A 72,089-nucleotide genomic window follows, 5' to 3' on the forward strand; every position below is an offset into this window, starting at 1 on the left:
GTCATATGGTTGATTGTATTTAGATGATCAATAAAGGCCACAATTATATAGAAGTCTAACATAATTTGGCAAGGAAAAAAAACAATAGCAAAACTGTAAATTTGAGCTGAGAGCAAAATCGTAATTTGGCTAGGAGAAGAAAAAACAAAGAGTAAATTACAAGTTTTGTCCTTTATGTTTGTATCAAATTGCAGGCAGTGTCCTTTACCTTCAAAATTAACTGGTTTTGTACTTAATCTTTCAAAATCTTACACGTTCTGTCCTTTAGGCCAAACCCAATTAGAAATATCAGTTAAATGATGTCACGTGCACCACACACGAGGGTAGAATAGTCTTTTCCCTGCCTACTTTTAAACACATAAAACCTCTCTCTCTTCTCTTCCTCTTTCTACCTCTTTGTTCTCTCTCTATCTCTACCTCTCTGTTCTCTCTATCAGTTCCAACAATACTCATAAATTACAAGTGGGGAAAATGAAAATGCTTACAGAGTTGAGGTGCTTGAGGTGGTGTTGGTGCTTAAGGTTTCAGTTTCGGTTTTGGTGTTTCAAGATTTTCCGGCAATGGTTCCACCGGCGACACCTCCGGTTGATCTTGATCGTTGATCACAGGCACGAAACTCACAGGCCTCACTAAAACCGGTGGATGAACCAATGCAGGTGTTTTCGGAATCTGAGATTCCCAGTACTTTGCTGGTGCCGGTGGCGGCGAAAGGGTTTGAAACGACACAAGCTCCGGCGACTTCGGCCCAAGGATATTCCACCCTGAATTTGAATTTTTTTCGTTCCATTTTGGGTTACTTCCCTGCACTGCATGAACTATATAAATATTTCATATAAATATTTCAGTAGAAAGAGAGTTGTAGAGAGAGAGAGAGAGAGAGAAATAATATTTTGTCTTTTGAAAAATATTTTGATTTATTTTTTAAATAATAATATTAACTATATAGGTAAAAAGATAAAAATACCCTTTGGTGAGCAAATTTAACAAAAAAATTTAACTTGGTTTGGTCTAAAAGACAGAACGTGTAAGATTTTGAAACATTAAGTACAAAACCACTCAGTTTTAAAGGTAAAGAACATCGTCTGTAATTTAATATAAAGATAAAGTCAAAACTTGTAATTAAACACACTATAAAGAAGCAAGTTATATGTGCATATATGTGTTGTAAGTTAGGATTTGGGAGTTTTTCAAAAAAAAAAAAAATAGAAAATTTTCTTTTTAACCCTAAAGTTTTAATGTTTGACAATTTAAGTTTAAACTTCTAATTTTTGTTTTCTTTTAACCCTAAAGTTTTAATTTTTGACAATTTACCCTAAAGTTTTAATATTTGACAATTTAAGTTTAAAATTTTTAATCTTTGTTTCCTTTTTAACACTAAAGTTTTAATCTTTGACAATTTAACTTTAAAGTTCTAATTTGGTAAGTTAACCCCTTTGATTAATTTGATTTTTTTACTTCTAATTCAAAAGTTTCAATCTTTTGCGATTTAACCACTTTGATTTTTTTTACTTATGTGTTGTAATCTTGACTTTGGAGGTTTCTCAAAGAAAAAATGATTATACATATGGTTGTTGTAACTTTGGCTTTGGAGGTTTTAAAAAAAAATGATTTTTTTTACTTTTCACCCAAAAGTATTTCATAAATTACTTTTAACCCAAAACTATTTGTTTTTTTTACTTTTAACACAAAACTTTTTATCTTTTGCAATCTATCCTCACAACTTTTTTTATTTTCAACTTTGGTCCTTTATAGTTTCCATTTTCCGCAAATTTTTCGCTATATGCTTCGTTCTAAATTTTGTGACTTAACACATCGCAACGTGCGTCTTTGGTTTAGCGTTTTTACGTTTCGTTCTAAATTTTGCGAGTTAACAAGACGCAACATGCGTGCGTGGGTGAACATTTTTACATCATCTACGTTTTTCCCGTTTGACGGGTTCAACATAACGTGCTTATCCTAAATCGATTTAGTTATAACTAAAGAATCCCCGTCGTATTGCGGCGGGTCGTAATTCTAGTTTACTCAAAAACAAAACAATAGCAAAATTATAAATTTAAATAGTATTTTAACTAGACCAATGGTGAAATGTCACGTAAGTATTTATTCATGATTTTTTCTTTTTGTCTCATCATACAATAGTTACCTTTTATAATCATTTTGTTTTGTACATTTTAAAATCTGGTCCACTGGTCACATACTCACATGCCCAAATCTGAATCATCGTCTCAAATTTTCAGGGATTTCTTATCCATATCACCAAATATTTGATCACCTCAATCAATATTTGGTCGGATACCCGGATGTTTCCTGCTCAATTCGTAACGAATCAAGAAAAAAATAAGTGAAGATCACAGTTATTTACCTCACCTGGGTGTTTCTTATGCACTCCAACTGTTCGACCATTTGCCCCTGTGAAGGTTTCTGATATTAATCAAAACAAAGTGTGGGAACTCATATTTTAGAGAAAAGATGACAATTGACATGATACCAGGGAGTTCTGGGCGCATAGATGCTGGTGATGACAAGAAAATAACATATTTTAGCAACAAATATGTGTTGGGTTTGACTGTTGTTGCTGGCATTGGTGGTCTGCTTTTTGGTTATGACACAGGTATTTACTTCCCTATTTGGCTATTGTTGACCCATATATATTTATTCCTGTATGTATATCAGTATAATTTGCTATGCAAATATGAAATATGCTGCTGTGGACCAGACAGTTTGGTTTAGAAGGTCATGTGATGAAAATTATACGCGATTTAATCGAACATAGCGTTTAATTATATGCGACTTTGCTGTTTCTGGTCAGCAGAATCTTATGCATAAATCATAATGACTATAATTCGCCAAATTTAATCGGGCTTACTCATTTGACAGTAAAAAACATTTGTTTCAGGAGTCATATCAGGAGCCCTTCTGTACATCCGTGATGACTTCGATGCCGTTGATCAAAGTAGCTTCTTACAGGTACAAAATCAGTTATCAGTTACTTAACTCTTGGCCTTTTGCTTCAATCTTTGACCTTTTAAATCTTGTGTGTTATATGCAGGAGACAATTGTTAGCATGGCTTTACTTGGTGCAATGATCGGAGCTGCAGGCGGTGGGTGGCTAAACGACGTGCAAGGGCGCAAAAGTGCTACACTTATCGCTGATGTGATATTTGCACTTGGATCTTTCGTAATGGCGGCTGCACCCGATCCATACGTTCTTATATTCGGTCGTTTATTAGTTGGACTAGGTGTCGGTATAGCTTCTGTTACCGCTCCAATGTATATCGCAGAAGCAGCGCCTTCGGAAATACGCGGTGGTCTTGTAAGCACCAACGTGCTTATGATCACCGGTGGTCAGTTTCTATCTTACCTTGTTAATCTTGGTTTCACACAGGTGAGACTCTTTTAAAGCTATATAATTTCATAATCTTTGTTGACCATTTTGTTGACCCGAATTCGTATCTTTGTTGATAGGTTCGTGGAACATGGCGATGGATGCTCGGAATTGCTGCTGTACCCGCTATTCTTCAGTTTGCGTTGATGCTGTTTTTGCCTGAGTCGCCACGTTGGCTTTACAAGAATGTAAAATATTTTGAATGAACCGTTTTACACTTATTTGTTTGTGTGTGTACAATTTTTTTTCTAAATTCTATTTTTCTGTTATGTAGAAAAGTAGTTCGGAGGCAATTGCCACACTTTCAAAAATTTATGATCCTGATCGGTTAAACGATGAACTCCAGCACCTTTCGGCTGCGTTAGAGGAAGAACGCAGAGGCAGGAATTCCGTAAGATACCGAGATGTTTTCAGAATTAAAGAAATCAGACTTGCATTTATGGCTGGAGCTGGTCTGCAGGTATGAATAGATGGTTGTGTAACAGGTTGGTAAAAACTATGGACCTGGACCGTTAATGGGTCAAAATGTACATGTCTGGATCTATAATGGGTCAAAATGTACAGGTCTGGAACTATAATGGGTCAAAATGGGCAATGGTACATGTTGACCCAAAATGCTTTGGTCCCAAATTTCGTTTTTTCAAATAATTAGTTTGTTGAATATGCTTACCATGTTTTATTTTTGGGGTAAAGTACACGAATGGTCCTGTGGTTTACTAAAATTTTGAATTTGGTCCTTAGCTTTCCAAAAGTACACCGGTGGTCCTTGTGGTTTGTTTGCACTCTTAACAAATTTAGCCCCTAACTTTTTCCAAAAGTACATAGATGGTCCCTGTCGTTTGCACTTTGTAACGCATTCAGTCCCTAACTTGGACATGCTAAAACCTTTAGATTTGTTAGCTGGGGACTAAATGCGTTACAAAGTGCAAACCACAGGGATCATCCGTGTACTTTTGGAAAGCTAGGTAACCACAGGGACCTCATGTACTTTACTCTTTATTTTTTAAAAGAGTAAATGTCAATTTACGTCCCTGAGGTTTACACCAAAATGCACGACCAACCCTCATTTGAAAAAACACTACAATCAAGTCCCTGTGGTTGTCGATCGCGTTCAATAACGTCCCTCCTTATATTTTCCAATTATTATCCATTTACTTAATTAATAACTTAAAGGGCATAATGGTAATTTCACCCAAAAGGGAAATCGGCCCTCCATATAACTCCCCAAGGTTCTTTGAAAAGCTCATTTTCAATCCCCCAACCTTCTTCCACACTTGTTCCTTCACCGGAGATTTCCTTCCATCACCGGAGAAAAAATTCCGACAACGATGAGGCAGTATGCGGTGATCTTGTTTACCCTACACGTGATCGGTACGACATTTATCTTAATTTTGAATTTAATCTATGATTTCGATATGCGTGACGGTCGTATAATCTGAAATGTGGGTTGGTTTTCTTCGAATTCTAGTCGGATTTCGAGTGCAGGTCACTCGAAGACTCATTAGGATCCAATACCGGGTCCTTTTGAGGGGTGGAAGAGGGTTAAGGATTGACCTCTGTTTTAACTGGCGACCATGACTCCAATGGTGGTTGGTTGGCTGTACATATTAAATATGTAATTGTTGTTGGTGTTTGAACAGATTAGACTTGCATTCACTTGCATTAGGTTATGTTATTGTTGTTGGTGTTTGAACAGGTTGTGCATAAGTTTCGGTTTCAGTTGGATTCACTTGTATTCAGTTTCACCTTCAGGTTCATTTTGAGTTCTGCATTCACTTGTTTATGAACAGGTTGTTGCATTCACTTGTTGCCTTCAGATATTGTTACATTCACTTGTTGCATTCAGATTGTAAGTTCAGATTGTTGCATTCAGGTTGTTCAGAATGTTGCATTCAGATTGTTGCGTTCAGATTGTTCATGTTGTTGTTGCAGTCTGTTCACTTAGGGTCAGTTCAGATTGTTCATGTTGTTCATGTTGTTGCTGTAGTCATGTTGTTCATGTTCATGTTGTTGCTGCAGTCATGTTCTTCATGTTGTTGCTGCAGTCAGTTCAGATTTTTCATGTTGTTGCTGTTGTTCATGTTGTTGGTACAGTCAGTTCAGATTGTTCCGATTGTTCATGGGGTGATTGGTAATTAGATTTGAAAACCATTTGAATATGGAGTGAACTTAACAAATTTTACAACAGGGACCGAAATGGTCATGAAAGTTTTGAGGGTAATTTAGTCTTTTCACAATATTTATACCGGGAAAATATAAGGAGGGACGTTATTGAACGCAATCGACAACCACAGGGACTTGATTGTAGCGTTTTTTTCAAATGAGGGCTGGTCGTGCGTTTTGGTGTAAACCTCTAAATTGACATTTACTCTTTTTAAAAACTACGAGTAATAATCAATTTTTGAATAAAGATTTAGGTATTCACTAAAACCACTATGTGGGTTATCTTTTCTTTAACCCATAGAACATAACTCAAATCGATTTGTTCATAAGTTAATGAGTCGAAATTATCACCTTTGGTGTTGCATTACAATAATACAATGTGCCAATGCATTTATTGATTGTATATTTGTATGATATCTTTTACAACATAATGTCAATTTGCAGGCATTTCAACAATTTACTGGCATCAACACCGTCATGTATTACAGCCCGACCATAGTCCAGATGGCAGGTTTCGGGTCAAACGAATTAGCTCTTCAATTATCTCTCATAGTTGCACTAATGAATGCCGCCGGAACAGTGGTCGGAATCTACCTCATCGACCACGTTGGCCGCCGGAAGTTAGCTCTCAGCAGTTTAACAGGTGTCATTCTGTCATTGGTTCTCCTGTCAGTTGCATTCTTCCTTGAATCATCTGGACATACCAACATAGGGTGGGTGGCGGTTCTCGGGTTAGTCCTTTACATTAGTTCGTTCGCCCCTGGGATGGGGCCCGTTCCATGGACGGTGAATTCTGAAATATACTCAGAATTGTATCGCGGTACCTGTGGAGGAATGGCGGCTACTGTGAACTGGGTATCGAATTTGATAGTTGCTCAAAGCTTTCTTTCAGTTGCTGATGCGGTTGGGACCGGTTTGACCTTTGCTATATTGGCGGTAATTGCGGTGGCTGCGGTTGTTTTCGTGCTCATGTTTGTACCGGAGACCAAAGGGTTGACTTTTGAGGAAGTAGAGAAATTGTGGCGTGAACGGGCTCGCGGAAGAAGTAATGGTGCTGAAAAATCTCTTCTTGAAGACGATGAGACATGAAAGTTCATATGCAGAGTTCCATGGTTTTGTATGATTATTGAGCTATATTAACAGATTTTGGTATTAGTAGTAAATAAGTGTCATGGTTCAAGGCTATATTCGTCATTACAAAAACGATACGAACAAGACACATAAATAATCAGCTTTGGGTTATCATATTTAACTCGTCTAACAAACCGGTAATGTTGTGGTTAATACCTTTAAACAACGGATTTTGTTTGGGTTGGTTTTTTTGATTTGTTTTATTAGATAGGTCGACTCGTCAATGATTCACATATTTTAACCTATTTGTTATGTCCTGTCAACCTAATTTATATATACTCTAATTTACAACACAGTTAGGCTACATATGGTTGTACTCCAAGCTTAAAGTGTGTTCTCTGCAGTTTGGTGTTGTACCATATGTTAATTTGGTTGTAACCATTATCCATTTACATACACATTTATTCCTAGCCAAACACACATGTAGAGAGAGAATGGGAGAAAAACCGAGAGGCAGCGTCGCCATCCCACCTTCTGCGGTAGCGCAGCCACGGTGGAGCTGTAGCGGAGTCACGGCGGAGATGTGGTGGTCACGGCACCGCCAAAATCCAAATCGAAAGCTCACAGCGTTATCTACTTCGTCAACAACAACCCAAACGATGGTTTTCGTCCGAGATTAGGGCTCCAACAGGTACCTTTAACAAACTGGGTTTCTAATTTCAGTTAACTTTAGGTTTATGTTATTGTTTTCAGATTTGAGTGGTCTTCTTCGGCTCCTATTTGGGTGGAGCAACTTTAATGTGTTCATATAATTCAATTCGAAAGTTGTTGCGAATGTGTACCATTTGTAAAACTGATGCAGAATCAATAGAAATTAATATATTCAAACTAGGTATGTAAAAGAATTTGATAATGTTATTATTTTGCTGAAGATGAACTCCAAGAACTAATTGGAGTTTGGTCCATATTCATCAAAACGAATAACCCACCTGCTTAAAAGCCTAACTTTTTTACTTTTGAGCTCTTTTTTTAAGTATATGTTTTATGATAAGGTTAATGAGGTGTACCCTACAATATTTCATGTGACAAACGATGGTATAACTTTATGGTGTACTCTCAGATTCTACAAGATAACCCAATTAAGAGGCTATATGCTTTAGCAATACAATTTGGGCAACTTTCAACCCGTTTAACCGATTTCTTTTGTGAGCTATTTCTTTTTAAACTTTCTGATTAGTCATATACCTTTAAAATGAAGACAAGAGCGGAGCTGGAGGAGATTGCTATTTCTGAAGCAGATGTTGCTCGGTTGAAGCAAAAAGTTGCGAAATTGCATCAACAACTTCATCAACAATGCCACCATCATCTCCATGGCTACCTTTCTGATGCTTCTGATGGACACCAACATCTCCATAACTATAATTCTCATCAGTGAGTTATTTTTCTTAATAGAATGCTTAGTTTTACGATGGAACATATCAACTTTTTGGAGGCGTTTTAGCGTTTGGATGTGCTTTAAGAGAGTGATTATGTCATTTAATTAATCATAACCGGAAAATCAACTGCAGTAAATCTGTTATAAGATAGAGTGTTTTGACCTTTATTTGATGTTTTTTTGGATTTCAACTTACTGATGTACTCATTATAATATTTGATAGGAGAGTTTTTCAACAAGATTTTGATTCTACAATTGTTTATACCAACCATGAACGAAAACAAAGATCAGAGGTAAATCTACTCTAAATATGATGTTGATTTTGATATAGATCAGTATGAATGGGTTGATTTGGGATGTGTTTTGATTCTTAACGGGACAAGCGAAACTGGGTCAAAAGTCATCCAAAGTGTACTCAAATACTAAACCCCAAAAACGAATCCGTGATACAAACTGAAAATCACTCTCAGAGTTCAGCAGCTGGATGTCAAGTGCGAGACTAAAACAAAGGTAATTAATTACCTAACTCCTCCTCTTTAAATTGTCATATTCATTTTTTACTTTTTTTGGGGGCATGGGTTTTGCTTTTATAGGATAATGTGTTCGTCAATGTTGTCGCTTCCATACAATACCGGGCTCTCGCTATAAAGCAAGCGATGCTTTCTATAAGCTCAGCAACACCAGGTCCTAAATCCAAGCCTATGTGTTTGATGGTACAAACAAACATTCATCCACTCAATTTATGTTTATATAACTGTATTTATTTTCTAATATGGGATGTTATATATATTCTTAGTCATAAGAGCTTTTGTTCCAAAGCTGAATCTCGATGACACTTTTGAGCAAAAGAATGAAATTGCAAAAGCCGTTGAAGAAGAACTTGAAAAGGTATCGTTTATTGATTATTGATCTGTTTTTATCTCTTCTTAATATTCTTTGTAGGCGATGTCTGCATACGGATACGAGATAGTTCAGACATTGATCGTTGATATAGAACCCGATGAGCATGTTAAGAGGGCAATGAATGAGATCAATGCTGGTAAACTTCTAACCATGTTTTCCAAATATGATTTTTTATATAAACGTTTACTTTTTTTTTTTAATTTTGGCTGTTCAAGGATTAAAAATAATACATTATAGTAAATATTATATTATGAATAATAGAGGTTATTTAAAGAAAAAGATAGGCAAAGTTGTTAACCAAGTATATTGCAGCTGCAAGGTTGCGGATGGCAGCTACTGAGAAGGCGGAAGCTGAGAAAATTCTGCAAATCAAGAGAGCCGAGGGGGAAGCGGAGTCCAAATACCTGTCGGGTTTGGGTATAGCCCGTCAACGGCAAGCCATTGTGGACGAAACCATTCAACATTGATTGACCTAGGTGGAATATAACAAACAACTGGCGCAACGCAGCGGGTACATCTTCTATTGTTCTTAATTTGTAGGATTCATTTCACTTTTTCCGTCTGAGTCTTTTCTGGTCTCTTTGTTAGTCTCTGTCTGTGTCTTCATTTAACCGTCAAGATACAACCTGGTTGTGGTTGTTAATGTCTTTACATTGAACAATTGTTTTTGGCCACACACATCACAATGTATGTCCGCTCGTATCGACTACACCGACTACATGTCAATTTGGTTCGCCGCCGCGTCGCAACGCGCGCGGTCCGGTTTTCTAGTTATAACTCATTTAGAGTCATATCAGTTTGTTTGACATGGCTGTAGGGTATGGTTGGAGCCCCTAGGGACTTTATTGTGTCACCTCAGTGCCACATCACCAATAGAGTCACCCCTTTAAGACCACCTGTAGTGGTAATATTTTTGGGCATGAAGTGGCAAAGATCACGCCCTATAGTGCCCCGTACACCGCCCCTGGGGCATGATTCGATCAAAATTGGTATTGGCGTAATTGTGAAAACGCCGGTGGAGGGGCTTGATCTTGAAGGAGGAGTTTGATGTCACATAATGCCAAAGGGATGGGCTAAATCTTCAAACCACGCCACACATGCTCTAACAACCAAGTTATGGAATAAAGCCCCTTTTTCATCAATAGCGCCCCCTCCCCTCCCTCCCCTCCCCCCTCTCTTTCATCACAACCCTCCAACCTCACACACACAGCCTCGTTATTGTTCGCTTTTGCATTCACAAACCATCAATATGGTCCGCCTCAATGGCGCCCCTGGTATGGAAGGGGGGGCGCGATTGTTCATTTCTTGGTGAGGTGGCATGGGCATCACGCTCCATACCGCGTAGTCTTATAAAAAAGGTAAATGGATCTTATTTGAGTTACACAATTTTAAGTGTATTCGGTTAGGCTTAACAAATTACATGACTATATATATATATATTTTTTTGAACGATAAATTTGGATCACTGATGAACCACTGGAGTATTATCGTGGCATCAACGGAACCACCCGATCATATGTCACACCCCCAAAATCCACCTGCGGAGTATCACCGCTTGGGAGCGTGACTGGCCAGGATCAAGCCACCAATCATACAGAACATTGTATAAAGTAAAAGTAAACACATTATAATCCAAACCATTTCCATATGAAAGGTGTTTCCAAAACATAAGTAAGTTAACATTGTTTAGCGGAAGCGTATTATTGTAAAACCCATAGCAAATAAGTATCAGACATCAAAAGTGTTTAACAAGGTGATCACGATCCAAGCCCCACAACGACCAGCTCCTCCGTGTGCAAGCTCCAAGTACCTAACGATCTGCAAGGCATGTAACAGAATGATCAACAAACTAGTTGAGCGAGTTCACAGAAAGTAAATGTGTAATAGTAAGTTCGTTTGTAACAAGTGGCTCTACTGGGCCGATTGTATGTTCTATTGGTGGTGGTGTTCCACGTTACTGGTGGTGGTGTTCCACGTTGTATAACCACTAGACTACTCGTAACTATAGGTATCCTTCACAACCGAGGATAGTGATCAGTATAGGTATCCTTCACAACCGAGGATAGTGATCAGTATAAGTATCCTTCACAACCGAGGATAGTGATCAGTATAAGTATCCTTCACAACCGAGGATAGTGATCAGTATAAGTATCCTTCACATCCGAGGATAGTAATGTGGTAGTCTAGTCATAGTGTCAATAATGTATCTAATCAACCTTATCCTTTCAATCCCATTCCCAACACCCCGGGAATCCCATGCCTTGGTAAGAGTGTGAACTCACCTTGGTTTGCTCGGTATGCTAGGTTATGCACTCACAAGTAATTAATCAAGTCCTATTGTATGCACGTAACAAATCAGTTCATGTTCACAACGATACGCATGCAAATCGAGTGTCACACAATTACAAATGTAAACCTTCATCATCAAGCATGGCATGTCAAGTAAATTAAATATACATTCCACTATCTTTCGAAGGATGTTTATAACCTACCATCCTTCGAATCCAACCTTATCTTTCGACACATTAGTGATTCTTCGACAAATACAAGTTATCACAGTTATCTTTCGGACCAAAAGTTATGTTTCGAGACACATGCCATCATTCGACCTAAGGTATCTTTCGGTCAACCTAATCTTGTTTCGGTCAATGCTATCCTTCGGTCAATGTTACCATGGTTCGAAGGACAAGTATCTTTCGGTCACATCTATGTTTCGACAATAAGCATCTATCGACTATGACTATGTTTCGAGTAGACAAGTATCTTTCGATACCATCAGTTACGTTTCAAAATCAGTTACGTTCACAGAAACAGAAACCCTAATCGTCTGTGCAGCCGTCATCATCATTACCAAATCATCAGAATTCATTTAGCACATCTAATCATAACGCAATCATCCCGAAATCATTGCCTAGCATGAATCCTAGTTTAAACGTATCCCGAAACCGGTTAACACACAGTAATACATTATCAAACCCTATCAGAAATAATGACTAAATCCAGATTAACGCCACCCAGAAATCAGTATTCAATCGTAACGAGTTTCACATAGAATCATATACATATCCGTCAACAACAATCCTATATGAAAACTATATCATCAATATCGTAACAAGAATCCTAATATTTAATCATGCATCAATTTCAGATTACTTCAACAACCAAAACACACGACATATGAGCACATACGCAGAGGAACGAACGATCAAATCAAATCAAATAGATTTACTAACCGAGATGAGGGTTTGGTCACGCAAAAAGGGTTCCGGTGGTTTCTAGTCTGCCGTCACAGTGAAATGGCTCTTAGGGTTGAAAAATGACAGAAATGACAGCCGGTTGCGTGCTTATACGTATATATACGTATTACAGAAATGGGCCAAGCCCATCTGAATGACTGGGCCGAAGGATGTCGAAGGATCTCTTCTTGGCCCGAAGGATATGTTTCGAGACCCTTCAAGCCGAAAGCTTGATCTTTCGGATCGAAGGATATGTTTCGTGATCCTTCGATCCTTGAGCCATGTTACGTGGACATCCTTCGAAGGTTGGACATCCTTCGAAGGTTGTTTGTGTGATGTAATGTGTTTCACACTAACTAGTTTACACATTTACAAGTTTCGCAATGTAACAAACAAACAACTATGTACAGTCAAACAATCAAAACGTATAAAATTTCATGGCAACCAAATGTGCAAATAAACAACTAGTCAATACATGATCGTGTAATACATATGAAATCGAATCTTGGAAATTCGAGTTGTCACATCATATCCATCTCCACTAGGCATAATGCATATACAACAATTTAGGAGTAAACCCAATAAATATGGTAAAAACCCCCTTGTGAAAATCGAACGCAGAACCTATTGATCCTAAAGTCTTGTCTCACCCTAAAAATCCACTAAGCTATAAAATCATTAAAAAATGACTATTTTTTAGCTCCAATATTCAACCCTACACGATTTTCGAGCCTTCTTAAATCCAACAACTCTTTTACTTTAAAACCTCAACAAATATATCCTAAAATATTTTGCAAGCATCTTTATTTAATTAAAACTACCGTGTTAAGATTGCTTGGAATGGAGGCGCTTGAAAAAAAAAGGTATGAAACAATATGTGGCTGTGATAGGAACAAGAAAATAAGAAAAACAATTGCAGACTAGCTTTTATTTCAATGGAAAGGATAAGGCCCGATTCGAGAGGGGCAAGGTCTCCAAATACAAAATGATAGTAAAAAGTAATAATCGGATGCTAGAACAATGAACTAGTCTGCCTATTTATGCTGATAATTGAAAAGTAGCTGATCCTAGAATTAAGGTGCAATTGATCCTAGAATTATGATAATTGATCCCATTTGAGCTCATTGCTAAATATAACCGAATGGGTTAAACAGACTGCCAAAAATAGCATTGAATTGCTGGTTGTTCACAGCTGTCTCGATTTGCTTCTTTTTCCTTCTAGAATAAGTCTTTAATGCCTGAGATTTACTTGGTATTGCAACATTACTTCCCTCCTGGAAATTTGCCTTGTCCTCAAGGCTGAAATTGGGGAACTGCTCAGCTAACAAATCGTATGGTTCCCAAGTGGATTCCTCAATTGGACGAGATTTCCAAGAAACCAAGACTTCCAAAACAGTCTTACCTGCTTCACTGCTCCAGCGATGATCCAGAATGGAGGCTGGTTGTACACGTAACTCCCAATCGTTGGTGATAGGTAATGGAGGAGTTGGCGTAGAGGAAAAGTCACCATGGGCCAATTTAAGCATTGAAACATGAAAAATTGGGTGAATCCGTGCATCAGGAGGGAGTTCCAGCTCATACGAAACCGGGCCAATGACCTTTTTGATGCGGTATGGGCCAAAAAACCTGGGTGATAGTTTCTCATATTTCCTCTTAGCGAGTGTTTTCTGTCGATATGGTTGTAATTTCAAGAAAACAAAGTCTCCAACTTGGAAAGAAACGTCTCTTCTCTTCGTATTGGCCTGGTTTTTCATGCGGCTTTGAGCTTTTTGTAGGTTGTCACGGAGAAGTTTTAACATATGGTCCCGATCGATCAGTTGCTGTTCTAAATCAGCATTTGGAGTTTCTCCCATCATGTAAGGTACCAAAGGTGGAGGTTCCCGCCCATACACCACTTCAAATGGGGTTGTGCCCGTTGATGTATGATATCCCGTGTTATATGAGTATTCTGCCCAAGCTAGATACTCACCCCATCTCTTCGGCTGTTCACAGGCAAAACAGCGCAAATATGCTTCTAAACAGCGGTTCAAAACTTCTGTTTGGCCGTCTGTTTGTGGATGATAACTTGTGCTCAGTTTGAGTTTTGTTTGACTCAAACGAAAGAGTTCTTGCCAGAAATGACTGAGGAAAATCACATCACGATCCGAGACAATAGATCTCGGGAACCCGTGTAACCGAATAACTTCTTTGCAAAAAACAGCAGCTACATGTTTGGCTGTGTACGGGTGTGATAAGCACATAAAATGTGCATATTTACTTAAACGGTCCACCACAACCAGGATGGTATCAACTCGGTTAGAAGGGGGTAAGCCCACAATGAAGTCCATTGACACATCTTCCCAAATCCGCTCGGGAATGGGTAAGGGTTGAAGAAGACCAGCTGGAGATAGGGCCTGATACTTTTGCTGTTGGCACACTACACATTGTTGTACAAACAGACGGATATCATTTTTCATTTTTGGCCAATAATACCGTGTGGACAGCCTTTTGTAAGTTTTTAAGAATCCTCCATGTCCACCGCTCAGGGTATCATGTGCCTCCTGCAACAGTTTGAGTCGTAGAGCTGGAATGTCGGGTATCACTAATTTACCTTGGTAGAATAAGAGTTGATTAACCAAAGTAAATTCAGTGTCATTATCCGGAGCCTCCTTTATCCTGCGGATCCAGCTGCTAGTCACCGGATCAATGTGTAAGCCTGCTTTGATCTCTTCAATTTCAACACAATAGGGAATTATCAGTGCTAAAAACTCTCCTGAATGTGGTCGCCTTGATAATGCATCTGCTCCTTTGTTTTCTTTTCCTGCTTTGTGAACAATAGAAAAATCAAAAGGCATTAGTTTTAACAACAATCTTTGTTGTTCAGTGGTGGTAATCCGCTGTTCCAACAAAAATTTCAACGTGTAGTGGTCTGTCCGAATAATAAAGTGGCGCCCTAATAAGTAATGGCTCCATTTTTGGACTGCCATTACCAGAGCCAACAATTCTCGATCGTACGCAGATTTGAACTTGTTTGAAGGGGAAAAACCTTTGCTGAAATACGCCACCGGATGATCATTTTGGGACAGGATAGCACCAATACCATCTGAAGATGCATCACATTCAACCACAAAGGGTTTTGAAAAATCTGGTAGGGCTAGTACAGGGGTAGACATTAGAGCCTGTTTCAAAGCCTCAAAAGCTGCTAGTGCTGCGTCCGACCACACAAAACCGTCTTTCTTGGTCAAAGCTGTAAGTGGGCGGGCTATGATACCATAATTCTTGACAAATCGTCTATAGTATCCGGTCAGCCCCAAAAATCCTCTCACTTGCTTGACATTTGTTGGTATAGGCCACGACCGAACCGCTGCTATCTTTTCTTCCTCCACTTGTACTCCCATTTTAGTGATGACATGGCCCAAAAAGATAACTTGGTCTTGACCAAAACAGCATTTTGACATCTTGGCAAAGAATTTGTTGTCTTGCAATAACTTCAATGCTTGAGCTAAGTGTTCTTGATGCTGCTCCATGTTGGCACTGTAAATTAAAATATCATCAAAGAAAACAAGGATGAAACAACGCAAGAATGGTCGAAATAGGTCATTCATAACAGCCTGAAAAGTTGAAGGGGCGTTTGTTAGGCCAAAAGGCATAACTTTGAACTCATAATGCCCGGAATGAGTTCGAAAAGCTGTCTTTTCAATGTCCTCTGGTGTCATTCGGATCTGGTAATAACCAGATTTCAAATCCAGCTTTGAAAAGATAGTTGCGCCATATAACTCATCTAATAATTCATCAATATTTGGGATCGGGTATTTATCAGCAATGGTAGCTTTGTTAAGAGCCCTATAATCCACACACATCCTCCAGGAATCATCCTTTTTTCTTACCAACAATACTGGACTAGAAAAATGGCTTGTGCTTGGTTGTATGAAACCATCAGACAAGAGTTGAGATACCTGCTTTTCGATTTCAATTTTTTGAGAATACGGGTACCTATAAGGTCTGATGTTGGGTGGGCTGGTGTTGGGTAGCAAGGAAATGGAATGAGTTTGGGAACGTGTAGGTGGCAGTTGTGTAGGTTCTTCAAAAACAGCTCGATATTGGTCAACAATTGGCTGTAACTGGGTGTGTATTGCAGGTGTAGAGATGGGTTCAATAGCTAAGTGTTGGAAACTTGAAGACTTTTGAGGGCCTGATTCAATGCCGCGCAACTTGTATTTTTTTCCTTCAATCGTGAAAACCATAAACAATTCCTTCCAATTAGCTTGTACCGTGTTCAAGGTGGCTAACCATTGGATCCCCAATACCAAATCCGCCCCTCCTAATGAAAATGGGTGAAAATCTTGGAAAATTTTAAGATCATCTACCTCCAGTTTCAAACCTTTGCATATCTTACTACAACGGATGATATCTCCATTACCAATTTGTACCCCAAAAGGTGCAACAGGTTGAGTAGCCAAGTGGAGCTCGTTAATGAGAATATCAGAGATGAAGTTGTGGGTAGACCCCCCATCTACCAAAATCAAGACCTCGGTTGACTGTAACATACCTCTGATTTTCATAGTCGTGGGGTGGGTTTTTTCCCAATATAGCATGTAGGCTGATCTCAGCAGTATTATCACGATCTGAGTCAGTCCCGGCTTCATCTCCGCAAGTTTCTTCCCCTTCCTCTTCTGCCTCCAACACCTTGAGTGTTCCGGTTTTGCACCTATGCCCAGGAGCATACTTATCGCCACACCTGAAACATTCACCTTTTAAAAATCTTTGTTGTTTCTCGGTGTCTGATATACGATTATTTCGGGCTGGAACGGTAGTAGGGTTAAGGTTTGAAGGAGTAGTTGTTCGGGACTCAGAGTATGGAGTTTTGTTGTTGGTAGAAGTGGCTGTATTTCGGACCGATCGCGAATGAGTGAGTTTAGATTCAAACTCCAGGGCTAAACTCATTGCGTTGTAAACGGTTCTAGGCTTATGTATCCTCACATCAGCTTTTAATTCATCTTTAAGCCCATTTAGAAACACCCCCAATAAGCAATGGTCCGGCCAATTTGAAACTCGGGAAGAGCGTTTAGCAAATTCTTGCCGATATTCATTAATCGTACCCGTTTGCTTAACACTACAAAGGTACTCGTCTGGATTTTGAAACTCGGCTGGACCGAAATTTTTTGTAAAAATTTGTGATAATTCTTCCCAAAAGGTTATGGGTTGGTCATTGGCAAACCAAGAATAGAGATCTAGAGCGTCTCCTTCCAAATGCAATGAGGCTACTTCTACTTTGTCTTCCTCAGGAATGTGGTAGTACCTGAAGTATTTTTCCGCCTTTAATAACCAGCCGCGTGGATCTCCCCCACTAAAAGTAGGGAAATCAATTTTGTTGTATGGGCGGAAATGTTGCCTATTCCTCCAATGGCTTTCTCCTTCTTCATTTCGGCTTCCTCTTGAGTTATCTCCTGCTTTCAGTGCTGCGAGGTCTTCTTTCATGGATTCTACACACTCCAACCGTGCTGCTATTTCGGCCAACTGTGCAGCTATGGGATCTGGTGGTGGGTTAGTCTCTCCTGAACTGCCTCGGGTCTGAACCATCTTGGTTTATTCTCTTCGTGTCCCGGCAATGGAACCAATGATAGGAACAAGAAAATAAGAAAAACAATTGCAGACTAGCTTTTATTTCAATGGAAAGGATAAGGCCCGATTCGAGAGGGGCAAGGTCTCCAAATACAAAATGATAGTAAAAAGTAATAATCGGATGCTAGAACAATGAACTAGTCTGCCTATTTATGCTGATAATTGAAAAGTAGCTGATCCTAGAATTAAGGTGCAATTGATCCTAGAATTATGATAATTGATCCCATTTGAGCTCATTGCTAAATATAACCGAATGGGTTAAACAGACTGCCAAAAATAGCATTGAATTGCTGGTTGTTCACAGCTGTCTCGATTTGCTTCTTTTTCCTTCTAGAATAAGTCTTTAATGCCTGAGATTTACTTGGTATTGCAACAGGCTGTCACGCCGTCAAAGGGGCAGACTTAAAAAACACGTGGTGTAAGGGGTTTGAAATATCACGTTTTTTTTAAGAAAATAGACTAACCAATCAAAAATAAAATCAAACTCCACAGCTAACCATGACACGTCACGTCATTACCAACCTCGCCCCACGCCATGTGAGAAAACAAAACGCATGCCCCCCCCCCGCCATTATCCAGAGCGGTGTGCCCGGCGTGGATGGTCGTCCCACACCACTCCATGCCATCCACTCCACATAGTCTAACTTGTCGTATCCACCTCAAACATTTTAACATGTTCTATGGGATAAAACTATCAAGTTGTGCCTAAAGAGGATGGCAATTGGACGGAATTGGTAAGGGTATTGATAGTTCTATTATCATACTTAAAAAGTTGATAGTAAGATTATGTCTCATACGAGGCCCACCTATCAGGTAATTACACCCGCATATCGGGTATACCTACAAGTATCGAATTACGGCTATGTCTGTTAGTTTGTTTACAAAAAAAAACTAACATTTCGCGTCAATTCTTTTTTCACCATTCTAACTTCAGTTTTTACTCGTGAGGTTTGACTAAAATAGCGATCTAAATCTTCAACAGCCCTCTAGACCTCTATCTCTTTAAATCTCATCATCCTCGATTCCTGCAATCACCTGACACCTAGGATGTGTGCCCGAAAAACATTTTGGACTCAGTATAAACTGGTGAGTTCATGAACATAAATGATTTTATTCAAAACATATATTCATCGACTATAACATCAATCAGATATAATTTTGACAAACAGATAAGAACAGAGTAAGCACAACATGTTTACATAACCAGGCTATGTATACAAACTCCACTGGCTAAATCAGATACATACCCCAACCCTCAATCATCCTATCAATCATTGCCACATATCACAGATGCCATACATAGTTGATTCTAAAGTTATTACCAATCAGTTAGAACATCACATCCCGTTTTAGAAACGGTTCAGAGGAACTCACCTTGCTATTTTGCAGTTCTTAAGCCTTCAGATAGTTAAGCTTCTTATAAGTCTATAGTCCTGGTTCTAAGCTTTCTGATAACTAGCTATCTAATTTAACAGAATATACTACGCATAAGTGTAAAACCGAATAAACTTTAACGACAATCACGAGATCAAAACCACAACATAGTCAACAAAGTATAGCCTTATTCAGGCGGCACTTTGGCATCCGTTGATTGGATTCAAATCGATCGAACAGGTGTCGTACCAGTGATCATGGTTTCGTACACGTCTACGCAGCAGAGTTTCGAGAGTTTTAGGAGTATTTGGTATTATGACAGTACTTCGAGAGAGAAAGAAAAGAAGTGAACAATTTGAATGCCAATTCTCGCTCTATTTATAGCTGAATTTTGATGTTGTCGTGTCACGCGACCAACATCATCAATACCCGTCGCGTCACGCGACGGGGTGAAATAAGGCTTAGGTGTGCTTAGTCACCCCTGCAGGTCTGCCACGTGGCACCACGTGGCGACACATGTCTCCAGGCAAAAATGAAGCGTCGCGTTATGCGACCATGCTTCCTAATCACCGTCGCGGAGCGCAACGAGGCCCAAAACTGGGTTTTCTCATTTTCGTGCCTGTTGTCATCGTACACGTTCGGGGTTTTGATTACGGGTTTATTCGAGCTATTTTGGATTTTATTCACCAGAAGAATTGGGTTGTTACATTCTACCCTCCTTAAAATGAATTTCATCCTCGAAATTTGAAAGTTATTCAAACAGTTGTTGGTATTTAACTTTCATTTCTTCTTCTAATTCCCAAGTTTTCTTGGGTCCTTTCTAACCTTCCCACTGACCAACACTAGGGGAATTGTCTTCTTCCTTTGTATTCGTTCTTGAAAGTCAAGAATCTTTATTGGTCTTTCCATGAAATTCAATTTCTTGTCTATTCGCACGTCTTCTAATGGTATAGATTAGGTTGAGTCTGCCAAGCACTTCCTTAGGTTTGATATATTGTTGGTGCACTAAATGTCTGTTAACTACGTCTGTATCGAGTCTTAGGTCTAGATAGGTTGTACAGAGTCGAAAAACAAAAATTAGGATTTAAGATGTTAATTTCGCTCAAAATGACATGTGAGTCATTTGAAGCGAAATTAGATACTTGTAATTTCGCTCCTGTGGGTTAGTTTGTGATTTCGCCCGAGATTACACGTGGGGTTTCGCTCCTGACTGTTTGGAGCGAAATCAGCCAACCTATAAATACCTTGATGTGTGATCTCATTCGGTATCAGTTAGAGCAAAATCTAAGCTGAGGTGCTGCCGGATTTTTGTCAGAATACATTGTAAAAGCTTGGATTTCAGTAATATAAGAGGAAATTAAGAGGAAAAGCTGATGTTACTTTGTTTACACTGATTCCGCCTTTGTACACAAAGATGAACAGCCTTAACTGACTATTTAGGGTCATACAACGGTCCAACAAGTAGTATCAGAGCTCAGGACGAGGAGTTCATACTACTACAGCTTGTTTCTACCAGATTCTCTTACTTCTACTCACTTCTTCTCATACTTTTCTGATTTGAACTGGTTCCTACGGTTGAAATGACCTGAATTTCGAGTATAACGTGTAAAACATAGAATTAACAAATCCTAGAAAGAATCAGGTTAAAATTCGGCTTAAAAATGGTAAAAACAACCTAATAACCTGATTTCGCTCCTAAGATACATAGAAGGTTTCGCTTGAAGACTGCTAATTTCGCTCGAAAATATCCTGGTCGTTTGGAGCGAAATACCTAATTTCGCTCGTAGGGTCATACATTGCTAATTTCGCTCGTGTGATACAAAGCTGATTTCGCTCGAAATTAGTCAAAAACTGATTTCGCTCGAAACGTACTTCTTGATTTCGCTCATAATCAGTTTTTTTTTATTTCGCTCAACATTGATTGTTGATTTCGCTCGAAATAGCTAATTTCGCTCGAAATCACCGTTTTCCAAAATTTCAAAAATTTTTCTAAGTGTTTGCTGATTTTTCAGGTACGTTCAAGATGAATGACATTTTCATGAACCCGTTTAGCGACATGTACGCATTTGCTGGAAATTCGGGAGACGATACATCTTCAAGTAACAACAATGAGAACCCGCCAAATGCAAGGAAGAAATTATCGGATGCTTTGGAAGTTGAAAGTGCTTTCGGAACTTACAACAAACCACCGAAGTTGATGGCTATTGAAGAATATAGTCGGTGGGCAAAGAAATTCGAAGATTGGTTGATGGCTTTTGCTTTTCCTAGCTGGAAGAGTCTCAAAAATGGATACGATGCTGGAAGCAAAAAGGGTGAAACTTTATCAACATCTGATGAGATAGAATCGTTTGTCGCTGAGCAGAAATGTATTGCGTTGCTGTTTCAATCTGTTCGTGAAGATATAATCTCTCTGATCGAATACTCTAGTTCTAAAGATCTCTGGGAAAAGTTGAAAAACAAATGTTTAGGAAGTAAAGAAATTGTGAAAAACAAAAAGAAACTGCTTAAAAAGGAGTTTGATCTGTTTGGATGTTTAAAGAATGAGTCAGTCTATAAAATGATTGAGAGGTTTGAGCAACTAAAACTGGAACTAGCGAGACATGAAATTTCTTATCCTCAAGATGAGCTAGTTGACAAGCTGTTTGATTCATTACCAGATGAAATGGATTGGCAGTACTATGCATTGATGCTGAAGAATACAATCAAGCCTGCAGATCTTACTGTGGATTTGTTGATTGAGAGACTTGAAAGTCACGAGCTGGAACTAAAGAAGACATACAAAGTCAATCACTCATCGTACCAGTAGAACTTGGATTTGTATTATCCAAAGAGCATGATGCCAAAGAACAATTCTCCCAAAACTGCGTTTTTTGCTGAGAATGACTCCACAACGAACAAAGAAAGTCAAAGCAGTGGATATCACAGTGGATCTTCACCAAATTCAAACCAATATGATGCAAAGAATTTGTTTCATTGCAACATCGCTGTAGACATGAAGAACGCTCAGAATTTCAGTGAGGAGTCGGTAAAGCAGCATATGGTTTTCCTAGCGTCGGTTTTGGAATCGTATGAAAGCCTTGTAGCTGGGAAGATTGGCAACACCAACTTAACGAAAGAAGATTATGATCAACTAGATCCTGAAGAAATGGAACTGATCAACATAAGGTGGTGCATGGCCGGTGCTGTTCGTCGAGCACAGCGTTTCATGGAGATAACCGGCAGGAAGTCAATTGGTGGACCATCTACCAAGTTGGGGTTTGACAAGTCCAAGGTGACATGCTTCAAGTGTAAGCAAAAAGGTCACTTCAAACGTGAATGCAGAAACGCATATGCTGATGAGTCTGAGAACCCGTTCAGGGAAGATTACTACAAGAAGGCGATATATCATCAAAACAAATCGGAGCCGACAAGAATGAAGCAAATTGAAGAGAACAAAGAGAAATCTAGAGCTCTTGCGGTGATTTATGATGATGAGGGTTATGACTGGAGTGAACTGTTACCGGAGGAAGATGAGGTTGGTTACGCTTTCATGGCAAAGAATGAACCTGTTCCGTGGAAAGACAACAGAACTGAAGAACAAAAGTATAATTACAGAAGGTTGTTGGCCACAAACAGAATGATCAGAATATCTGGCATCTTTTCGGAAGCAAAAAGAGCAAATAGATGGGATCCAGATAGGGAGTGTTATCTTGACCCATATGGAAATATTGCTATTGACCATAACACTCTTGATTTAGAGGCCATAATCAAAGAGTTAAAAGATGATGATGATTATTGGCAGAATAAATGGTGGGGAACTAGAGACGAGAAGGAGAAAGAAGAGAAAGAGAAGAAGGAGAAAGAAGAGATAGAGAAGTCAAAGAAAGTTGATACAGGGATCATTGACACTACTCAGGAGTTGAATGCTGAAAACCTTGGAAAGATGGCTGACAAGGTGCTGGCAGCTAAGGCAATTGAGGTAGATTCTAAATCCGTCTCTGAGTCTAAAAGCCAGGTCAGTTCAAACACGTCAACGACTGAATCAGGTAAGAAAGTCAATGGGGATGTTGATTGCAAAAATTGCATCAAAGAATGCAAATTTTGTAATACAGTCACGTATCTCAACGGAAAGAAGGTTGATGATCTGACAGCGAAAGTCAGAAACGTTGAGGATCAAATTCTTAATCGTGACAAGATGGTTAAAGCTTCAACTGAACGGATAAAAGAGTTAACTAACAAAATTGAAAATGATAAAACTGATCATGAAAGGATTAGACAAGAAAATGAAAAGTTAGTTCTTGAAAACCGTCAAATCACTGAAAAATTTGAGAAGCTGAAAACCACAATGAAAGATAATGATGATCGAAATGGTAAAACTTATAAAGAAAATATTCAACTAAAAACCGTGCTTAGGTTAAAAGAAGAATCAATCAACCAATAACTGGATGAAATCGCTAAACAAAAACTTAAAGTTCAAGAGGCTGAAATTGAAAATGAGCGAATCCAGTTGAAGCTTAACAGTTACAACTCCGCAAGCTTTGTTTTGCAACACATAGTTCCCAAACCCATCGGGAAGAACAAAGCAGGCGAAGATGTGTACTCAGATGGAACTGGGGTGGGTTTTCATCAAGTTCCACCACCAATTCTTGAAAATTATACGAAAAAGCAATCTGGGTTGGTTGAAATCGAGGAAGAGAATGAAGTTAAACTTCCTGAGAACATTGATGTCACATTTTCTTCTTCATCATCTGATGATAGTGTTCAGACAGAGATTGTTAAGAGCACAGCTGAAAGTGTTTTGATGTTTGATTCAGCTGAAGATGATGGATGTTTTCTGGACAAATACATACCGAAACAAAAATCCAAAAACAACTTAAATGATGAACCTACTCTTGTCATGTACAAGATGTCGGGATCCGATAAGTTGTATTCGGATTCAGAGTTTCCAATTGACAATGTGAATGTGAAAAAGTTATCAAATGTTTTCAAGTTGGTTGAAGTTGAATTGTCAGAAGTGAACAGTTTGAGTCAAACAAAGAGACGAATGAACTTTGAAAAAGATAAATCATACTACAAGAAACCTGTTGATCCACCACGTTTTTATAATAACAAGAATCGAAACAATTGGTCGGGTGGTTATCAAGGTGGTAAGAGTTATCAAAAAAGAAGTGTTAAAAACAAGAGGTTTGTTGATGTGTTTGTGAACAGTTCGAGTTCACTTGCTGATGAAGAGAAAGATATTTTTTCAAAATCGAATGAAGAGTTCTTTGAGAAGAGAGCTTCACAGGCTCAGTCTAAAGGCACGAGTCGGGTAACTGATACTCGAACATGTTTTAGATGCAATCAAGTTGGTCACATTGCACGAACGTGTACCAACGTGAAGCCTAAGACTGAAGCTGTGAAGACTCAAAAGAAGAAAGTTGAAGTGAAGGGTAAAGCACCAATGGTTGTTGAGAAAAAGAGAGTGAAAAATGAACTTGTAAAGAAAGTGGAAACTAAAAATGATAAGTTTTACAAACGGGTAGCATTATGTCAACAAGTTTGGAAACCTAAAACTGAGAAAAAGATTTCACCTTCTGAGGATTCAATTCCAATTGATTATGATGCAAATTTTCCACCTCTGAAGGCTGAAAACTTTAAAATTCAGGTTTCGAGAGTTAAAAGTACCAAGGTTACACCCAAGACTGATGAGGCTTGGGTGGACACAATGTTTGACTAAGCAGTTTGAATTGCCGGAGCTTCCTTGATCGCGAAGCATGAATCGGCATCTTTATTGAAGTGTTTGAATCATTTTTGTGATATGTGCAGGATCTTCCGAGATTAGTCTCACGCTGGATTATGGACAGTGGAGCGTCTCGACATATGACAGGGAAGACTGCATTGTTATATGATGTGAAGAATATCAATGGAGGTTATGTTGGTTTTGCGGGTAATCAAGGAGGAAGGATTATTGGTGAAGGAACGTTATCCAACGGGATTGTGACGTTTGAAAGAGTTAACTACATTGCTGAGCTGGAGAAAAATCTGTTGAGTATTTCGCAGATCTGTGACAGGATGTATACCACTCACTTCACTGATAAAGAATGTTTGTTATTGAAACCAGGATTTGTTATCCCTGAGGAATGGATTATCATGAGGGCACCAAGAGTTAATGATCTGTACGTGTTGGATATGAGCGTAGCTACTACAACCACGGGCCAGGCTCATTGTTTCGTGTCCAGAGCAACTGAAAAGAATCGAGATTGTGGCACCGGAAGATGGGACATATACATCTTAGAAAAATGAATCATTTGGTGCACAATGATTTGGTTACAGGAGTTCATGTCAAAGGTTTTCATCTGGAAGGGGAGTGCATTAGCTGTGTCAAAGGCAAGCAAAAGAAAAAGTCACACCCTACAAAGCAAGTCAATTCAGTCTCAAGACCCCTGGAGAGACTTCACATGGATTTGTTTGGTCCGGTGAATGTCAAGAGTATTACGGGAGACAAATATTGTCTTGTGGTTACTGATGATTATTCCAGATTTTCGTGGGTTTCATTTTTAAAGACGAAAGTCGAAACGTTTGACAGTTTGATGGCGTTGTTCAAAAGAATTGAGAATCTGTACCAAACGCGTATCAAAAGAATTCGAAGTGATAATGGTACTGAGTTCAAGAACAGCAAGATGGAAGAATTTTGTGATGAAAAAGGTATTTTGCATGAGTTTAGTGATCTGTACACTCCGCAGCAGAATGGAGTCACAGAACGCAAAAACCGGACACTAATCGAGACGGCTAGAACTATGCTCACAGATTCAAAGTTACCAATAAATTTTTGGGCTGAAGCTGTTTCCGCCGCATGCTATACGCTCAACAGAGTTCTCACTGTCAAGAAGTTCAACAAAACATGCTTTGAGTTGATCAATAACCTTAAACCTAATTTGAAGTATCTTGAACCGTTCGGGTCACCCTGTACCGTTCTAGAGCCTTATGGAAAGTTTGGTCCGAAGTGCATTGAGGGTATATTTGTTGGATATGCAAGTCCTTCGCGACGTGTCTTCGTTCCAAGTGAGAAGAGGATTATTGAAGCAGCAAATGTTGAATGTCAAGGTTATACTATGCCGCCACAAAATCCAGGAGATTCATGGCGTTATCATTATGACAAGTTGTGGGATTCGTTTGATATGACAGAAGAAGAAGAAGATTTCTTTGATGAGTTGGATATTTTGCGTGAGTACGAATCACAGCAAAGGTTCCCAGCTAAGTATTCAAGGCGACCACGGGAAACTTCAAATGATGATGAAGCAGGTACGAGTAATGCTGGTGAACACGATGATGTCCAAGAGAATGAAGTTGCTCAAGATAATCAGACGGTTGAAAATGATAATCAAGAATCTGAGAACGTACCGATATTTGATCGAGGAGATTCAGATTCTGAGGGGGAGCAGCTTCAGGATTTAAGTCAAACAAACCAAAGTATTGAACAAGGTGCAAATCAAAATATTACTAATCTGGAAGGCGATGTGGATGTTCCAAGCGAAGTAATGCCGCGAACTCTTTCATATCATCCAGAGGAGTTGATCATAGGAGAATTGCAATCGGGTGTTCGCACGAGACGTCAAATTGACCAGGGCCTTACATGTTTTTACTCTACAGTAGCACCTTTACAAACTGAATTTTCATTGAGTTGTTTTATTTCGCAGATCGAACCAAGAACTTACAAAGAGGCGCTTACTGAAGACTCTTGGGTCATTGCGATGCAAGAAGAGTTAAGTCAGTTTGAAAAGTTAGGAGTGTGGAAGTTAGTTGATTTGCCGGATGGTCACAGGAAAATCAATACAAAATGGGTATTTAAGTGTAAGAGAGACGACAGAGGAGTTGTTGTACGGAACAAAGCTCGACTCGTTGTTCAGGGCTTTAGTCAACAAGAGGGGATTGATTTTACAGAAGTCTATGCTCCTGTGGCACGACTAGAGGCTATCAGAATTTTCCTGGCATTTGCATCTTGGAAGAACTTCAAAGTATATCAGCTAGATGTAAAATCGGCGTTTCTTTATGGGAAGGTTAAAGAGGAGGTTTATGTCGGTCAGCCGCCGGGCTTTACCGATCCAATCCACAAAAACAAGGTCTACTTATTGGACAAAGCGCTGTATGGTTTACACCAGGCCCCGAGAGCTTGGTACGAGACTTTGTCTCAACACCTACTAGCCAACAGCTTCATACGTGGAAAAGTGGATGCCGCTCTCTTCACTAAAGAGGTCGACGGACATCTTCTAATAGTACAGATTTATGTGGATGATATAATTTTTGGGTTGACAAATGAGAATCTGTGCAAAGATTTCGAACAGGTGATGAAGCAAAAATTCGAAATGTCATCAATGGGGGAGATGAAATTCTTTCTGGGTCTACAAGTTTTACAACTACCTGAGGGAATTTTCATTCACCAGACGAAGTACGTGCATGATATTCTAGAGAAATTTGGGATGTCAAGTTCTACTCCAGCTGCTACCCCACTTGCAACAAATCATGGGATTCACCCAGATCCATGATAGGTTCTTTGATGTATCTAACTGCCTCACGTCCTGATATCATGTACCCAACGTGCCTCGCAGCAAGATATCAATCTAACCCGAGAGCTTCGCATATGATTATTGTGAAGAGGATATTATGCTACCTGAAGAGAACTCCTACATTGGGGTTGTGGTATCCTAGAACAGGCGACTTTACGCTCGAAGGGTATTCCGATTCGGATTTCGGATGCTGCAAAGTCAATTTAAAATCAACAACAGTAGGATGCCAGTTCTTTGGACCTAGATTGGTTACCTGGCAGTGTAAGAAACAAACGTCTGTGGCGCTATCTACATGTGAAGTGGAGTACGTTTCTGCTAGCAGTTGCTGCTCTCAGATCCTGTGGATACAGCAACAGATGCGCGACTACGGTTTGCAGTTTCTTAACACACCTCTTTTTGTTGATAATGAGGCCGCAATAAGCATAACAAAGAATCCAGCACATCACGCTAAAACTAAACATATAGAAATTTGTCATCAGTTTATTCGCGATTGTTTCGAGAAAAAAGTTGATACGAATAGAGAAAATCCACACTGACGAACAAAAAGCTGATTTACATACCAAAGATTTTGACAAAACACGGTTTAAATATCTGTTAAAATTGAATGGTATGAAGCTTCTTTCGGTGTTGGATGGCATTATTGGCGTTGATGAGAGTAATGTTGCGGATGAAGATGAGAAACAATCTGCAATGGTTTGTCGATTTTTTACTTGTTTTGGTATTTAGGGGGAGTAGATGTAAATATTTTCAGAAAATACAAAAACAGTAAAAAATACAAAAAATACAAAAATACAAAAACATGATAAAGTTTCAAAATCCAATAACAATAGAAAATTGAAAAAGAGCTTGTGTAAAAAGGGAAAATGATAGTACATCGGCTAGACAGTTACAGTATGCTAAAGAATTGTAAAGATTAAATGAGTTAAACAGACTCACTGATGATGTGTCGATAGGTTTTCGCACATTTAGTAGATTTATTCGGGATATAAACCTAAAATTTCAAACTTGCGTATTTCATGGGGAACACTACTTGGATATATAGGTAACCCCTTAAATCTCGTTTGAAAGGTCCCTTATTCTGAGATACTAGGTCTTTATACTCAGTGATATCTGGGGTATTATTCCGGGACTTCTGCTAAATGGAAGTTCTGACCTAGTCCCCGAATAATACTTTCCGCATTGCTTGAAATATAGCACCACCCTCAGCATAAAAAAATGATGAAACATTGCAAAATGCTAATCGTGTGGTGTTGTAACTAAAAGATCCTCTAAAGGGGACACACCGAAAGGTCGAAGCCGTCATCTCTCTGCGTATACAGAAGTATCGACCTGAGCTCTCATGGCCCTCGCATTTAACCCCTGATAGATATCATCTGTGGTATACTCACCTGTAAGACTGAATATTGGGATTCTGGATACGGGAGTATATTCAAGAAGTGGGACACATGAATGAGCTAAGTTCTTAAGACATCTAAATCGTATCCTGAGTAAATTGAAATTTGTGTGAGAATTTATAATGGATCAGTATATCGACAATCGATGTGAATTGTTTAAGTCTGAGTACGAAATGAAGCTTAACGGTACTTGTAATTTGTTTGATAAGCTGATATGATTCCCTGACACGCTCACCAAAATATGTTTGTAAATAGTTTAATTTCGTTACTTTCTGCAATTTAAGTTTCTGTATTTCATTTCTTAGTTTAGAACACTTTATTAAAATCCAAAAAGAGTTTATTTCTGCTTTATTTTTGACAAACCAAAGTGGAGAGTTAATCGTTGGATTCTCGAAGATTGAAGCAGATGCAGGAAAAGTTCTGGACTGAAGAATGAGGAGAGCTTATTTTGACGAAGTTTGAGATGCTAAAATGATAAAACAAGTTCATTAATTTGATGCTTGTTATTTTCAGAAAAAGTTTGAAAATGATGATCTAAATCAGTCTGTATTGTCAAAAGATCAACCAAGGTCATTAAATTGGACTTGGTAGATTAATTGAGTAATCAGGGTCATTAACTTGGACCTGAATACTTAAGTGGATTTTTAGAATTGATAGACTGTGTTTTTTTTTTTTTTTTTTTTTTTTTTTTGTGAAGAGATAAGTTTGTAATGTTTGATGTTTGAGACACGGGTTTTGGACTTCATCATTCCCACGACATCTAATTGTTAAAGATTGAACCAGATCAAGACCTCAGTTTCCAGCATACTGAGAGGGGGAGTCTGTGAAGGGGGAGTCTGGATCAACAGTCAAAGGGGAAGTTTGAAGATAGAGCCAGAATGAGATCTGAACCTGTGAAGATAGAGTTTTTGCAATGAGAAGACAGAGTTGGAGAAAAGACCAAGACTGAAGACTCGGAGCCGAAGACTTCGTCAACATCCAAGGGGGAGTCTGTTGGTGCACTAAATGTCTGTTAACTATGTCTTTATCGAGTCTTAGGTCTAGATAGGTTGTACGGAGTCGAAAAACAGAAATTAGGATTTAAGATGTTAATTTCGCTCAAAATGACATGTGAGGCATTTGAAGCTAAATCAGATACTTGTAATTTCGCTCCTATGGGTTAGTTTGTGATTTCGCCCGAGATTACACATGGGGTTTCGCTCCTGACTGTTTGGAGCGAAATCAGCCAACCTATAAATACCTTGATGTGTGATCTCATTCGGTATCGGTTGGAGCGAAATCTAAGCTGAGGTGCTGCCGGATTTTTGTCAGAATACATTGTAAAAGCTTGGATTTCAGTAATATAAGAAGAAATTAAGAGGAAAAGCTGTTGTTACTTTGTTTACACCGATTCTGCCTTTGTACACAAAGATGAACTGCCTTAACTGACTATTTAGGGTCATACAACGGTCCAACATATATGAAAAGTATCATGGATATCTTTTAATGCTTCGGGTAATTCTAGCTTGTATGCAACTGGGACAACCCTTGCAATGATTTTGAACGGTCCAATGTACCTGAGACATAACTTTCCACGTTTTCCAAATCGCATCACTATCTTCCATGGTGAAACCTTTAACATTACATAATCTCCAATTTGGAACTCTAGAGGTCTCCTTCTTTTGCCGGCATAACTTTTCTGCCTATCTTGGGCAGCCTTTAATCGTGTACGTATTTGTTGGATCTTATCGGTGGTTTCAAGAATAATCTTAGTTTTGGTTAACTGATCATCTCCTACCTCTATCCAACGGATGGGAATTCTACATTTCCTTCCATATAAGGCTTCGAATGGTGCAGTTTAATGCTAGAGTGGTAGTTGTTGTTCTATGAAAATTCGATCAAAGGCAAATGATCATTCCAGCTACCTCCAAAATCAATCATGCAAGCGTGCAACATATCTTCTAAAGTCTGAGTTGTTCATTCGCTCTGGCCATCAATCTGAGGATGATAAGTCGTGCTTAGACTGATTCTGGTTCCAAGTTCCTTCTGGAAACTTGTCCAGAACCTGAATGTGAATCGGCCATCTCTATATGAGATAATGGATAAAGGCATTCCGTAGTTACTTACGATTTCATCCATATATATCTTAGCCAACTTTTCTATTGGATAGTTCTCGCTTATGGGTAGAAAATGTGCTGACTTGGTTACTCTGTTAACCACGACCCATATTGCATTATACCCCTTTCGGGTTCTTGGGAGTTTCGTGACAAAATCCATTGTCACTCTATCCCATTTCCATACTGGCAACTCCAGTTGTTGTAGTTGACCTGCAGGTTTTTGATGTTCAATCTTAACCTGTAAACATGCCAGGCATTTCTCAACATACTGGGCTCTGGATCTTTTCATACTAGGCCACCAGTACTGATCTTGAATGTTCTTGTACATTTTGTCTGCCCTAGGGTGCATTGTATATTTGGATTTGTGGGCTTCATCCAATACTTTGCTTTGAATATTTCCAAATTTTGGAATCCGAATTCTCTGACCAAATCGTAGGATTTCATCTGCCCCTTTGGGCAGTAATTTTTGCTTACCTAACATCCTTTCAGTCTTAATATTTTTGTCACAGCCCCCGACCCGTTTTACCCGGTCCGAAAGCCGCTAGACAGAAAATCGTGGTACCGGTGTTTATTAATTTGCAGCGGAAATCTCATCAGAACCGATTGTCAGGAAAATAATATCAGAGTTTTAAAAACGCCGAATTATTTTATTTCATAACTGCGGGGTAAACTCCTTATTTACAGAAAAGGAATTTTACTGGGGAAATCCTTTGATTACAAAAAAAAAACATGTTTTATTTCTAATTTACTAAGCAATTTTATTTAAGTTGGAGTGCTACGCGGCACTTTTCCTTTCTTCACAGTAAATCACGTGAAACATGTTTTTTTAAATATTTGATCAGAGAAAAATATTGGCGAGTGCATTCAATTTATACAAAAGACACATTGTTATAACATACAGTATTAAGAGTTTTCACATTTGTTTATATCTTATAATTATCTGACCAAGTTGTCACTCGGCAAGACCTGTGACTATGGTCATATCACTATTTAGGTCCATTCACCCAAAAGTGACGCTTGTCAATAATTGTATACAAAACCCCACGTACTGGCAGTAATTTAAGATTACAAAAACTTAATCATTGTAAGTATAACTGGAAAACATTTAGGGTTTTGCAAAACAATTTGATAAAAACAGAATGACTCACATTGCAGATTTAGACTGTCAAAGCTTGCTCACTGGTTAAGCTGATAAACCTAATTAAATATACAATGCAAACGAAATTGGGTTAGTAACTTAATACAACATTTACGAAAATCACGAGATCGAAACCCTCTTGACGAATGACAAAGTATAGCCGAAAATCGGCAGCACTTAAACATCCATCAGATCGGTTTTAATCGATCGGATATAGTACCATAGCAGTGATCGAGCTATTACCCTGGTTTCGCTACAGAGTTTCGAGGTTTCGATTGGAAATTTGAAAGAAACAGAGCAAGTATCAACGTACAAAATGAATATTATCGTCAAAATAAGCAAACTATTCATGTGACAACCCCTGGAATTTATAGCTAGATTTTGGTCCCTCCCGCGCGTCGCGCCGGCTCCCTCTGCACCTGGCGCGTGGCGCGACAGCCACCCGTCTAAGCTAGGGTAGTCTGGTGTTGATTATAGTCTTGAAAGTTTTCAAACTTCAAAAAATACGTGTTCTAAACCAGTTTCACAAAGTACAGATCATTTAGGGGATCCCCCCCCCCTTGAGTTTTAGGGGGGCCCTGTTGCTAGTTTTGTCCATTTTTCAAATTTCCAGTCGCACCGTACTACTTGGGGGTTCCAATTAGGGTTCCTTAGTGTGCATTTTAGGAATGGGTAACCGGAATTTGTGAGGTTGTTATATTCTCCCCACCTTGTTTAAAATCTCGTCCTCGAGATTTACTTGAATAGGTAAGGATATTTTCTTTTCATTTCAGATTCTAGTTCCCACGTATATTAAAGTCCCCTCTTTGAATCCCATTTTATTTTGACCAGAATTAATCTTTTGTGTTTGAGATTCTTGACCTTTCTGTCTTCTATTTGTAGAGGTTTTTAACAAACATTAACTTTTCATTTACCTCTATGTTCTGAAGAGGTACTACCAGTGATTCATCAGATAAACATTTCTTAAGATTACATACATGAAATACATCATGTACCCCGGCTAATTCCTCTGGTAGTTGCAACTGATAAGCAACTGGTCCTATCCGTTGGATAACTTTAAAAGGTCCGACATATCTTGGGCTTAACTTTCCTTTCTTACCGAATCGAACTACTCCTTTCCAAGGAGAAACTTTTAATAGCACATTATCTCCGACTTGAAATTCTAATGGCTTACGTCTATGGCCGGCATAACTCTTTTGGCAATCTCGAGCCATTTTTAACCTTTGTTTGATTTGAGTTGTCTTATCGGTGGTTTCCTACACAATCTCGGGACCTGACAACTGACTTTCTCCTATTTCTGCCCAACATACTGGAGTTTGGCACTTTCGTTCATAAAGTGCTTCAAATGGAGCAGCATCAATGCTTGTATGATAACTATTGTTATAGGAGAATTCTATTAATGGTAAATGGTCATCCCAATTTCCACCGAAATCTATAACACATGCTCTCAACATGTCTTCTAAGGTTTGGATTGTCCTTTCACTTTGTCCATCTGTCTGGGGATGGTATGTTGTACTTAAATTGAATCGTATCCCCAATGCTTGTTGGAAACTTTTCCAAAAATGTGAAGTGAAATGACTATCTCTATCAGACACAATGGAGAGTGGAACTCCATGTAATGATACTACCTTATCCACATATAATTTAGCTAGTCGATCCATGCTAAAGGTTTACTTCATGGGTAGGAAATGAGCTCATTTTGTCAATCGATCTACAATCACCCAGATTGCATCGTTACCTTTTCTGGTTTTGGGTAACTTAGTAGCAAAATCCATTGTTATTAACTCCCATTTCCATACAGGCCTTTCTAACTGTTGAAGTAACCCTGAAGGTTTCAAGTGTTCTTCTTTAACTTGTAAACAAGTTAAATACTTAGAAACGTAAATAGCTATATCCTTTTTCATTCCTATCCACCAAAAATTATTCCTCAAGTATTGATACATCTTGTTGTTACCAGGATGCATCGTATACCTAGATCTATGGGTTTCCTCTAATATTTTATCTCGTAGATTTCCCTGTCTAGGTACCCAAATTCTTTTCTTATGGAATCTCCAAATTCCATCAGTTCCTTGTTCTAATTCATTTATCCTTCCTTTCATTCCTTCAGTATCATCCTTGATTGCTGTTTCTTGAATAGTTGTTCCATTAAATCTAACTGCAGATTTAACCTAAGAGCACGAACTCGTCTTTGCTTCTTTTGATACTTTCGACTCAAGGCATCTGCTACTACATTTGCTTTTCCCTCGTGATATTGAAGATCACAGTCGTAATCACGTAAGACGGTAAACTTACTACCATACAAATAATGGCTCCAAATCCTATAGGCAAAAATTATCGCTCCTAATTCTAGGTCATGAGTTGTGTAATTTTCCTCATGTTTTTTCAATTGCCTTGATGCGTAAGCGATCACTTTCTTATGTTGCATTAACACGCATCCTAATCCTAACTTAGAAGCATCACAATATACTACAAAATCTTCTGTTCCTTTTGGTAAAGCAAGAATTGGTGCATTTGTTAATCTTTGCTTTAAAATTTTGAAAGCTTCTTCCTACTTAGGTCCCCATTCAAGCTTAACGGTTTTACATGTTAACTTAGTTAATTGGACAGCTATCTTAGAGAAGTCTTGGATAAAACGTCTATAGTATCCAGCTAATCCTAGAAAACTTCTGACTTCTGTAGCTGTTTTAGGGACTTTCCAGTTTGTGATAGCTTCTATCTTTGAAGGGTCGACGTGAATTCCTTCATGATTGACCATGTGACCTAGAAATTGCACTTCTTGTAACCAAAATTCACACTTAGAAAATTTAGCATAAAGCTTTTCTTGTATTAACAGGGTTAAGAGTGCATGCAAGTGTTCATAGTGTTCATCCTTGATTTTGGAATAAATAAGTATATCATCAATAAAGACAATTACAAATTTATCCAAATACGGTTTACATATCCGATTCATCATGTCCATAAATGCTGCAGGAGCATTCGTTAATCCAAATGGCATGACTGTAAACTCGTAGTGACCATACCTAGTTCTGAAAGCAGTCTTAGGAATGTCCTCTTCCTGTACTTTCAGTTGATGGTATCCAGAGCGCAAATCAATCTTAAAGAAATACCTAGCTCCCTGAAGTTGATCAAAAAGATCATCAATTCTAGGTAATAGGTATCGATTCTTAGTGGTAACCTTATTCAATTCTCTATAATCGATACACATTCGCATTGACCCGTCTTTCTTTTTCACGAACAACACAGGTGCTCCCCAAGGGGATGAACTGGGTTGTATGAATCCTTTTCCTAACAATTCATCTAATTGCTTTTTCAGTTCTAACATCTCTGTTGGTGCTAAACGACAGGGTGCTTTAGCTATTGGAGCAGTTCCTGGTACTAGATGAATTCTAAATTCTACTTCCCTATCTGGTGGTAATCTAGGTAGATCTCTGGTGGTAATCCAGGTAGATCTTCTGGGAATACATCTAGGTAATCTGACACTACTTGTAGGATCAGGATTCGATCTAAACGAGTCGATCAGAAGAGTTCTAGACCAAATCAGAGGCGGAATTCATTGATTTGATCTTCATTGTAGCTTAGAAGTAGATTAAATGTCGTTTGTATTGATTGACAACGTTACACGAGCTGGCGACACTTCGGCAGAGCTTCGCTACCGGAATCCAAAAGTTACAAATGAAGACCTAAGACCATATATTTATAGGAATGCCAGACCCCACGAACTTTCATGCTTTCTGGCATTTCGTGCTTTCTGGCAGTTTGTGCTTTCTGGCAGTTCATGCTTTCTGGCATTTCATGCTTTCTGGCATTTCATGCTTTCTGGTCTATCTATTCTATTACATGACTTGATACAAGACGAAGTCAACAGACATATGCACTAACAAACTCCCCCTTGGATGATGACGAGTCTTCAATGTATTGAGTCTTCAGTCTTGATCGGTCTTCTCACTCTTTCCAAAGTATCTTTCTCTGTAAGCATCTTTATCAATCTCTCTCGTCTTCAGACTCCCCCTTTCGATAAGCTGGGATCGCAGTCTGGTATTCACTATCTGCAAGCTTTGAATCGGAAACCTGGCTTTAATCTGCATACGCTTATGCGGAAAATCCTCAGGAGTCAAAATCTAGCTCTTTCAAAGCTTTTTACCTGCACATCCTCTACCCAAAACATAAGTTTTTTTTTATTTTAAAAACACTCATAATCTCTGCTTAACCACTTGTATTCATAACAATCAAATTTGGTTTCAAATTAATGAACCATTTAATCATTTCAAATTCATTTATCATTTCAAACAAACTCTCCCAACCCTGTTGTCGTTCATCATGTTCAACACTTGAAATTTTGAAAATCAGCTTTCCAACATCAGTTGTCGAAAATAAGATGAAATTAAATCTTTTTGATTTTTCGAAATTTTATGCTAAAACACATTCTTTTTGTTTTTTTTTTTTTAAGATTTTCAGGAAATAAACTATTTACAGACATATTTTTTGTGAGTTTGTGTAAGAGGATCATATCAGTTTTTTGAGACAAATCACTAATACCGTTGAGCTTTAAACACTTTAAGTTCTAAACGATTCACTTAGATTGTCAGTATACTGATCCATTTAAATTTTCACACAAAGTTCAATTGTTTCGAGATACGAGAATTAGTGTTTTAAGCACTTAACTTATTCGCGTGTCCCACATCAGAATATACTTCCGTACCCAGACTTCTATATTCAGTCTTACAGGTGAATGTACACTAATGATATCTGTAAACGGGTAATGCGAGGCCATGAGAGCTCAGGTTAGAATTTCCGTTCAGACAAAGAGATGATGGCTCGACTTTAGGTGTGTCCCGTTTGGGGATCTTTTCTTCAACAGCACATGATTAGCATTTTTCAATGTTTCATCATTTTTTATGCTGAGGGTGGGCTTTATGATTAAAGCTGTGCAGAGTATTATACGAGGACTAGGCTATCGCTTCCGCAAAATCAGAAGTCCTGGTATAATACCCCAGATATCATCACGCACAAAGACCTAGTATGTCAGAAATAGGCAATCTCTCAAACAAGATTTCGGAGGTTACCCATATATCCGAAAGATGTTCCCCACGAGATAAGTAAGTATTTATATTTAGATTTATATCTCGAAAACAATCTACTAAGTGTGTAAAAATCTACTGGCATATCATTAGTGAGACCGTTTATCACATTTGACTTTCCATTTCTTTAGCGTGTTGTGATAGTCCACTGATGTACTATCATTTCCTCTTTTTCACAACAAAACTCATTTTTGATTTTTCGATGTTTTTGGCTTTTTAGATTTTATCATATTTTTGGATTTTTCAAATTTTCAAAATTTCTAAATTTTTTACTCCCCCTAAAATCAAAAATATGTTTCAATTTTTGATTTTCAAGGAAAATTTGAAAATGAAAGCAATAAACTGTATAAATAGAATGACAAACTGATGTGAATTGCTTCAATTCTCCATTCTTTTGGCTTAAACAATAAGAACTCCCCCTGACAACAAACTATTTTCCCATTATGATCTCAAAACACTTAAGTTTCTTTTAATCAAAATGGTTTTCCGGAAAATTAGTTTTGTTGATTTCACACATCATGGGGTTTCATCACATTGTTTTTTTAACCACTTGTAAAAATTTAACACTTGTAAGTTTTTTCACAAAACATTTTTCAAGAATGATGCCGATTCATGCTCCACGATTACCAACTTGGGAGCTCCGACAAGTCAGGATTTTAAGCAAAGAATGCAGGCACCCAAGCCTGACCAGCCTTGGGTGTAACCGGTTCAATTTCACTTGGTCTTTGTGTCACACCCCAACCAATGGCGGAAACATCGGGATGAGGCGAAGTGTGAAGATTGCTCGAGACATCATAACGCTAATAATTGTGACAAGTATTTAAATAATCATTTCATTCCATTTCTAAAGGATCAATTACAAGGCTTTTGAAACAAATACAACAACATGAATAATAAAATAATACAATATGAATACAATTCTTTTTAAGTGTGTATCTAAGCATCCTACTAAATTCCATGCATCGTCGACATCCACCTGTAACATGTTAAAATAAAGTCAATGCAAAAGCAAAGGCGAGTATACAAGTTTGATACGCACATAGTAAAAGATAAGTGTTAAACCATTCCTCATAGCAAGCATGTGATTCAAGATAAACATTTAAATATGGTATGTGTCTAACATATCAAACCAAGGAAACGCAATATGCTCATGACATTACCGAAGATAAAGAGGCGGGTCGTTAATCCTATAGCGCTACATATGTCACGGTTTGGCTCGTACGAAGTTAATGATAAATTCGACACATAAGATAAATCCAAGTTTAAAGCATCAAGCCATCACGTATACAAGCATGTTATAGGAATGTTCATGTGTTTAAGCAAAATGTTCATGTGTAAGTTTGTTGATAGATAAACATGTTACACCCCAAAAGTGGTAAAAGTAAAAAGGGGAATACGAGTATACTCACATCGGATGCGTTGCGGTTCATCGAAAAAGATAACGCACGAAAAGAAATTGGGAACTTGGAACAATGAGGGTTATCCTAAAACAAGAATTTGGAATGCACTGAATAAAATGGAAAAATAATAATAAAAAAAAGTAATAATAAAGTTATTCATATTCGATATTTATGCGTAGGGTGCGACTTGCATCATCACAGTTTTCTAGATTCGATGGATCCAGTTAAGGTCAAGGACCGTCACCACTAGGAAAGTTAAAAGTTGTCTCGACGAGACGCCGTTGTTTTAATAAAATGATGTTTATTTATAATTCATTGTATTAATATATATACTTTAACTAATAAAAGGTTAGTTTCCTTTATAAAACTTGATTTTTATAAGACAAATCTGGTTTTTTTTTATTCAAGCCGAACAAAATGTACCCTTAACCTTTCTGTCTAAAATAATAGCTCGATTATAACCGGTTAATGATAGAGTAAAAAGAATTCTAAGAGAAAACAAAACAATTTATTTTAAATAAAAATGTTATTATGTGCACAGTTGATAAATCATGGATGTTCCTAGTATAACACACAATAATAAAGCAAAAGGGTCAGTGTGTTCGTTGTCCAAAAATAAACCATATGACACAAGGATCACATTCATAACAATCCACCCATATACATGGTTCGAACAAAACTACATCCACTGTTATACTTCCACACTAATCGTTCCATATATAAAAGGAATAAGAAATAAGGACATAATTTGATTTCAAGAGATGAAATATACCGAAATGTTTGGGAAAGAGTTCCCGTTGCGAACTGAGCCCACTGGTGCGACTCGAGCCGAAACTACCCACGACAATAACCGAACATCTAATCTGACCCGAACAGAACTGAACCTAGTCGCACCAGTGTTGAACCGAGACATGAGTCGAGACTCGAAACTGAACCGACATCCAAATCGTTGCTGACCCGGAACCCAATATCCGACCCGAACCAAGCTTGAAACACAACAGGATCAACATACGAACTGAACAAACAAAACCCAAATCGAGACTCAGGCCGAACAGGAACTGAAAATAAACAAGGTCCGACTTGAGTCGAAACCCACACTGAACCGAACCACCGCCGCTCACGGCGGCGTTGCCATCGCCATCGTAGATGTTATGTCGTTGTCGTTGTTTTGTCGCCGAGAAGCTGGCGCCGCAGCCACCCGGAGTGGTGTCGGCCACCTGCTGAAGAGAGAGAGGGAGATAAGTGAGAGGTGGAGGGTGTCTGTGTGTAGTCGGAGGAGGAGGGGGCGCTGGAGAGTCGCCGGATAAACGATCGGCAGTGGTCTTCATTGGAGTAGGAGCGAGAGAGAGGTGAGGGAGATAGGGGATGTTTGTTCAGGGTTTGTGGTGTGGCTGTTGATGTGAACGAGAGGGAAGGGAGTGGTGGCTGCGTGAACAAGAGTTAGGGTTAGATTCCTTTATTATACTTTCGTTTATTTACACTAATAGACCCTAAACTTTACCTACTAACTTTATGTTATGATACAAAAGAACTAACTTTATAAGACACACTAACTAGGTTAGGTTACTAACTTTATAATTTAACCAGACTAATTTAGTTTGTTATAAAAATAACTTTCAAATAGTAAAATAAAAAATTTAATTAAGTTAACAATAAATAAACAACCCAAATTATATCCAATTAAATTAAGGATAAAGATGTTTCGATGATACAACGGATTGTAATTTTTGAAAGGGACAAGCTTCTAAAAAAATAGATTTTCTAGGCTCGATTTCTAAGTTAGGAAAGTTATAGAAACGCGGAGCGTTACACTTTGAACATTCCTTTTTTATTCATAAAATTCTTTTACCCCTTTGGCCCTACCATCGACCATTTTTCCAAAGATATGTTTCACTTTGCCATTGAAAGCCTTTTCAACATCGAATTCTTTCTTTTCAGAATAGAATTGATTCGAAATTTCCACTTTTCCAACTTTTTGTTTTAAATTCGCAGCCTGCAATGGTGGAAAGTTGACATCATCCTTTAGCGGTACTGACTTTTCTCTTTTTGGTTCAACTGGTGGCTCCTTTGACTTTGACGAATCAGATTCATCGCCAGTTTTAACATCTGGTTTCTTAACAACCCATGTTTGGTTTTTAAGATTCGCTCTTCTTTTGTAAAACCTTTTTCACCAACTTCAAATGTAGAGTTTTTAAACACTTTGAATTTGTCCGTTGATGGTTCATTATCATCAACACTTTTTTCTTTAAGTTTAGAAAGAACTTCCTGTTTTATGTTGGTTGCCATTGGACAGTTCTAGGCGATGTGACCCACTTTTTTGCAGCTATAACAAGTTCTTGTTTCCTTTTTGGTTCCAAACACAGTCTTCTCAAACTTTTGTGTTTCAGCAAGAAACTCCTTGTTAGACTGTTTCCAGAAAGCTTTTTCCTTTTCTTCCTCTGAAGAAGCACCTGAAACAAATACAGTTTTTGATTTAAAATCTTTAATATTTTGATTATTTTCAACATCAAAACCCAACCCCTTCTTTTTGAAATTACTGTTATGGTTTGGTTTCTTTCGATAACCAGAACCAGAACTGTAACCTTTTTTCTTGTTTAAACGTTGTTGGACTCTAGAAGTATATTTAGGTTTTGAAAATCCTATTTTATCTTTTATTTCTGAAAACTTTATTTTTATCAATTTAAAAATTGTTCTAATATTTTCAATTTTCACATTTTTAATTGGAATTTCCTCATCAGAAAATAATTTGTCTGAATCATTCAAAGTATATGCCACTTTGATTGGTTCATCTTTCAAATTAATTTTTGATAACAGAAATTCTTTATTGTAAACCCTTTTGACCGAATATTTCGAACTGTCCACTGATGAACTTGAACTCTCAGATCAGACTTTGACTCTGACTCCTCATCCTTATCCAACACCTGATCGACCACTTTCTATATTAACTCAGACTCATGATCAGTGTCAGACGATGTGAATGTGACATCAATGTTTTTTGGTAACTCATCAGTTGTTTCAAACTTTAACTTCATATTGACTGCCTTTATGACTTGTTCAGAATTTGGTTTTCTGGGAGAATAACCTTCCCAGATCGGAGGCGGACACTTGTTATAATTTGCACTTTGTTTCTTACCAGTATCCGTATTTTCCGACTTCTTATCTTGAAAAGCTTCAAAACCTGCTACTTTCGGATAGATTCTATCAATCAAGTAATCAGAACTTGAATAACTCATTAGCAATCGTCTAATTCTTTCATTCTCAATCTTTTCAGTCTCTAATTCTTGCTTCAACTTTGCACACTCATCTATATAGAGATTAATGGCTTTCTGCTTAGACATCATCACTGCATTCATCATTGTCAAAGCATCTTCCCTTTCTAAGTTTGTCTTTTCCAACTGGTTGACTGTTCTGTTCAACACATCATAAGATTCTTTCACGTACTTAACATCGAACAACAATTTTTCTTTCATCTTGTCTAGCTCACTAATCTTCTTATCTTTTTCTTCACAATGTTTGCATGGTTCCAAACATTTCAGATAAGGTTTTGTGACCTCTACAATCTTTTCAATCTCAACAATCTTCTCAGCAACTTTAACCTCTTTACTCTGTTCATACTTCTCTTCCACCTGAACAACATTCTCACATATTACCTCTTTCTTTTCTTTTGCTGCTCGTTTCTCCTTTAGCTTCTCCAATTTATCTGCAAAATAAAATTTGAAACTTTCAGGAGATAAATGATTTCTCCCAATGTTTATTTGTTTAATTTCTTCATCATCATCACTGCTATCAATTGGTGATTGAACAAAGACTTGTGTCTTTTCTGAACTATCTTCTGAAGAGACAGACTCTCCATCTTGACTTTCAAGTTTTTCAATGAATTGAGCAATTGACAATCTATAATACTCTCCGGTATTCTCCAAAATCATAAGAAATGTACCCCATTCATTTCGAGGTAAAGAATCAGCTACTTTTTCAACCCATTCCTCTTGATCTTTATTCATATTCAACAGAGTCATTGAACGCACTAAATGACAATATCAATCAATAAGAGTCTTTGTAGTTTCACCCGGCAAACTTGAAAACAATACAAATTCTTTCTTTAATTCATTTTCCATTTTTTGATGTAAAAGATATACCAAAACACAATATCTTTGTTAAATGACTTAGTTCAAAAATTGTTTTTAGCTCAAAGTCCACCAAATTTCAACTTCCACGAGGCTCACTACAACTAGAAGCCCAAAATTTAACAATCTAAGTTCAAATGAAACACCAGCTCAATCTCTAAAATTTTTGGCCCTAATGTTTTGATCCAAGCCCACTTAATCACTCTATACCAATCAGCTCCAAAATTATATTAACTTTCGGTCCAAAAAGAAATTGTATCCGATCCAATACACAGTCCGCTGAAAAACTTTTATAACCCAACACCAACACTTTAAACTGACACTAAAAAGTCTGCTTGTCCTTCGTTTATCAGTAATCAACCACACACAATTTAACCCACCATTATCAGTCTGCAATTCTTCTTCTTCTTCGATTATATACTCGACAACAAGATTCAGCAATTTTTTCTCCGTCTTCGATTCAACTCAAACGATCTGAAACAATTCACCTCGTGTGGTCTGGTTCAAAGTCAAACAATCTGATATACAACTCGTACGACCTGGATTTGGTTTAGTTCAATGGGAGTTGCTATTCGATTGATGGCACTACACGAAAAAAGTTATATGCTGTTCGATCGAGTTGTCAATTGACCTTTTGACCTCACTAATGAACTTTGATATTCAAAATGAACTCACATGCAAACAACTATTATATGGCCGACAACAACAAATTGACATAACATCTGCTCTGATAAAAAATCAATTATCACATGCAAATGAATCATGGATCACACGAACTGTTGATAATCTATGACATACACCAATTAGATTTCATGCAGTTTGAAAATGGCCGACAATTTCAATGGGTAATAAAGATTCATTGGGTTTACAAACACATGCAGTTGACAACTCATTTATTATCATATCCAATCCTGATATTATCAAAAGCAATTAGCTGACAACTTTGATATTAATCACTTTCTGATTGGACCTCAAATAGTTAAACAGATAACTGTTGATGTAAATCAGTTTAATTGAACCGATGAACTAAGTCACATGCATATATTCATGATCCTTGATGACAACTGTAATGAATATCACATGCAAACCGATGGCAATTAATGATTTACATGAAATGTTTCGTAGCTCGTGAGGACTGAAACAACAAACTCAAGCTACCTGAATATTTTTCAAACCATGCGACCTGAATAATGTCAAATCGTGCGACCTGGTAACACTTTCAAACGACTTGGAACTCAGTTCGTGCGACCTGGAACCCAATCTCACACGATCTGAAGAATATTCATATGATCTGAAGATGTTTCATACGATCTGAATGGTTTCACACGACCTGGACATAATTTTCACACGACCTGACAAGATTTCATGCGATTTGGATCAAATTCTCCTCGTTTGAAAAATCTAAGTTCAATAGTTCATGATTTCGTCAATTTTTATCAAGTTTTAGGTTGAATTTGGTTCTGATTTGTTCACAGATTGTTTAAAACTCAGTTTTACGTGTTATATGTGAAATTCAGATCATTTTATCCATGAAATCTTGGTAAATTTGATGAAAACGTGTAGAAGAATGAGTAGAAATGAGTAGAAATCAGATTTATTCATGAAAACAAGCTGAAATGGTAAGAACTCTTCCTCCTGAGCTCTGATACCACTTGTAGGATCGGGATTCAATCTAAACTAGTCGATCAGAAGAGTTCTAGACCAAATCAGAGGCGAAATTCATTGATTTGATCTTCATTGCAGCTTAGAAGTAGATTAATGTTGTTTGTATTGATTTGACAACGTTACACGAGCTGGCGACACTTCGGCAGAGCTTCGCTACCGGAATCCAAAAGTTACAAATGAAGACCTAAGACCATCTATTTATAGGAATGCCAGACCCCACGAACTTTCATGCTTTCTGACATTTCGTGCTTTCTGGCAGTTTGTGCTTTCTGGCAGTTCATGTTTTTTGGCATTTCATGCTTTCTGGCATTTCATGCTTTCTGGTCTATCTATTCTATTACATGACTCGATACAAGACGAAGTCAACTGACATATGCACTAACACTACTGGAATTTCCTTAAGTTCCTTGACCTTAGTGTTAATGATAACTAAAATCATATATACTACTGATATTCGCTAATTTACACATATTTTAGTCCCCCGTTTTACTCCTATTTTATGCGTTTTCGGCCGTAAAACCGTCATTCGGATACTTAATTATCTACATTTTTGTTTACAGGCCTAAAACAACATACCAGACAAGATGATAGCAAAAACGAGGACTTTCTGGATAAAACGACGAAGCTGCGCAACTTCTGTTACAAAACTGACCTGGGCGTCTGGAACGGTCGTGCGATCTTATGCACGACCGTGCATATCCGATGATCCATGAAGACCGGCAGTGAACGAGGGTGCAACTCCGCACGGAAGGCCAATCCGAAATGGCACGGTCGTGCCGTATGCGGAACGGACGTGCGGATCCGACGATCAAACAAGACCTCGGAGCTGAACGACCAAAGAACCAAGCGTGCAGACAAGACCTCGGTGACGAACGGCCGTGCCAATTGAAGAACGGCCGTGCGCGTCCGAAGACCAGTCAACGATCTGTGACGTCACGCAGTATGGTGGACCACCACCAATAATTGCTTAAAGTGCACGGTCGTGCGATCGGAGAACGACCGTGCGACATCGAAAAAGCATAAAAACAGAACAGAACCATTCTATCAGTAACTCTGGAATTTTGGAGAGCTTTGTAGGCGATTTTGAGGCTCCGAAGGCTTCTGCTTTCACTCGGATTCAAGCCACATTGCCCGGTTTTGCTCGTTTACTATCCGGATTCTTAATCTTGTGCTTGTTTATGGTTTGGATTTCTAACCTTTCCAGAATTTTGTTAATGTTTCAAGCATTTAGATTAATATTTATGTATTATTGTAGCCTTTGGGCAAAAACACAACAATCCCTTGCTTGATTATAGCTATTAGTATGTTAATCTATGTTTGTAATGAAATTTGGAAGTGTTTTCTATGATTATCTTTGATGATTAGTTTGCAACCTTGTTATTGGTATTGATTTCTTGATTATAAGTAATTGTGTTGGATGATTGGTGCTTGGTTAGGTAAGATAGTTGCAAAATGAAGCTTATTTAATCATGTATTAGTAAACTTTTAATTTGGTTAACTAGTTTAACTTGGTTAAAATGTGGGCACCATGATACTCTAATGGGTTAGTGGTTTAATAAAATGTAATTATTGTTAATCAAGAAAGCTTGCCCTCACGGAAGGACTCTAACGGGTTAGATGGTGTTGTTATGAATTCTTGCCATGATTTGTTAGCTTAGTTAGTAGTTTCGGCCAAAATTGCTATCTTGGTGAATTTATGCGCAAGATTTGTAAAATGAACTCGGTTGTGATTTAATCTAGTTTATGCTTGTCTCGGTGGTTGCATTGTGTTTATCGGTGTCGCTTTCCTTGATTAAGTGAGGTTAGAAAACTCCTAACGGATGACTAACTTATTTTTAGGAGATTTTTGTAGACATTAATCAATCGCACGTTAAAGAACAATTTTAGGTGGTTAAAGTGTGTTTATCGTTTTAACTTTCCGAATGATTGTCATGTTAGGATTCCCGAAAGGGATACTAATTGTCTCGAAATGGAAAATTGACCGAATACTTCTAGTGCCAAAACTGACTTAGTTGACATGCTTTGGTTGTGTATTAAGCAAGGCTATTTATATATAATTTACTATGTTTTATAAATATTTGTTTATGCTTATGTTAGTTTAATTAAAACCAAAACAAATTATGTTTTTACCGGTAATTTAGTGGCAAAGGTCTAGTATTATTTCTCCGCCCATTTCCGTGGATCGATACTTGGTTCTTACCGATACTTTACTACATATATGACGGGGTACACTTTCCTCTTTCGTGTGTGTTTTGATGTAAAAGTAATAATCACTTTTATAAATTTAAAACCAATTCGTGTGTAATTTCATTGTAAAAATATGTATAGTCGCGCACGTCAAGTTTTTGGCGCCGCTGCCGGGGAATGGCGAGTTTTAGGAACGACCTGAGTCATTATGTTATCGGTGTATATACTTGTTAATATTTGTGTATACTTTCGTGATTATCTATTTGTTGATTTATTTGTTAATATTTCATGCTTTTAATTCAATTTATTCATTTTCATGATTCTTTTGTACACTTGTAAATTTTTATTCTATTTATTTGTTCTAATCCGGATTTATTTATTCATTTATTCGTTGATTTTTCGGCTCTTAAAAATCGTTTTTAAACTAGCCGAATCGATTATTTTCATTGCTTTAATTTTTATAAATATTTCTGCCCATTTTCGGATTTTTATAAATTTTACAGCCCATATTTATACATATTCTGTTTCTATTCAGCCAAAAAAAAAACATTATTATATTAATAAACTATTCATTGTGTCAGTTTTTCGTTTGCAGGTTGATGTCCTCAACTCCCGCACCCGCTATTGCTGAGCCTACTGACGAACCAGCGCATAATCATAGAAGAAGTAAGAGGCTGCGCGAAAGGTCACTTGTCATTGCACAACGCATAGCAAATGCAATCGACGAGCCGGTAATTATCTCTGAAGACGAAAGCTCAGGGGACGAGGAGAGAGTCGTCATGGAGGACGACGACCGACCGTTGAATGAAACAAATCAGCCCGGAAGGGCAGGCCTGGAGCCGAGTATCCTTCAGCCCACTATAGATGCACCTACTTTTGAAATTAGATCTAGTATTATTAACATGGTGCAGAATTCAGTACAGTTTGACGGACGTGAGCATGAGGATCCCGGGAGGCATATCGCGGCTTTTCTTGCTATTTGTTCGACATTTAGGATTACACGTGTTTCGGAGGATGTGATTCGGTTGAGGTTGTTTCCGTTTTCATTACGTGACAAAGCCAGAGCTTGGCTTATGTCACTTCCTGCCGGGTCCATCAGGACCTGGAATCAGTTGGCGGAGCAGTTTATGCAGAAATATTTCCCACCTGAGAAAACGAACAAGCTACGGAACCGGATTGTTTCCTTTCGCCAGGACGAGGGCGAGTCGTTGCATGCGGCTTGGGAAAGATTCAAGGATTTGTTGATTGATGTGCCACATCATGGCTTCTCCAAGCGACAGCTGGTTTTGACGTTCTATCAGGGGCTCAGCTATAATACGCAGGAGCGATTAGACGTGAACGCGGGAGGCGATCTTGGAACTAAGACGCCGACTGAAGCGTATGATATCATAGAAAAAGCTGCGTGGAAATCCAGCTCGCGTCGGGACGGAGATAGAGGTCGGGCATCATCATCATCATCTCGTTCAGGAGTTCATGCTGTAGACGACTACACGGCCATTACTGCACAAATCTCGGCTCTTGCATCGAGATTCGACAGGTCCCAAATGATTGCACATGCTGGATCGGGATGTGACCAGTGCGGAGTGTCACACGAGCCTGGGGCATGTTTTCAGGGAGTCGTATATGAGGGCCACGAAGAAGTAGATTTCGTGAGTAATCAGGTAAGGCCGCAGAACAACCCGTACAGCAACACCTATAATCCCGGTTGGAGAAATCACCCAAATTCTGGGTGGCGAGCGAACACAGGAAATCAGAACCCATTGGGGTTCACTCAGCGTGCTCCAGCGCCTCAGCAGGGTCAGCAGTACCAGCAGTACAACCAACCCTACCAGCAGCGTCCGTACTCGTACCAGAATCAGGGCACTGGGAGTAGCTCCCAGCAGCAGGCCCCTCAGTCTAGTTCTAAGCTGGAGGATATGATGGCTCAGCTTCTCTCTAGCTCGGAAAAATGATACCAACAAAGCGAAGATCGTTTTCTAGCTAACGAGGGAGAAATGAGGAGTCAGAATGCCTCGATTCAGAATATCGAGAATCAGGTTGGTTAGCTGGCGCAGATGATGTCCAAAAGACCCCCAGGCGGTCTTCCGGGTAATACAGAACCAAACCCGGGCGGGCATGTGAATGCGATCATGACCAGGAGTGGAAAAACTACCGGACCCGTCATATCAGACTCAGCACCGATCACTGAAGCGGTCCCGACTGACACACCGGACGAGGTGCAAGCCAGGCTACGCCCAGCAAGTACAGCACAAATCCAGGAGCCGGTCAAAGATTACACTCCTCCAGTACCTTATCCAGGCAGGCTGAAGAAACAGAAGAACGAAGAGCAATACGGTAAGTTCCTTGAGTTGTTTAAGCAACTACACATCAATATACCGTTTGTTGAAGCCTTGGCCCAGATGCCAAAGTATGCGATATTCCTAAAGGATATCCTCTCGAATAAACAGAAGCTCGAGGATATATCATGTGTGGTGATGAATGAAACTTGTTCCGCCGTTCTGCAAAACCGTCTGCCCACGAAAATGGGAGATCCTGGTAGCTTTACGCTCCCGTGTTTGATTGGAAACATGTCTGTTAGCCATGCATTGGCTGACTTGGGAGCGAGTATCAACCTTATGCCGTATAAGGTTTTTACAAAGCTGGATCTGGGTGAGCCGTCACCCACTAGGATGAGCATTCGGTTGGCAGATCGCTCAATAAAGTATCAGCGCGGATTTGTGGAAAACATGCTTGTAAAAATCGATAAATTTGTTTTCCCCGTGGATTTTGTTATCCTTGACATGGACGAAGATTCGAGGGTACCTTTGATACTTGGACGTCCTTTCCTCAATACAGCGAGGACGATTATTGATGTGGCAGCTGGCCAAATCACACTCCGAGTGAATGATGAGCACGTGACATTCGATATCAAAAGATCGATGCAGCATCCGCAATGTCACGATGACAAGCTTTATTACGTCGACATTGTTGATGCATGTGTGTGCTCTCATTTTCAAGGTACTATTGACGAGATTGATTCGGACACACGTCTGTCGTGTGGGGACCTGATTGGCATTACGCAGAAGGGCCACAATTTCGAGCAGCCAGTCTATCAGATTGGTGACGATGGTTCCCAGAGTCCGGAGAGATTTCTAGAAATTAGCCATGTAAAAGAGGAGGAAGCAAAGCCTTCGGTTGAAGATCCGACGCCTTTGGAGTTGAAAGAACTCCCGCCACATCTCGAGTATGCATTTCTTGACGAGGAGCGTCACTTACCGGTCATAATTTCGGCATCATTGGAAAAGGATGAGAAAAATCAGCTTCTCGAGGTTCTGAGACTTCATAAGAGAGCCATTGCATGGAAAATCATGGATATTAAGGGCATCAATCCTTCTTTTTGTACTCACAAGATTCTGATGGAAGACGAGTACAAACCATGTGCACAGCATCAAAGGCGTTTAAATCCAAATATGCAGGACGTGGTGAAGAAGGAGGTGATTAAGTTGTTGGATGCCGGCATGATTTATCCTATTTCGGACTCTGTGTGGGTGAGTCCAGTGCAGGTCGTACCTAAGAAAGGGGGTATGACTGTAGTCTCGAATGATAGGAATGAACTAATTCCTACCCGTACCATCACTGGGTGGCGAGTTTGCATTGACTACCGCAAACTCAATGATGCTACTCGCAAGGATCACTTCCCGCTTCCATTCATCGACCAGATGTTGGAACGTCTGTCGGGGAAGTTGTATTACTGTTTCCTAGACGGATTCTCTGGGTACTTTCAGATTCCTATCGCTCCTGAGGATCAGGAGAAGACTACGTTTACATGCCCTTTCGGCACATTCGCCTACCGGCGGATGCCTTTTGGGTTGTGTAATGCACCAGCGACCTTCTAGAGATGCATGGTTGCAATTTTCCATGACATGATCGAGGATTCCATGGAGGTTTTCATGGATGATTTTTCGGTATTTGGGGATTCCTTCGATCACTGCTTGGAAAATTTAAGAAAGATGTTGAAGAGGTGTGAGGAGACGAATCTGGTCCTGAACTGGGAGAAATGCCACTTAATGGTGAAGGAGGGCATAGTTCTGGGACACAAGATTTCGCATGCTGGTATGGAGGTTGATCCAGCCAAAGTGGATATCATTTCACGACTTCCGCCTCCCACCTCTGTGCGAGCGATACGGAGCTTTCTCGGTCATGCCGGGTTCTATCGACGATTCATCAAAGATTTTTCAAAATCGCCAGACCCATGACCCGTTTGTTGGAGAAAGACGCTCCGTTCATATTCGGAGATGATTGCTTGAGGGCCTTTGACCTTCTCAAGCAAAAGTTGATTGAGGCCCCTATTTTAGTTGCACCTGACTGGAGTCTACCGTTTGAGATTATGTGCGACGCGAGTGATTACGCTATAGGGGCCGTTCTTGGCCAAAAGAGAGAAAAGCACTTTCACCCGATCTATTATGCGAGCAAAACTCTTCACGACGCTCAGGAGCATTATACCACGATAGAAAAAGAGCTCTTAGCGGTCGTTTTCGCATTTAACAAATTTAGATCGTACTTGGTGCTTTCGAAAACCGTTGTATATACTGATCACGCTGCCATCCAATATCTCTTCAGCAAACAGGATGCTAAACCGCGTCTGATCAGGTGGATCTTGTTGCTGCAGGAGTTTGATATTGAAATTCAAGATAAAAAGGGTGCGTTGAATGTAGCGGCTGACCATCTATCTCGGTTAGAGCATGGATACATCATGGACGCGCGTTGGGATTCCATAAATGACAACTTCCCACACGAGTCTTTGATGAGTGTTGAGATATGCGATGAGTCGCCATGGTTCGCTGACCTTGCGAACTACCTTGCTTGCGGGATTCTGATTAAAGGGTTGACTCACCAGCAAAAGAGGAAATTCTTTTCGGATGTCAAGCACTACATTTGGGATGACCCTTACTTGTTTCGGGTTGGTGCTGATCAGGTGATTAGGAGATGTGTTTCAGGGAAGGAGGCGACCGATATTCTGCGCCATTGTCACGAGGGACCTACCGGAGGCCACCATGGAGCCAACTTTACCGCCAAGAAGGTGTTGGATTCCGGGTTTTATTGGCCAACTATATTTCGTGATGCGCAGAGTTGGGTTAGAGCGTGCGATGCTTGCCAGAGGGCGACAAATATATCGGCACGTGATGAAATGCCTCAGAACTGGATTCAGGTTTGTGAAGTCTTTGATATCTGGGGGATAGACTTCATGGGACCATTTCCCCCCTCACGAGGTAATAAGTACATCCTGGTCGCAGTTGACTATGTATCGAAGTGGGCGGAGGCACAAGCCTTACCCACCAATGATGCCAGGGTGGTCGTGAGATTTTTGAAAAGCTTATTTGCCCGGTTTGGCGCTCCAAAAGCGCTTATCAGTGACAGAGGGACGCATTTTTGCAATACTCAGCTCGAGAGAGCTTTGTCCCGTTACGGTGTGCATCACCGTCTATCCACGCCCTATCATCCACAGACAAGCGGGCAAGTGGAAGTCACGAACCGGGGGCTGAAAAGAATCCTTGAGCGGTCGGTAGGTGCAAACCGCAAGGATTGGTCGGATAAGCTAGATGAAGCGTTGTGGGCTTTCCGTACGGCTTACAAGACGCCTATTGGGACTACTCCCTTTAGGCTTGTATACGGAAAGGCATGCCATTTACCGGTTGAGTTGGAGCATAAAGCGATGTAGGCTCTAAAAACCGCAAATCTGGACCTAAAAGCCGGAGGTGAAGCCCGGTTTCTCCAGATTCATGAATTAGAAGAGTTGCGACAACGCGCTTATGAGAGCTCCGTGTTGTACAAGGAGCGCACGAAAAGATTGCACGATAAACGCTTGAAGGACCACAAAGAATTCCAAGCGGGCGATCTTGTTCTTCTTTACAACTCGCGGTTGCGCTTATTTCCCGGAAAGCTTCATTCACGTTGGACAGGCCCATACACGGTTAAAGAGGTATTTCCGTATGGGACTGTTGCAATAGAGAACGCGGACGGCGTTATTTTCAAAGTAAATGGACATCGCTTGAAGTTGTACGTTGCCGGGCCGACAGACTCGGTGATGGAGGTCATTGAGCTCCAAACCCCGCACACATCATAAGTGTGGGGAGAAGAGAGTCTACGCTGCTGACTCGAGGACCAAAAATGCAGCAAGAGCGTATTTTGCGCTTTAGGGGTAGTGTAGTCATTTAGGATTTATTTTTCTAGTTTTAGCTTGGAATCTTGTTATCGACTCGTCGACAAAAATTTAGCATGAGTCTACGCTACTGACTCGCCGACAAAAATGTAGCAGGAGCGTCTTTGGCGCTATAAGGGTAAAATTGTCCTTTTTTGTGTTTTAGTAGTTTTAGCGTAATTTAGGTTAGTTAGGTAGTTTCCGTTTGTTTGTACAGTTTTTATACGTGCCGAGTGAAGGGTCTACGTGGTAATATTGTTAAAACAGTTTGCGGATGGTAAAAATGGCGAAAAACGGCCGAAAAGGGTGCTGAAACTGTTTACTGCAGAAAATTCTGATCTGCAGATATGGCACGGCCGTGCCACCTTTCGCACGCCCATGCGTTTGCGGGCTGACAGGAACGGTGAGTCGCACCCCCAGTGCATCACCGAGAAAAGCATGCCGGGTCAGCCAAATGTCGGCGACGCACGACCGTGCGCGCCCGCGCACGACCGTGCGACTAGCTAAGGGCAGTTTGGTCATTTGCCAATATAAATACCCTCATCTGCAGCCCCCATTCACAATTCGCGAACCCTAACTGCTGCAGACAGTTCCAGAGCGTTTTTGCCTTAAATCGCATGGTTTCTTCGCACGGTTTCACCTATCTCTTCGCACGGTGTGTTCCTTCTTGTAGATTTTCAATTTCTTCGCTTTCTAGGCTAGATTCATCCGATTCTTCAAGGATTCTCTAGGGTTCTCTTCATAAACAAATCGAAACCCTAGCCCTTGCAAGAATCATGTATATCGTGAACACCCGGTCGAGATTCCGACCCCTGTTAGCCCAATACTTGTTGAAATTTGCAAAAATCAGGCTGTTATTAGATCAGGGGTTCGAAAAACTACAGAATCGAAGTTGCACGGTCGTTCCCTGGTGGAACGGTCGTGCCTTGCCGGCTGTTCACTGATTCTGATGTTGGCTCGGTATTGCACGGTCGTGTCGTTGGTCGCACGCCGTGCGGTTACGACATGTGCCGGCCACATTTCCTCGATCTCGGTGATGCACGACCGTGCGACAGGCCGCATGCCCGTGCCAATCGCCCAGATCAGTTTGACAGAACCTTCATAATTGTGCGTTCTGCTGTTTTCGAATGAAATTTTTCCTGTTCCATGATTTCTAACTATATTCTTTGTGCAGATGAATCATCCTTTCCTTCAGTTCAATCCCAACGATGACCGTGAGGCTTTATGCATTCCAAAACGAGACGCATTATGGGCCCGGAGAGGGCAGTTCGGAGTCCCTAGATGGTTGGATTGGGAGGTGATGCAAGAACTCAATCAGTATGACCGATTAGAAAACATGATGAGTCGGCCACTTACAAATCTAGTCAGTTGCAACCGACCCGTTTACTTGGAGCTGACCATAGAGTTCTTCGCATCGTATGCCTACGAAAAGCCGGTTGCTGCTCGACGACCCAAATTCCGCCACAAGGAGCGGATAGCTTTCAGATTATGTGGTCGATGGCATAGGTGGTCGGTTGGTCGTTTGGGTAGGAGGCTCGGGATTTACACTAGAGAAGACATGGATGATCCCAATGTCTTTACAGAGCAGTTCACCTTCCCTTCTGATGCAGCACGGGATGCGTTTTGGGCTGCAAATGCCGTTGGGGACCCCTACAACCCGAGGATGTCGAAGGCCTCGCGACTTAGAGACCCTCTGGTGCGAGTGATGCACCATGTGTTTAGCCACACTATATGCGGTCGCATGGACAGTCTTGGTAACTGTCCAACACCAGATCTGATTTTTCTATATGCATTGGTAGAGCAAGCACCTATCAACCTTGCTGCGCGAATGGCTGAATACTTTGTCAAGTGCTCAGGGAGGACTCCTAGCAGTCAGATACATGGCGGTCAGTATGTGACCGAAATAGCGTATAATGAACACGTTGTGACTGAGGAGGTGCTTCAGGGTCTCACTCTGATAACCGAGGGGGTTCATGTCGACATCAGGTCATTGAAGGCGATGGGGGTAATTGTTGAGACTGATCACGGGGATAGGTTGAGGGGGCTGAATAACGAGGTCTGGGACCCGTTACCCCCGCTTCCAGCAGACGAAGAGGATGTAGAGATGCAGGAGCAGCAGCACGGACCGCACACACCACCACACCAGACACCGCCACATGAGCCGCAACACCATGAGTACCACCAGCATCAGGATTGGCCTGAGTTTTATCAGCAGTTCCAGCAGATGCGGGTTACGCTGGAGCAGCATGGTACATACATCGACCAGATTAGGACTAGCCAGGACCAGATCCGGGCTAGTCAGGATCAGCTCAGGGCCACTCAGGATCAACTTAGGCGTAGCCAGGAGAGCTTATACCAGGGGGTGAGTGCCGGATTTTCATACTTGTTCGGGGAGATGCACCATGCATATCCCGACTACTTTCAGCACCCTCCACAGTTCCCACCGTGGAACCCACCTGGTTATGGTGATGCAGGCCCATCCTTCACGAGAGACGATGATGGTGACGACGAGTAGGAGTTGGTGGTCTAGTTCGTTGGTGGTTTTTATTATTATTTCAGTACTTGTTATTTCGGGTGTCCTTTTTGCTTAGTATTTCAAACACCCTCGGATTGTATTTTATTTTTAAAACACTTTACTTTATGTTATGTCTTTGTTTGGATTGGTAGTATTTATGTACATTATGGTTTTTATGTTATTCTGTTATTGTTCTGTTTTGGTGTACGTGTGACATACTTGCAGATCCGACATATCTTGGACCGGAGCACATGACAGGCATAGCTTTGGAAGTCTCGTTTCATCAGATATCATCTTAAGGGGAGTACTATTATCCTTTTTCTCTATATTTTGGTTTCCCAATGGGGACAATGCGAAGTTCAAGTGTGGGGAGGGGGTTAACTTTGTTAACTTTGTTTGTCCTCTAAAATATATATATATATATATATATATATACACTTATATTTTGTTTATATTTTAATAAATAAACCGGTTGGTTGTGTTTTAGAAAGCTTCGGACTTGATAAAAACTCAACAAGCAAAATATTTTTGAAAAAGGAAACCGGAAAGCGTGACAAACAAAGAAAGACTTACATGATAGTTTTCACACTTTTACCCATTCCATCCGTTACGTGAGCAAATTTGAGCCTATTGTTATATATTTGTTTGTTCATTTCGGATATAGGAGTGAGCCGGATGTTATGTGTAATTTAGAATTTATCACTAGTATGCTTGTTAAGACCATGAACTTGTGGATTTGTGTAAAAGTGATAGAGGCACTTAGATTACCCCTTTGTGTAAACCTTGTTCTTTGTGTTGTGTTTCCCGTTCACCTTATATTACCCTTTAGGATTAACCATATCGAGCCTTCCCGTTTACCTTTCTTTACCCACATTATCGCCCACTTAGCCAAATTTAGCCTTTATATGTTTTAACCCCCTTTTTAGTGTTGAAACTCGGGCAAAATAATCGTTTAACTAGCGTTTGTTTCAGTTTATTGTATATATATATATATATATATATATATATATATATACAGAAAATAAAACACCCTAAAATAGGGTAAAGTTGATAAAAATCGAGCAATTTTTGAATACTTAAATGTTAAAATTTCGTTGATAAGCTCGATTGCGCAATAGTCGCCTTTTTAAGGCATTTGTATGTATAGTTGTATTGTTTGTTGCTAGTTAAACGCTAAAACCGAGTTTTAACCATTTTCGCCACTTTATATGTCTACTTCCATACCCTTCGCCCAAGCCTAACGTTACAACCCGTAAAGACCTCTTGATTTACACTTATTCGCATGTTAGTTGGTGGAGACGAGATCTTATGACAAGCTTATTATATTGCATATTTCATTGACGTGGCATTGAGTGTTTGCACATACACATTTTATGTATGTTTCATAAATAAAACCGAGTGTGTGTGAATATTGTGAGTCGTGTGAAGATTAACATGTTGAGTCAATTAAATGTGAAGTCACGGCTTTTTGGTTGTCGCTATTATAATTGCATATGCTTGTTGGGTTTGATTCTTTTGATGTTGTCTTTCGACAAACTGGCTAACCGTTTATAATAGTTTTAAATAAAATAGTGTGTAAATTATCGTTCTTGTTTGTTTCTCTCTTTTAATGCTTTTTAGTTCAGCTTGCTTGAGGACAAGCAAGGTTCAAGTGTGGGGAGATTTGATATTCGCTAATTTACACATATTTTAGTCCCCCGTTTTACTCCTATTTTATGCGTTTTCGGCCGTAAAACCGTCATTCGGATACTTAATTATCTACATTTTTGTTTACAGGCCTAAAACAGCATACCAGACAAGATGATAGCAAAAACGAGGACTTTCCGGATAAAACGACGAAGCTGCGCAACTTCTGTTACAAAACTGACCTGGGCGTCTGGAACGGTCGTGCGATCTTATGCACGACCGTGCATATCCGATGATCCATGAAGACCAGCAGTGAACGAGGGTGCAACTCCGCACTGAAGGCCAATCCGAAATGGCACGGTCGTGCCGTATGCGGAACGGACGTGCGGATCCGACGATCAAACAAGACCTCGCAGCTGAACGACCAAAGAACCAAGCGTGCAGACAAGACCTCGGTGACGAACGGCCGTGCCAATTGAAGAACGGCCGTGCGCGTCCGAAGACCAGTCAACGATCTGTGACGTCACGCAGTATGGTGGACCACCACCAATAATTGCTTAAAGTGCACGGTCGTGCGATCGGAGAACGACCGTGCGACATCGAAAAAGCATAAAAACAGAACAGAGCCATTCTATCAGTAACTCTGGAATTTTGGAGAGCTTTGCAGGCGATTTTGAGGCTCCGAAGGCTTCTGCTTTCACTCGGATTCAAGCCACATTGCCCGGTTTTGCTCGTTTACTATCCGGATTCTTAATCTTGTGCTTGTTTATGGTTTGGATTTCTAACCTTTCCAGAATTTTGTTAATGTTTCAAGCATTTAGATTAATATTTATGTATTATTGTAGCCTTTGGGCAAAAACACAACAATCCCTTGCTTGATTATAGCTATTAGTATGTTAATCTATGTTTGTAATGAAATTTGGAAGTGTTTTCTATGATTATCTTTGATGATTAGTTTGCAACCTTGTTATTGATATTGATTTCTTGATTATAAGTAATTGTGTTGGATGATTGGTGCTTGGTTAGGTAAGATAGTTGCAAAATGAAGCTTATTTAATCATGTATTAGTAAACTTTTAATTTGGTTAACTAGTTTAACTTGGTTAAAATGTGGGCACCATGATACTCTAACGGGTTAGTGGTTTAATAAAATGTAATTATTGTTAATCAAGAAAGCTTGCCCTCACGGAAGGACTCTAACGGGTTAGATGGTGTTGTTATGAATTCTTGCCATGATTTGTTAGCTTAGTTAGTAGTTTCGGCCAAAATTGCTATCTTGGTGAATTTATGCGCAAGATTTGTAAAATGAACTCGGTTGTGATTTAATCTAGTTTATGCTTGTCTCGGTGGTTGCATTGTGTTTATCGGTGTCGCTTTCCTTGATTAAGTGAGGTTAGAAAACTCCTAACGGATGACTAACTTATTTTTAGGAGATTTTTGTAGACATTAATCAATCGCACGTTAAAGAACAATTTTAGGTGGTTAAAGTGTGTTTATCGTTTTAACTTTCCGAATGATTGTCATGTTAGGATTCCCGAAAGGGATACTAATTGTCTCGAAATGGAAAATTGACCGAATACTTCTAGTGCCAAAACTGACTTAGTTGACATGCTTTGGTTGTGTATTAAGCAAGGCTATTTATATATAATTTACTATGTTTTATAAATATTTGTTTATGCTTATGTTAGTTTAATTAAAACCAAAACAAATTATGTTTTTACCGGTAATTTAGTGGCAAAGGTCTAGTATTATTTCTCCGCCCATTTCCGTGGATCGATACTTGGTTCTTACCGATACTTTACTACATATATGACGGGGTACACTTTCCTCTTTCGTGTGTGTTTTGATGTAAAAGTAATAATCACTTTTATAAATTTAAAACCAATTCGTGTGTAATTTCATTGTAAGAATATGTATAGTCGCACACGTCAAGTTTTTGGCGCCGCTGCCGGGGAATGGCGAGTTTTAGGAACGACCCGAGTCATTATGTTATCGGTGTATATACTTGTTAATATTTGTGTATACTTTCGTGATTATCTATTTGTTGATTTATTTGTTAATATTTCATGCTTTTAATTCAATTTATTCATTTTCATGATTCTTTTGTACACTTGTAAATTTTTATTCTATTTATTTGTTCTAATCCGGATTTATTTATTCATTTATTCGTTGATTTTTCGGCTCTTAAAAATCGTTTTTAAACTAGCCGAATCGATTATTTTCATTGCTTTAATTTTTATAAATATTTCTGCCCATTTTCGGATTTTTATAAATTTTACAGCCCATATTTATACATATTCTGTTTCTATTCAGCCAAAAAAAAACATTATTATATTAATAAACTATTCATTGTGTCAGTTTTTCGTTTGCAGGTTGATGTCCTCAACTCCCGCACCCGCTATTGCTGAGCCTACTGACGAACCAGCGCATAATCATAGAAGAAGTAAGAGGCTGCGCGAAAGGTCACTTGTCATTGCACAACGCATAGCAAATGCAATCGACGAGCCGGTAATTATCTCTGAAGACGAAAGCTCAGGGGACGAGGAGAGAGTCGTCATGGAGGACGACGACCGACCGTTGAATGAAACAAATCAGCCCGGAAGGGCAGGCCTGGAGCCGAGTATCCTTCAGCCCACTATAGATGCACCTACTTTTGAAATTAGATCTAGTATTATTAACATGGTGCAGAATTCAGTACAGTTTGACGGACGTGAGCATGAGGATCCCGGGAGGCATATCGCGGCTTTTCTTGCTATTTGTTCGACATTTAGGATTACACGTGTTTCGGAGGATGTGATTCGGTTGAGGTTGTTTCCGTTTTCATTACGTGACAAAGCCAGAGCTTGGCTTATGTCACTTCCTGCCGGGTCCATCAGGACCTGGAATCAGTTGGCGGAGCAGTTTATGCAGAAATATTTCCCACCTGAGAAAACGAACAAGCTACGGAACCGGATTGTTTCCTTTCGCCAGGACGAGGGCGAGTCGTTGCATGCGGCTTGGGAAAGATTCAAGGATTTGTTGATTGATGTGCCACATCATGGCTTCTCCAAGCGACAGCTGGTTTTGACGTTCTATCAGGGGCTCAGCTATAATACGCAGGAGCGATTAGACGTGAACGCGGGAGGCGATCTTGGAACTAAGACGCCGACTGAAGCGTATGATATCATAGAAAAAGCTGCGTTGAAATCCAGCTCGCGTCGGGACGGAGATAGAGGTCGGGCATCATCATCATCATCTCGTTCAGGAGTTCATGCTGTAGACGACTACACGGCCATTACTGCACAAATCTCGGCTCTTGCATCGAGATTCGACAGGTCCCAAATGATTGCACATGCTGGATCGGGATGTGACCAGTGCGGAGTGTCACACGAGCCTGGGGCATGTTTTCAGGGAGTCGTATATGAGGGCCACGAAGAAGTAGATTTCGTGAGTAATCAGGTAAGGCCGCAGAACAACCCGTACAGCAACACCTATAATCCCGGTTGGAGAAATCACCCAAATTCTGGGTGGCGAGCGAACACAGGAAATCAGAACCCATTGGGGTTCACTCAGCGTGCTCCAGCGCCTCAGCAGGGTCAGCAGTACCAGCAGTACAACCAACCCTACCAGCAGCGTCCGTACTCGTACCAGAATCAGGGCACTGGGAGTAGCTCCCAGCAGCAGGCCCCTCAGTCTAGTTCTAAGCTGGAGGATATGATGGCTCAGCTTCTCTCTAGCTCGGAAAAACGATACCAACAAAGCGAAGATCGTTTTCTAGCTGACGAGGGAGAAATGAGGAGTCAGAATGCCTCGATTCAGAATATCGAGAATCAGGTTGGTCAGCTGGCGCAGATGATGTCCAAAAGACCCCCAGGCGGTCTTCCGGGTAATACAGAACCAAACCCGGGCGGGCATGTGAAAGCGATCAAGACCAGGAGTGGAAAAACTACCGGACCCGTCATATCGGACTCAGCACCGATCACTGAAGCGGTCCCGACTGACACACCGGACGAGGTGCAAGCCAGGCTACGCCCAGCAAGTACAGCACAAATCCAGGAGCCGGTCAAAGATTACACTCCTCCAGTACCTTATCCAGGCAGGCTGAAGAAACAGAAGAACGAAGAGCAATACGGTAAGTTCCTTGAGTTGTTTAAGCAACTACACATCAATATACCGTTTGTTGAAGCCTTGGCCCAGATGCCAAAGTATGCGATATTCCTAAAGGATATCCTCTCGAATAAACAGAAGCTCGAGGATATATCATGTGTGGTGATGAATGAAACTTGTTCCGCCGTTCTGCAAAACCGTCTGCCCACGAAAATGGGAGATCCTGGTAGCTTTACGCTCCCGTGTTTGATTGGAAACATGTCTGTTAGCCATGCATTGGCTGACTTGGGAGCGAGTATCAACCTTATGTCGTATAAGGTTTTTACAAAGCTGGATCTGGGTGAGCCGTCACCCACTAGGATGAGCATTCGGTTGGCAGATCGCTCAATAAAGTATCAGCGCGGATTTGTGGAAAACATGCTTGTAAAAATCGATAAATTTGTTTTCCCCGTGGATTTTGTTATCCTTGACATGGACGAAGATTCGAGGGTACCTTTGATACTTGGACGTCCTTTCCTCAATACAGCGAGGACGATTATTGATGTGGCAGCTGGCCAAATCACACTCCGAGTGAATGATGAGCACGTGACATTCGATATCAAAAGATCGATGCAGCATCCGCAATGTCACGATGACAAGCTTTATTACGTCGACATTGTTGATGCATGTGTGTGCTCTCATTTTCAAGGTACTATTGACGAGATTGATCCGGACACACGTCTGTCGTGTGGGGACCTGATTGGCATTACGCAGAAGGGCCACGATTTCGAGCAGCCAGTCTATCAGATTGGTGACGATGGTTCCCAGAGTCCGGAGAGATTTCTAGAAATTAGCCATGTAAAAGAGGAGGAAGCAAAGCCTTCGGTTGAAGATCCGACGCCTTTGGAGTTGAAAGAACTCCCGCCACATCTCGAGTATGCATTTCTTGATGAGGAGCGTCACTTACCGGTCATAATTTCGGCATCATTGGAAAAGGATGAGAAAAATCAGCTTCTCGAGGTTCTGAGACTTCATAAGAGAGCCATTGCATGGAAAATCATGGATATTAAGGGCATCAATCCTTCTTTTTGTACTCACAAGATTCTGATGGAAGACGAGTACAAACCATGTGCACAGCATCAAAGGCGTTTAAATCCAAATATGCAGGACGTGGTGAAGAAGGAGGTGATTAAGTTGTTGGATGCCGGCATGATTTATCCTATTTCGGACTCTGTGTGGGTGAGTCCAGTGCAGGTCGTACCTAAGAAAGGGGGTATGACTGTAGTCTCGAATGATAGGAATGAACTAATTCCTACCCGTACCATCACTGGGTGGCGAGTTTGCATTGACTACCGCAAACTCAATGATGCTACTCGCAAGGATCACTTCCCGCTTCCATTCATCGACCAGATGTTGGAACGTCTGTCGGGGAAGTTGTATTACTGTTTCCTAGACGGATTCTCTGGGTACTTTCAGATTCCTATCGCTCCTGAGGATCAGGAGAAGACTACGTTTACATGCCCTTTCGGCACATTCGCCTACCGGCGGATGCCTTTTGGGTTGTGTAATGCACCAGCGACCTTCTAGAGATGCATGGTTGCAATTTTCCATGACATGATCGAGGATTCCATGGAGGTTTTCATGGATGATTTTTCGGTATTTGGGGATTCCTTCGATCACTGCTTGGAAAATTTAAGAAAGATGTTGAAGAGGTGTGAGGAGACGAATCTGGTCCTGAACTGGGAGAAATGCCACTTAATGGTGAAGGAGGGCATAGTTCTGGGACACAAGATTTCGCATGCTGGTATGGAGGTTGATCCAGCCAAAGTGGATATCATTTCACGACTTCCGCCTCCCACCTCTGTGCGAGCGATACGGAGCTTTCTCGGTCATGCCGGGTTCTATCGGCGATTCATCAAAGATTTTTCAAAATCGCCAGACCCATGACCCGTTTGTTGGAGAAAGACGCTCCGTTCATATTCGGAGATGATTGCTTGAGGGCCTTTGACCTTCTCAAGCAAAAGTTGATTGAGGCCCCTATTTTAGTTGCACCTGACTGGAGTCTACCGTTTGAGATTATGTGCGACGCGAGTGATTACGCTATAGGGGCCGTTCTTGGCCAAAAGAGAGAAAAGCACTTTCACCCGATCTATTATGCGAGCAAAACTCTTCACGACGCTCAGGAGCATTATACCACGACAGAAAAAGAGCTCTTAGCGGTCGTTTTCGCATTTAACAAATTTAGATCGTACTTGGTGCTTTCGAAAACCGTTGTATATACTGATCACGCTGCCATCCGATATCTCTTCAGCAAACAGGACGCTAAACCGCGTCTGATCAGGTGGATCTTGTTGCTGCAGGAGTTTGATATTGAAATTCAAGATAAAAAGGGTGCGTTGAATGTAGCGGCTGACCATCTATCTCGGTTAGAGCATGGATACATCATGGACGCGCGTTGGGATTCCATAAATGACAACTTCCCACACGAGTCTTTGATGAGTGTTGAGATATGCGATGAGTCGCCATGGTTCGCTGACCTTGCGAACTACCTTGCTTGCGGGATTCTGATTAAAGGGTTGACTCACCAGCAAAAGAGGAAATTCTTTTCGGATGTCAAGCACTACATTTGGGATGACCCTTACTTGTTTCGGGTTGGTGCTGATCAGGTGATTAGGAGATGTGTTTCAGGGAAGGAGGCGACCGATATTCTGCGCCATTGTCACGAGGGACCTACCGGAGGCCACCATGGAGCCAACTTTACCGCCAAGAAGGTGTTGGATTCCGGGTTTTATTGGCCAACTATATTTCGTGATGCGCAGAGTTGGGTTAGAGCGTGCGATGCTTGCCAGAGGGCGACAAATATATCGGCACGTGATGAAATGCCTCAGAACTGGATTCAGGTTTGTGAAGTCTTTGATATCTGGGGGATAGACTTCATGGGACCATTTCCCCCCTCACGAGGTAATAAGTACATCCTGGTCGCAGTTGACTATGTATCGAAGTGGGCGGAGGCACAAGCCTTACCCACCAATGATGCCAGGGTGGTCGTGAGATTTTTGAAAAGCTTATTTGCCCGGTTTGGCGCTCCAAAAGCGCTTATCAGTGACAGAGGGACGCATTTTTGCAATACTCAGCTCGAGAGAGCTTTGTCCCGTTACGGTGTGCATCACCGTCTATCCACGCCCTATCATCCACAGACAAGCGGGCAAGTGGAAGTCACGAACCGGGGGCTGAAAAGAATCCTTGAGCGGTCGGTAGGTGCAAACCGCAAGGATTGGTCGGATAAGCTAGATGAAGCGTTGTGGGCTTTCCGTACGGCTTACAAGACGCCTATTGGGACTACTCCCTTTAGGCTTGTATACGGAAAGGCATGCCATTTACCGGTTGAGTTGGAGCATAAAGCGATGTGGGCTCTAAAAACCGCAAATCTGGACCTAAAAGCCGGAGGTGAAGCCCGGTTTCTCCAGATTCATGAATTAGAAGAGTTGCGACAACGCGCTTATGAGAGCTCCGTGTTGTACAAGGAGCGCACGAAAAGATTGCACGATAAACGCTTGAAGGACCACAAAGAATTCCAAGCGGGCGATCTTGTTCTTCTTTACAACTCGCGGTTGCGCTTATTTCCCGGAAAGCTTCATTCACGTTGGACAGGCCCATACACGGTTAAAGAGGTATTTCCGTATGGGACTGTTGCAATAGAGAACGCGGACGGCGTTATTTTCAAAGTAAATGGACATCGCTTGAAGTTGTACGTTGCCGGGCCGACAGACTCGGTGATGGAGGTCATTGAGCTCCAAACCCCGCACACATCATAAGTGTGGGGAGAAGAGAGTCTACGCTGCTGACTCGAGGACCAAAAATGCAGCAAGAGCGTATTTTGCGCTTTAGGGGTAGTGTAGTCATTTAGGATTTATTTTTCTAGTTTTAGCTTGGAATCTTGTTATCGACTCGTCGACAAAAATTTAGCATGAGTCTACGCTACTGACTCGCCGACAAAAATGTAGCAGGAGCGTCTTTGGCGCTATAAGGGTAAAATTGTCCTTTTTTGTGTTTTAGTAGTTTTAGCGTAATTTAGGTTAGTTAGGTAGTTTCCGTTTGTTTGTACAGTTTTTATACGTGCCGAGTGAAGGGTCTACGTGGTAATATTGTTAAAACAGTTTGCGGATGGTAAAAATGGCGAAAAACGGCCGAAAAGGGTGCTGAAACTGTTTACTGCAGAAAATTCTGATCTGCAGATATGGCACGGCCGTGCCACCTTTCGCACGCCCATGCGTTTGCGGGCTGACAGGAACGGTGAGTCGCACCCCCAGTGCATCACCGAGAAAAGCATGCCGGGTCAGCCAAATGTCGGCGACGCACGACCGTGCGCGCCCGCGCACGACCGTGCGACTAGCTAAGGGCAGTTTGGTCATTTGCCAATATAAATACCCTCATCTGCAGCCCCCATTCACAATTCGCGAACCCTAACTGCTGCAGACAGATCCAGAGCGTTTTTGCCTTAAATCGCATGGTTTCTTCGCACGGTTTCACCTATCTCTTCGCACGGTGTGTTCCTTCTTGTAGATTTTCAATTTCTTCGCTTTCTAGGCTAGATTCATCCGATTCTTCAAGGATTCTCTAGGGTTCTCTTCATAAACAAATCGAAACCCTAGCCCTTGCAAGAATCATGTATATCGTGAACACCCGGTCGAGATTCCGACCCCTGTTAGCCCAATACTTGTTGAAATTTGCAAAAATCAGGCTGTTATTAGATCAGGGGTTCGAAAAACTACAGAATCGAAGTTGCACGGTCGTTCCCTGGTGGAACGGTCGTGCCTTGCCGGCTGTTCACTGATTCTGATGTTGGCTCGGTATTGCACGGTCGTGCCGTTGGTCGCACGCCGTGCGGTTACGACATGTGCCGGCCACATTTGCTCGATCTCGGTGATGCACGACCGTGCGACAGGCCGCATGCCCGTGCCAATCGCCCAGATCAGTTTGACAGAACCTTCATAATTGTGCGTTCTGCTGTTTTCGAATGAAATTTTTCCTGTTCCATGATTTCTAACTATATTCTTTGTGCAGATGAATCATCCTTTCCTTCAGTTCAATCCCAACGATGACCGTGAGGCTTTATGCATTCCAAAACGAGACGCATTATGGGCCCGGAGAGGGCAGTTCGGAGTCCCTAGATGGTTGGATTGGGAGGTGATGCAAGAACTCAATCAGTATGACCGATTAGAAAACATGATGAGTCGGCCACTTACAAATCTAGTCGGTTGCAACCGACCCGTTTACTTGGAGCTGACCATAGAGTTCTTCGCATCGTATGCCTACGAAAAGCCGGTTGCTGCTCGACGACCCAAATTCCGCCACAAGGAGCGGATAGCTTTCAGATTATGTGGTCGATGGCATAGGTGGTCGGTTGGTCGTTTGGGTAGGAGGCTCGGGATTTACACTAGAGAAGACATGGATGAACCCAATGTCTTTACAGAGCAGTTCACCTTCCCTTCGGATGCAGCACGGGATGCGTTTTGGGCTGCAAATGCCGTTGGGGACCCCTACAACCCGAGGATGTCGAAGGCCTCGCGACTTAGAGACCCTCTGGTGCGAGTGATGCACCATGTGTTTAGCCACACTATATGCGGTCGCATGGACAGTCTTGGTAACTGTCCAACACCAGATCTGATTTTTCTATATGCATTGGTAGAGCAAGCACCTATCAACCTTGCTGCGCGAATGGCTGAATACTTTGTCAAGTGCTCAGGGAGGACTCCTAGCAGTCAGATACATGGCGGTCAGTATGTGACCGAAATAGCGTATAATGAACACGTTGTGACTGAGGAGGTGCTTCAGGGTCTCACTCTGATAACCGAGGGGGTTCATGTCGACATCAGGTCATTGAATGCGATGGGGGTAATTGTTGAGACTGATCACGGGGATAGGTTGAGGGGGCTGAATAACGAGGTCTGGGACCCGTTACCCCCGCTTCCAGCAGACGAAGAGGATGTAGAGATGCAGGAGCAGCAGCACGGACCGCACACACCACCACACCAGACACCGCCACATGAGCCGCAGCACCATGAGTACCACCAGCATCAGGATTGGCCTGAGTTTTATCAGCAGTTCCAGCAGATGCGGGTTACGCTGGAGCAGCATGGTACATACATCGACCAGATTAGGACTAGCCAGGACCAGATCCGGGCTAGTCAGGATCAGCTCAGGGCCACTCAGGATCAACTTAGGCGTAGCCAGGAGAGCTTATACCAGGGGGTGAGTGCCGGATTTTCATACTTGTTCGGGGAGATGCACCATGCATATCCCGACTACTTTCAGCACCCTCCACAGTTCCCACCGTGGAACCCACCTGGTTATGGTGATGCAGGCCCATCCTTCACGAGAGACGATGATGGTGACGACGAGTAGGAGTTGGTGGTGTAGTTCGTTGGTGGTTTTTATTATTATTTCAGTACTTGTTATTTCGGGTGTTCTTTTTGCTTAGTATTTCAAACACCCTCAGATTGTATTTTATTTTTAAAGCACTTTACTTTATGTTATGTCTTTGTTTGGATTGGTAGTATTTATGTACATTATGGTTTTTATGTTATTCTGTTATTGTTCTGTTTTGGTGTACGTGTGACATACTTGCAGATCCGACATATCTTGGACCGGAGCACATGACAGGCATAGCTTTGGAAGTCTCGTTTCATCAGATATCATCTTAAGGGGAGTACTATTATCCTTTTTCTCTATATTTTGGTTTCCCAATGGGGACAATGCGAAGTTCAAGTGTGGGGAGGGGGTTAACTTTGTTAACTTTGTTTGTCCTCTAATATATATATATATATATATATATATATACACTTATATATTGTTTATATTTTAATAAATAAACCGGTTGGTTGTGTTTTAGAAAGCTTCGGACTTGATAAAAACTCAACAAGCAAAATATTTTTGAAAAAGGAAACCGGAAAGCGTGACAAACAAAGAAAGACTTACATGATAGTTTTCACACTTTTACCCATTCCATCCGTTACGTGAGCAAATTTGAGCCTATTGTTATATATTTGTTTGTTCATTTCAGATATAGGAGTGAGCCGGATGTTATGTGTAATTTAGAATTTATCACTAGTATGCTTGTTAAGACCATGAACTTGTGGATTTGTGTAAAAGTGATAGAGGCACTTAGATTACCCCTTTGTGTAAACCTTGTTCTTTGTGTTGTGTTTCCCGTTCACCTTATATTACCCTTTAGGATTAACCATATCGAGCCTTCCCGTTTACCTTTGTTTACCCACATTATCGCCCACTTAGCCAAATTTAGCCTTTATATGTTTTAACCCCCTTTTTAGTGTTGAAACTCGGGCAAAATAATCGTTTAACTAGCGTTTGTTTCAGTTTATTGTATATATATATATATATATATACAGAAAGTAAAACACCCTAAAATAGGGTAAAGTTGATAAAAATCGAGCAATTTTTGAATACTTAAATGTTAAAATTTCGTTGATAAGCTCGATTGCGCAATAGTCGCCTTTTTAAGGCATTTGTATGTATAGTTGTATTGTTTGTTGCTAGTTAAACGCTAAAACCGAGTTTTAACCATTTTCGCCACTTTATATGTCTACTTCCATACCCTTCGCCCAAGCCTAACGTTACAACCCGTAAAGACCTCTTGATTTACACTTATTCGCATGTTAGTTGGTGGAGACGAGATCTTATGACAAGCTTATTATATTGCATATTTCATTGACGTGGCATTGAGTGTTTGCACATACACATTTTATGTATGTTTCATAAATAAAACCGAGTGTGTGTGAATATTGTGAGTCGTGTGAAGATTAACATGTTGAGTCAATTAAATGTGAAGTCACGGCTTTTTGGTTGTCGCTATTATAATTGCATATGCTTGTTGGGTTTGATTCTTTTGATGTTGTCTTTCGACAAACTGGCTAACCGTTTATAATAGTTTTAAATAAAATAGTGTGTAAATTATCGTTCTTGTTTGTTTCTCTCTTTTAATGCTTTTTAGTTCAGCTTGCTTGAGGACAAGCAAGGTTCAAGTTTGGGGAGATTTGATATTCGCTAATTTACACATATTTTAGTCCCCCGTTTTACTCCTATTTTATGCGTTTTCGGCCGTAAAACCGTCATTCGGATACTTAATTATCTACATTTTTTTTACAGGCCTAAAACAGCATACCAGACAAGATGATAGCAAAAACGAGGACTTTCCGGATAAAACGACGAAGCTGCGCAACTTCTGTTACAAAACTGACCTGGGCGTCTGGAACGGTCGTGTGATCTTATGCACGACCGTGCATATCCGATGATCCATGAAGACCAGCAGTGAACGAGGGTGCAACTCCGCACTGAAGGCCAATCCGAAATGGCACGGTCGTGCCGTATGCGGAACGGACGTGCGGATCCGACGATCAAACAAGACCTCGCAGCTGAACGACCAAAGAACCAAGCGTGCAGACAAGACCTTGGTGACGAACGGCCGTGCCAATTGAAGAACGGCCGTGCGCGTCCGAAGACCAGTCAACGATCTGTGACGTCACGCAGTATGGTGGACCACCACCAATAATTGCTTAAAGTGCACGGTCGTGCGATCGGAGAACGACCGTGCGACATCGAAAAAGCATAAAAACAGAACAGAACCATTCTATCAGTAACTCTGGAATTTTGGAGAGCTTTGCAGGCGATTTTGAGGCTCCGAAGGCTTCTGCTTTCACTCGGATTCAAGGCACATTGCCCGGTTTTGCTCGTTTACTATCCGGATTCTTAATCTTGTGCTTGTTTATGGTTTGGATTTCTAACCTTTTCAGAATTTTGTTAATGTTTCAAGCATTTAGATTAATATTTATGTATTATTGTAGCCTTTGGGCAAAAACACAACAATCCCTTGCTTGATTATAGCTATTAGTATGTTAATCTATGTTTGTAATGAAATTTGGAAGTGTTTTCTATGATTATCTTTGATGATTAGTTTGCAACCTTGTTATTGATATTGATTTCTTGATTATAAGTAATTGTGTTGGATGATTGGTGCTTGGTTAGGTAAGATAGTTGCAAAATGAAGCTTATTTAATCATGTATTAGTAAACTTTTAATTTGGTTAACTAGTTTAACTTGGTTAAAATGTGGGCACCATGATACTCTAACGGGTTAGTGGTTTAATAAAATGTAATTATTGTTAATCAAGAAAGCTTGCCCTCACGGAAGGACTCTAACGGGTTAGATGGTGTTGTTATGAATTCTTGCCATGATTTGTTAGCTTAGTTAGTAGTTTCGGCCAAAATTGCTATCTTGGTGAATTTATGCGCAAGATTTGTAAAATGAACTCGGTTGTGATTTAATCTAGTTTATGCTTGTCTCGGTGGTTGCATTGTGTTTATCGGTGTCGCTTTCCTTGATTAAGTGAGGTTAGAAAACTCCTAACGGATGACTAACTTATTTTTAGGAGATTTTTGTAGACATTAATCAATCGCACGTTAAAGAACAATTTTAGGTGGTTAAAGTGTGTTTATCGTTTTAACTTTCCGAATGATTGTCATGTTAGGATTCCCGAAAGGGATACTAATTGTCTCGAAATGGAAAATTGACCGAATACTTCTAGTGCCAAAACTGACTTAGTTGACATGCTTTGGTTGTGTATTAAGCAAGGCTATTTATATATAATTTACTATGTTTTATAAATATTTGTTTATGCTTATGTTAGTTTAATTAAAACCAAAACAAATTATGTTTTTACCGGTAATTTAGTGGCAAAGGTCTAGTATTATTTCCCCGCCCATTTCCGTGGATCGATACTTGGTTCTTACCGATACTTTACTACATATATGACGGGGTACACTTGCCTCTTTCGTGTGTGTTTTGATGTAAAAGTAATAATCACTTTTATAAATTTAAAACCAATTCGTGTGTAATTTCAGTGTAAAAATATGTATAGTCGCGCACGTACCAACTACGCCTTGCTTTCGTTCGTAGCTAGCAGCTTTCATTACTGAGATGAATTTCATTGGCTTGCTTCGCTTATCTCCTTTAATCAGAATCATCTCTCCTGTTGGTGCACGAATTTCTACAGATTCTGATCACATAGGATTCGAGCATGGTTGGCTACTAACTAATCCATTCCTAATACTACGTCGAAGCCTGCTAAATTCATATGTAGAAGGTTTGCTGAGAACTTATGCCCTAATAACTCTTTCCTTCTTAAAGTACGTCACACATATCGATAGGATTTCCTTCAACCGTTTCTACCGTGCAAGCTTGACTTAACTTAGTTAATGGTTGCTTAAGAGCTTGACAAAATGAAGTATTTATAAAACTTTGGTTTGCACCAGAGTCAAATAATACTTTTGCATAAACGTCATGGATAACGAACGTACCGGCGATCATGTCAGGAATCATGGCTGCCTCTTGCGTTGTAAGCTGAAAAGCTCTTGTATTCTTCTTGTTAGTTTCGTCGGCCGCTTTCACTTTGTTGTCAGGTGTCTTAGCTAATTTAGGGCAATTTGGCTTGAAATGCCCTGCCTCCCCGCAATTGAAACAGATCGTAGATTTCTTCCTACAATCTTCTTCTCTATGCCCAGGTATCTTACAGAAGTTGCAGTACTTATTGCATTTTCCTGGGTGCCTTCTTTTGCATAATTTGCAAAGAGGTGGTGCAGAAGACTGCCCAACTCCTTTCTTGAAGTTATTACCCGAGCGAAAACCTTGGGTAATCTTTTGAGCCAATTCCTTTTTCCTATTATCATCCCTCATACGAACTAATCCGTCAGTCAAGGTATTGGCCAATTCGACAGCGTCGTCGATATTCCGAGGTCTAGCAGCCTTGACTATATCGCGGATTTCGCTAATCGATCCCCAAATATAGCGAGAAATAAGTACAGGTTCTGGCGAGGCCAGAGTCGGTACTATTCTTGCATACTCGAAGAATTTAGATG

At 40.2% G+C, this 72,089-nt stretch overlaps 2 protein-coding genes across 4 annotated transcripts; both read left to right on the top strand.

The window, feature by feature from the left end:
* The first annotated feature begins 2,164 nt into the window (after positions 1–2,164).
* LOC110908510 (inositol transporter 1) lies at positions 2,165–6,795 on the top strand. Its single transcript, XM_022153465.2, has 6 exons — positions 2,165–2,611; positions 2,897–2,967; positions 3,050–3,385; positions 3,466–3,573; positions 3,660–3,845; positions 5,993–6,795. Exons 1-6 carry the CDS (start codon positions 2,470–2,472, stop codon positions 6,635–6,637), a joined length of 1,488 nt encoding a protein of 495 aa, XP_022009157.1. The 5' UTR covers positions 2,165–2,469; the 3' UTR covers positions 6,638–6,795.
* A 276-nt stretch (positions 6,796–7,071) lies between these two features.
* LOC110908511 (hypersensitive-induced response protein 1-like) lies at positions 7,072–22,651 on the top strand. 3 transcript variants are annotated; one of them, XM_022153466.2, is made up of 8 exons: positions 7,078–7,310; positions 7,878–8,050; positions 8,278–8,347; positions 8,525–8,564; positions 8,648–8,767; positions 8,997–9,093; positions 9,270–9,468; positions 21,181–21,706. In XM_022153466.2, exons 2-7 carry the CDS (start codon positions 7,990–7,992, stop codon positions 9,422–9,424), a joined length of 543 nt encoding a protein of 180 aa, XP_022009158.1. In that variant the 5' UTR covers positions 7,078–7,310; positions 7,878–7,989; the 3' UTR covers positions 9,425–9,468; positions 21,181–21,706. The 3 variants fall into 3 exon arrangements, with proteins under 3 accessions (XP_035838459.1, XP_022009158.1, XP_022009159.1); XM_022153467.2 differs by lacking the exon at positions 8,648–8,767; XM_035982566.1 differs by lacking the exon at positions 8,648–8,767 and having other exon boundaries at positions 7,072–7,310; positions 8,278–8,564; positions 21,181–22,651.
* The last annotated feature ends 49,438 nt before the right edge of the window (positions 22,652–72,089 follow it).

The sequence above is a fragment of the Helianthus annuus genome, chromosome 14, assembly GCF_002127325.2.
Source record: "Helianthus annuus cultivar XRQ/B chromosome 14, HanXRQr2.0-SUNRISE, whole genome shotgun sequence".
NCBI lineage: Eukaryota > Viridiplantae > Streptophyta > Magnoliopsida > Asterales > Asteraceae > Helianthus > Helianthus annuus.

Coding starts and splice junctions, on each gene's coding strand:
- LOC110908510 (XM_022153465.2), top strand. CDS start 2,470: ATGACAATTGACATGATACCAGGGAGTTCTGGGCGCATAGATGCTGGT. Junction 2,968..3,049: donor ATCAAAGTAGCTTCTTACAG/GTACAAAATCAG, acceptor TGTTATATGCAG/GAGACAATTGTTAGCATGGC. Junction 3,386..3,465: donor TTAATCTTGGTTTCACACAG/GTGAGACTCTTT, acceptor CTTTGTTGATAG/GTTCGTGGAACATGGCGATG.
- LOC110908511 (XM_035982566.1), top strand. CDS start 21,192: ATGAATGACATTTTCATGAACCCGTTTAGCGACATGTACGCATTTGCT.